Source organism: Malus sylvestris, chromosome 11, assembly GCF_916048215.2.
Source record: "Malus sylvestris chromosome 11, drMalSylv7.2, whole genome shotgun sequence".
Taxonomy (NCBI): domain Eukaryota; kingdom Viridiplantae; phylum Streptophyta; class Magnoliopsida; order Rosales; family Rosaceae; genus Malus; species Malus sylvestris.
In genome coordinates, this window is record NC_062270.1 from 27,430,110 (window position 1) to 27,492,693 (window position 62,584).

Genomic DNA, 62,584 nt, shown 5'->3' on the forward strand with positions numbered 1-62,584 from the left:
ATGGAATACGCTCTTCGTTTCAAATTCAAGGCATCGAACAACGAGGCCGAATACGAAGCCCTTCTAGCAGGCTTACGTTTGGCCAAACACCTTGGGGTTAAACGAATTGATATCTTCAGTGACTCCCAATTAGTGGTCAACCAAGTCACAAACAACTTTGATGCTAAGGATAGCTTCATGGCAGCATATCTTGCGCAAACGCGACTTTTGCTCAAGCACTTCCACTACCAGATCACCCAAGTTCCTCGAGCGGCAAACAGTCATGCATACGCTTTGGCTCGCCTCGCCTCGGCAGTGGAAGACAAGATTGGGAGAAAAATTCATGTTGAATTGTTGGCAGAACCAAGCACCATGGTCGCGGAGGTGTGTAATTTACAACAAGAAGATAGTTGGATCACCCCAATTTATAAATTCCTTGCTCATGGCACCCTCCCAATTGACAAAGTCCAAGCTAAGCAGATTCGATACAAGTCTGCCCGCTACCTGATCATTAATGACCAACTCTACAAGCGCGGTTTCACCCTGCCATACCTAAGATGCCTTACACCTGCGGAGGCGGAAATTGTCTTTCGGGAAATACATGAAGGAGTCTGCGGAGATCATGCTGGGTCTCGATCCCTAGCACACAAGACTTTTCGCCAAGGATACTATTGGCCAACACTCCACCAAGATGCCATCAGAATATCTCGCTCATGTGATAAGTGTCAACGCTACGCAACTATCCCTCACTCCCCTCCCGAGCCGCTCACTCCTATGATCAGCCCTTGGCCCTTCGCCCAATGGGGACTTGATTTGATCGGCCCAATGCCTGCAGGGAAAGGCAAGGTCCGCTATGCAATCGTTGCAGTTGACTACTTCACAAAGTGGGCTGAAGTAGAACCCTTGGCAACCATTACTGAGGGAAAAATAGAAGACTTCGTATGGAAGAACATCCTCTGCAGATTCGGCATTCCCAATGCGATAGTCACGGACAATGGGCGGCAGTTCGACAACAAGAAGTTCAAGATGTTCTGCTCTAAGTTCAACATCAACTTATGTTTTGCCTCTCCAGCCCATCCCCAGTCTAACGGACAAGTCGAGGCCGTTAACAAAATAATCAAGCGCACTCTGAAAACTAGCTTGGACAAAGCTAAAGGTTGTTGGCCAGAATTCGTACCCCAAGTCCTTTGGTCATACCGCACTTCATATCGGACTTCCACAGGAGAAACTCCATTCTCACTTGCTTTTGGTACAGAAGCAGTTGTCCCAGTTGAGCTTGAGCAAGCAACATACCGCATCCAGAACTACATACAGAGTGAGAACGACAAGCAACTCACCCTCAACCTGGATCTAGTCGAGGAACACAGAAATCAGGCTCACCTGCGGAATGTCGCCTACAAGCAGTGCATCTCCAACTACTACGACTCAAGGGTCAAACCTCGCTCTTTCAAAGTGGGAGACTGGGTACTGAAGAAAAGATTACTTTGTGATAGAGTCCCGAGTGAAGGAACACTCAGTCCTAACTGGGACGGACCGCTCGAGGTCGTCGGCATCAGCCGCCCTGGCTCCTACAAGCTCAAAAACTCCGACGGCAAGACCCTTGGCCATCCATGGAATGCTGACCACTTGAAGTACTATTACAAATAGACTCACATTGTACAAGTGTTAAGCTACAGCCGTTCGGCATCCTATGTAACAAAGACCATTTGGTATGAATTCAATAAAGAGGTGATTTAGCCAACTCGGCCATAAACTCTTTTCCATTCTGAGCAATGAAACACTCAAGTGTTGAAGCTTCAACGCAAATGTTTCTAATACAAAACAAAATCTAAGTATGTGTCAACAAGACTATACAAAGGATCTACATCATACATTCCAACACATTCATACATAAACATCATACATTCCAACACATTCATACATAAACATCATACATTCCAACACATTCATACATAAACATCATACATTCCAACACATTCATACATAAACATCATACATTCCAATACATTCATACATAAACATCATACATTCCAACACATTCATGCATAAACATCATACATTCCAACACATCCATACATAAGCCAACTGTGCTTCGAAAGGGTTCAACACACTTTGTGTCATTCGACATTTGCCACAATGTGCCTCGACACCTTGCCCTTATTCTCACCAACTAGGTGATGAAGGAACTCACCTTCGTACCACCAACTAGGTGATGAAATGTACAACCCGTACTCTAATATTATTTGGAAACTTGCCACCCTTATCACCAATCAGGTGAAGAAGGAACTCATCTTCATGCCACCAACCAGGTGATGAAATGTACAACGCGTACTTTCCTTCATGCCACCAACCAGGTGATGAAATGTACAACGCGTACTCTCCTTCATGTCACCAACCAGGTGATGAAATGTGATGAAAGGTGATTAAGGAATTCACATTCGTACCACCAACCAAGTGATGAAAGCAACCTACCATTCATTCCATTAACCAGAAGACGAGTGGTACAACTTGTACATGTGAACTCCTAGCATTCACAAATAATCAAAAACCATCAAGCTTTACAACTCAACTAGGGGAGCACTTATGCCTAACAAGAGCTATAGTCACCAACAAAGTCTTATTGCAAGCCAACAATGGCTTCAATGCATGGTATACGAAGATCAAGCTCTTCAGCCCTCTTGCATCTGCTTCAGACATTTCTCCTCTGTAACAATGCAAACACTACAACTCATAGAAAGCTTCAAACGCTTTTGATCAAGACTGTTCGAAGCAAATTCAATTTATATGGTTCATCCAAACCTTCGACTACTACAAGATGTGGCTTGCATCACCATCTCTCGCTTAACAGTATGGAAGCAAAATTTGTATACGTTGTCTCTCCCACATTTTCAAATTTCTAGTTTTCCCAAAAAAAAAAAAAAAAAAAAAGAGGAAATTGGAAATTGGGAAATTCAACAAAGCTTCATCAATGGAGGACAAATATCAATCTCAAAAGCTTCGCACTATGTTCATTAAGATAGTGCGAAGCACAATCAATTTATGGTGCCAACAAAAGCTTCATCAATGGAGGACAAATATCAATCTCAAAAGCTTCGCACTATGTTCATCAAGATCAATTTATGGTGCCAACAAAAGCTTCATCAATGGAGGACAAGTATCAATCTCCAAAGCTTCGCACTATGTTCATCAAGATAGTGCGAAGCACAATCAATTTATGGTGCCAACAAAAGCTTCATCAATGGAGGACAAGTATCAATCTCCATCAAGATAGTGCGAAGCACAATCAATTTATGGTGTCAACAAAAGCTTCATCAATGGAGGACAAGTATCAATCTCCAAAGCTTCGCACTATGTTCATCAAGATAGTGCGAAGCACAATCAATTTATGGTGCCAACAAAAGCTTCACCTATAAAGCTTCAACACAAAGCTTCACCTATAAAGTTTCAACCCCAAAGCTTCATATAAAGCTTCAACACAAAGCTTCACCTATAAAGCTTCAACACCAAAGCTTCACCTATAAAGCTTCACCTATCAAGCTTCAACACCAAAACTTCACCTACAATACCAAATTTCAACACCAAAACACATAAAAGCTTCACACACTCTTCATCAAGATAGTGCGAAGCTAATTCCAGTGGAGCTGAATTTTGGACATCTTATAGTTCTTGAGCAGATGAACAACTTTCACGAAGGAAATTTTTCTATTTGAGCGACGGAAGTTAGAGTGTTGAAGCTCCAAACATGACGGTCAGATTTCTGCAAGCTTCAAAGCTGCTGCGGTGTTTCGAAGATCTGGAAATATTCAACCGTTAGTTTGTTCTGAATTTTTGTTATGTTATGGAAGAGATGATGAGGAACAACTTCGATGAAGAAAGTATGTTGATCTGAACAAGAGAAAATGGAGTTTCGAAGCTCACAACAAGTCTGACGGGTTAACAGAAAATTGATGAACAGTTACTCATCATACTTGAATTTCTGAAGTTGTACTACTCCGATGGATCTCAAATTTGGATATGTTGTAGTTCACAAGATAAGGAACAACTTTCATGAAGACGACTTTGCAATCTGAGCTATAGAGAATGGTGTTATCTTGCATCCACTCAGGCTGATTAGTGGAAACGAAAAGCAATTCCACCAAAGAAAAGATGAAAAAGAGAGAAAAGCTACTAATTGCACTTGATCTTGTCTAGTCAATAGCATGCAGCATCAAACACACAAAAGTTGGAAATATTTTTAGATAAAGCATATACGAATGTGTGACATCGAAACAAGGATTCGTTACTTTGACAAATTAGTAACAAGCGAGACACCTCATTCGGCAACTCTCTTCGCCTGAAGACTTGGGGGACTCCCACCATATGCTACTGCACCTTGATAATCGACAGTCTCACAACCACTCAGTGACTTGGATTTTTCAAGTCTCCAACCGAGAAGTTTTCCTCACTCGGGAAATTAAGGGAACACTACCTCAAACTACACGCTTCACTCACAAAGCTTCAACAATACAGGTTTCAACAAAAGAAAAAATTCAAAGAACTTTCTGAAGAAGGCATTGGTGTATTTAACACAATATGTTGAAATGAAGCAAAGCTTATTTATTAATATTTTTGATAAGCCACAAATATGTACATATACATGAGTCAAAATAAACAAACAAAATGGAGCCTTCACAAAGGTTGCTTAGGAGAAGTCTCAGCAGTCGGTAGAGCCCCAGAAAGAGAAAGCACCGGAGGGTGGTTATCCGGAGCCTCGGTACTTGACAAAACCCCAGAAGGAGGAGGCATTGGAGGTTCATCATTTGAAGCTTCATTACCAGGTACAGCCCCAGAGGACGAAGGCAATAAATGTCTTTGGAACAAACCCACAAACCGCTGATGATCAAGTAAAACCTTACCATCAGATTCCTTCATCTGGTCAAGCTTCCTCTTCATGTTTGTAGCATAGTCATGAGCGAGCCGGTGCAACTGTTTATTCTCATGCTTGAGCCCTCTAATCTCCTGTTTGAGACTCATCACTTCAGCAGCCAATGATTCAACTTGGCGGGTTCTAGCAAATAGGCGTTGGGCCATATTAGACACAGAACCTGCACACTGAACACTAAGAGCCAGAGAGTCCTTAACAGCCAACTCATCAGACCGTTTGGAAAGTAGTCTGTTATCTTTGGGAGTGAGAAGGTTCCTGGCCACCACTGCAGCGGTCATATCATTCTTCATCACAGAATCCCCAACGGTAAGAGGACCAGTAGGGGATATGAAGGATGGGCGCCATATGTTGTCTGGAGAAGGCGTGGCTATCTCTTCTCCAAGGTTCAAGTCAAAACGACGGTCGGAGGGTCCAGACATTTTCAAATGTGTTGAAGAGGGAAGAGGTCAGACAAATCAAGATCTTAGAAGTGCAAGAAGGGAGCTTCTACTGGTAGAGATTCAAGTGTGCTGTGGAACTTAATGCCAGCCTCTATAAAAATCTGCACTCGACGGAGCTTCAGAAATCGAAGAGGCGTTTGCTTTCTCAAAAGATGGGCTGCTCAGAGACCACAAGGGCCGATCTCAGAAATCGAAGAAGCACCTGCTTTTTCAGCCTCGTCAGCACCCGTCACATGCACACTCAGCTTTGCGGAAATTACGGGCAATCTGTAGAAGATTTCTGGTGAAGTAGAAAGCACGTGAATCTTACTGTTCAATCACCGCTCTCCACATGCACCATCAACTCCTCGGGTACCACATATAACTTTGTCAAAGATCTCTGACAAAGTTTAGGCACGAGAATTTCGAAGTTCCAGCTACCCTACTATTACCCACAAGGGTAAATGAACAGCACCACTGCTTGACAACTGGAAAGTCCCTATGTGTGTCGACCTCCGTGTTTTGCGGCAAGACAGGTTGGCAAGAACGTCCAACCTTTACTCACATTCGAGAAAAGACTCCCAACATAATTACTTTCTCAAAAATCGAAGTAGCACCGCTTTCCGAATCTCAAGAGTCAGATCCTCGACGGGATTGCTTGTTCGAAAACCGAAGAGGCACAACTCTCAGAACTTCGAGAGCCAGATTTCCTTAGATAAAGCTTGTCTGTAATCTTCACACGTAACATCAGCTTTCCAGATACCACATACCACTTTTTCAAAGTGCTCTGACAAAGTTAAAACACGTGAAGCTGGCAGCTCCCACTACATTGCTGTGACCAAGAAGGGTAAAGGAATAACATTACTACTTGTTATTGGGAAATCCCTATATACATCGACCTCCCTCCTCAACGGACAGGCAAACCTGCAAAAATGCTCAACCCTTTCTCGCATTCGAGAAGACACCCTCAACATAACCTCTCGAAATACTCAGCTTTATTTCCCCCCGATAATACCTCAGCAAATAAGCCACACCAAGAACAAGAGTATCTCATATCATCAGGGTCGAAAGCAAGAGTATCCCATATCATGCCTTCTCCCTGTCTTTGTCTTTGTCCTTGTCCACACCTGCAGGACAAGGAGAAAGAGAGCAGTCAGTCGGAACCTGAAATCAAACCTCCAATCTGGAACTGACTGCCTGGAACCTTTGCCTGGTTGCTTACTTAGCATTGCTCTCGAGTACTCATCCTCAACTGCTGTCAAGGTCACGAATTCCACCGGCAAATACCTCATGACAGTTGATCAGATATTGGCTCTTTACACTGAAGCTGCCAAGCGTGGATGAGTCACTATGAAGGAATGTTCTGAAGGACCATTTAAATGCAAAGGTTGCACACCACTTCTGCCATGCAAAAGATTGAAGCAGAAGGTTCAACGGTGAGCTGAAACAGATCACTACAGCACGACACCTTTCCATACCACATTCATTATTCCGTCAACAGCAAAAGTATCCCATATCATCAAGGTCGAACGTACTCTAGATTTGATGGACTTGTTTTGACCCTCAAATTCTTGAGTCGGCCTTATACTCTGAAGGGAACCAGAAAACCCTCCAGCACAGTTCAAGAATAAGCCTGTGGAAAGTTACTTCTTCAAAAGCAAAAGTATCTCATATCATCTCTTCTCCATTTGCTTCTCCTTATCCTGGCAGCTGAATGAGAGACAATGAGAAGGAGAACAATCAACCGGAAGCCGAAGTCGAACCTCCGATCCTAGGTTGCTTGCTTGGAAGTTTGACTGCTTACCTTGTCTGTCACCTCTTTCGGCAGATCTCCTAGCTCAGCGACTTGGGGGACTCCTACTATAGGGTTTGTATCGCACTTGACCAAGCCCGAAACTACAAGTAAGCTTCAAGTGAAATTGATACATTACCTTGTGCATCTTCATCGGTTAAAGATACCACCCATGGATGGAGGAAAAGTACTTCCAGAGAAGATGCCACATCTACATATGAGACAGATAAGGCACGTGAAAATGATACCACACTTCAGAACTTAGAAGTTTCGTGATTACTCAATGGCTTGGATCTTGCAAGTTCCCAACCGAGGAGCTTCCCTCACTCGGGAACTTAGGGGAGCACTGTTTGTACCATACTTGACCAATCCCGAAACTACTGAGCACCGGTCAACGTTATACCGTCAAGGACCTAGAAGAGCTTCCCTTCAACCAGGAGGCCAATCACAATGCGACACGTGTCGATATCAGAAGCCAATCACAGCTCGACACGTGTCAACATCAGAAGCCAATCACAACACGACACGTGTCGATGTTAGAACAAAACTAGAAACTCTCTTCTATAAATAGGGATCATTCTCCCACAATAATCTCTAATGTCATTTTGTACTAAACTATTCACTAGAACTCACAATATGAGAGCTTGAACCTATGTATTTGTGTAAACCCTTCACAATTAATGAGAACTCCTCTACTCCGTGGACGTAGCCGATCTGGGTGAACCACGTACATCTTGTGTTTGCTTCCCTGTCCCTATTCATTTACGTACTTATCTTCACTAGTGATCGAAGCAACCAAGCGAAGGTCACAAACCTGACACTTTCTGTTGTATCAAAGTCCTCGCTGATTTTGTGCATCAACAATCTCCAATCTCTTTTAAACCTGAAAACTCAATGCTAGATCGCATATCCACAATGTAAGTCTCAAGTTGAATCTTAAGTATCACCAACCCATTCAAAGAGAAGTCTTTAGGATAAAACTAGGCAAGACGTAATAGCTTTTGGCTATCAAAAGCAGAGAAGGAGTTAGCTGAACATAAACATGCCAAACAAAGAAGTAACTTAGTGTTGGTCTCATTGAAACAATTATTTAGTTATTGGAGCTGGCAATCCAAAACAACATAAAATATCCCAACACAATAATGATGCATATTTGTGACTGCTTGTGCTTTTCATTGCCCTCACCTTCGAGAAAGAAACATATCATCCATATTAGGCACATCAATATTATGTTTAAGACAAAATTATGAGACTTCACTAAGTAAAGAATCCCAACCACTTTTCCTCATTATATCCAACCTTTGCTTACAAACTCCAACCAACTTCATGGCATTTACAATATCCTAATCCTTCCTTTGCAATGCTTGTGACAATTCATTGGTTATTCCTAGTACATCTTTCATCAAGTGTAGATTAAACACAAAATCAAATGATTGCATGGAATCCAATAAATTATTCGCTTCACATCTTCGTTGAGAGCTTACTCCATCATCTACTATTACTTCAAGTACATCAAGTATGGATGAAAACATAGTCATTATACTTACTAAAGTACCCAAGTGTGAACCCCAACGTGTTTCTCCAGCATGTTTCAAAGTAGTTTCTTGATTTTTGCCTTTCCCACTTGTAAACTCATCACTATTTAGTGCTTCAATAACTGCAATAGATTGCTTCTCTCGAAGAAGATCACAACGCTTTGATGAAGCTCCAACAACATTTACCAAAATAGTAACTATACTAAAAAGAGACTCAATTTGGATGTTCTTCTTTGCCATAGCTATAAGAGCTAATTGAAGTTGATGTGCAAAGCAATGAATATAATAGGCACAACCATTTTCTTTCATAATAAGAGTTTTAAGACAATTGAACTCACCTTGCATATTGCTGGCCCCATCGTAACCTTGCCCACGCAACCTAGACATGCTCAATTTATGCCTAGAAAATACCTCATCAATGGTTTCCTTGAGTGAGAGAGCAGCGGTACTAGTAACATGCTTAATGCCAATAAAACGCTCAACGACATGCCCATTCTTGTCCACATAACGCAATACAATAGCCATTTGTTCCTTTGTTGATACGTCGCAAGATTCATCAATCAAAATAGAGAACAATGAAGTGCCAATGTCTTTAATAATAGCCTTGATGGTCTCAGTTGCACAAGCATTTACAATGTCTTTTTGAATATCTGGTGATGTCAATTTGTGATTCTCCGGAGCATTTTTCAAAGTAACGGCTTTCACATCCTCATTGTGGTCGACAAGAAACTGTAAAAGCTCAAGAAAGTTCCCATGGTTGCTTGAATGTTCAGATTCATCATTACCATGAAATGCAAGCCCTTGTCTCAAAAGAAATCGACAACAATCGATTGATGCATTCAACTGAGCTCTATATTGAATTCGAGCTTCATCATGAGTTTTAGAGAAAAAAAGATTGGATATGTTGCTTTTGACTCCTCAAAGCTTCAAAATTACTCCATGCTTGATTGTGTGCACTATTGACGCCTCCAATATGAGTTAGAAGTCTTTCTTTCTTCTTCTAGTTAGAAAATCCTTCGCCAAAAAAGAATCACCACCTGCTTGTTCTCCAATGTTTGGTTTAAAAAGGTAGCAACACAAACAAAAGGCAGCATCTTTTTCTATACTATATTCCAACCAAGTAGGAAAATCATCAAACCAAGCAGGGTTGAATAGTCTTTACGTGTCTCCATATTTCTTGTAAGGAAAATTATGGGTTTTAGGCTGTTGAGGACCAGCTAGCACATACGTTGTTCGTACTTGATCTCGAATATTAGGATTGTAATCCAAAATTCGAATTCGTTTACCAGGATCTGATGGAAGATTTGATAAAATAAATTAAGTACTATCTTGTCCTTGAGTATCATTATTTTCTCAATAACTAGGGATGGCGACACTAATATTTTTTTGAAAAACCTCTCCATGATGTTTCAGTCTGCAAAGTCAATCATATTGATACCAATAACAAATAAGGTTCATACGTAATTTGTAGAATTTATAGAATAAAAATCTCAATAAAATTCTTAGACTCTTAATCCTAGAGTATACTATACTAATATACCTAATAACTAATCCATATCCAACCAAGGCAACAATTCAATTAACCAATAACCAATATGGCAATACCAATAAACATACAAATCATTCAACAAATAAACATTTAATTCAACTAATCATATGAATAAATGTATACCCATATTCATAGAATATGTAATTTCATAATTTCATTCATCAATAATCATAGAATTCATATCAATAACCAAGAACCATATTAGTGCATTACCATATGATTCTATATTTCTATACCAATTAAACAAAAATTAATCTTAAATAATTAATTAGGGTTAGGGATTATAGATTTAGGAATTAAAATAAATTACCTAAATATATATATGTCGGCTAAAGTGGCTGGCTAGGAGCCTGGGAACAGCACCTTTGTTGCTCCTGTTCTGTTCCGTTTCTGCTGCTGCCTGCTGGGAATTTGGGGAACTGGGGAAGAGCTGCTCTCTGATTAGCAAAGGAAACGGAAAGATTGAAATAATGGAATGGGGGTGGACCAGGTGGGGACAAGCAGTCCCCCACTATAACATACCTTTTTATTTTTTTCAAACATATACGAAACGACGCCGTTTCGTTTATTTTTATTTTTTATACCAGGACCAAAACGACGTCGTTTTGGCCTGGATTTTAAAAAATAAAATAAAACCTAGCTCTACTTCTGCAGAACCAGATTGGAGAGCAAAACCAGAAAAATCTCAATAGGGGCTCTGCCTCTACTGCTGCAAAACTCGATCAATTTAAGCAGCATGCCAACATGATGAAAATTATCTTTGGCTCGGACATTTGTCAAACTATAAGCTTAATGTGAAAGCCAAAAGGTGGAGAGAAGATAAATGTTGATGCACGCCGCTTTGTAGGACCAACAAATTGCTGATGATATTCATCTCAGGGTGAAGAAGATAGGGATTAATCTGGAAAAGGAAAAATTAATCAATGAATATACGCTCGAATGTCAATCTAATATATGCCATATAATGCAATGAGGATGGCAATCATAAGGCAGCACACAGTATTCATCCCCTAAGAATCAATCCCGCAAAAGAGTCAGCATCAGAAAAATCTCAGTATGGGCATTTGCCCCCTAGGCCCATGGTAGCTCCGTCCTTGATGACGAGATAAAAAAAAAAAGTTTTCATGCAATTTTGTAACATTATCCTAAACAAGTTGTAACTTCATATTGCATAACCAGTTTATTTGTTTTGAGATTCCAAATACACATTTCTTTTGTGGTATTCATGAGTTCTTTTGTTATATTCATGAGTTCTTTTCTAAATTTGGTATATATTTTTTATTGAATCTCACTCATCCAATAATATTAATTTTAATAATATCTTAATAAAAAATAAATTAAAATAGAGTTATTTTCATTATCCTGCCTCTTAGTCCGATACTGCACCAAACGCTTCACTAAGTCAGTCCAACTTAGTCTAGTCTAAGCCAGTCCAGCTTAGTCCTAGAAGCTAGTCCAGTCCGAGATAGTCCGGTGCAACAAACGCACCCTTAATGTCTATTTTGGTAGTGGTGATACTTTCAATTTGGCTAGCCTGCCAATCCGGTACTTCAATTTTTGCCCTTTTTAATTTTTTAACAATGTGGGAATTGTTGTGAACATAATTTAGGGGGTTTTAGATCCAGGTCCAAAAACATAGAGTGTTTTTAGGAATTAGTCCAATTATCTAATTATATGTTTTTATTTCTTTTATACTCATTTTATATTTTCTAAAAATATTAAAGATCAATTAAAATCTTCTAATATTATGCATTTTCGAACTCCAAAAAATATAATTAATATCTTATAACAAAAAAACTAATATACTATCTGCAAAACATTCTACCCTAACTCAAGTAACAAATATATGAATGTATATTATACCTATACGTGAGATATGAAACTTAATTAAAAGGTAGAAAAAACATAACATACCTACAAGTAAGACACATTAATCTGTGATAGGTGGATTATAAAAAAAGAAAGAATCTGTCATATAGGTAGATAAATATGATTAACCTGTGATATAGGTTGATTATAAAAATTAAAAATAAAATCTATAAATTGGGCTTAAAGCAGAAGGAAGAACGAGAAATAACAAAAAGAAAAATAAAAAGAAATAAGCAAAGAGATAATTGGGAATAAATTTGATTTTTATAATAAATCTTATCATTCATGACACACCCCGACCCGGAATGTCCACTAGGACTCCGAATCGAGCTATGCTGGCCGACACTTGGAAGGTGACGAAACCATTAAGTGTGATGATGTGGAAAAATGAATAAATTTAAACCTAAAGGTGCCTAAATACAAGAGTGCACTGGTGAGCGGGAATGAACCCACTTCACACGTGATGTTAGAGCACAAGCACGTACAGAAGAGTGAATTAAGAATCCTACCCTCGAAATAATCTCCAATACTAAGAATCGCCACGAATCTTCGACGATAAGAAAGATCAGGTAATAAAACCTGGAGGGTGAAGACAAGACAAGGGTGAGTGGCCCTGTAAATGAATTTTAATAGAAACCATATAAAACATTATAACCCCTCGCTACAACACCTGTATAATTCCCAGAAAAATCATAAATATACCATAACACAACATCTCGTCAGCAATATCAAATAATCATATGTTTAATAACTCATACTAGTATGCAAGTCGAAGTAATCTATGGTGACCTGTACGACCTACCCATATCTCATCACATATACTACTTCATCACATATTTCATCATATATGCTAGCTTATCACATATCTCATCACATATGCTAGCTCATCACATATGCTAGCTTATCACATATCTCATCACATATTCATCACATATGCTAGCTTGTAACATATTAATCACATATGCTAACTTATCACATATCTCATCACATATGCTAGTTTATCACATATTTCATCATATATGCTAGCTCATCACATATCTCATCACATATGCTAGTTTATCACATATTTCATCATATATGCTAGCTTATCACATATTCATCACATATGCTAGCTTATCACATATTCATCACATATCTCATCACATATGCTAGCTCATCACATATTCATCACCTATGCTAGCTCATCACATATTCATCACCTATGCTAGCTCATCACATATTCATCACATATGCTAGCTTATCACATATTCATCATATATGTCAGCTCATCACATATTCATCACATATGCTAGCTTATCACATATTCATTACATATGTTAGCTCATAAATTAGAGTCACCTCTAATGACCTGTACAACTTATCTATAGCTCAATAAGTATACCTGCACACGAGTCGGAACCACCTAAAGTGGTCTGTATGACAGGACTGGGTGTAAATAAATACGCTCAAGTGCTACGATCACGTAAAGACTGTGCGAATAATCGCTGGTCACCTACGAGTCGGAACCACCTATAATGGTATGTACGACAGGAATGTGCACCTACCTTGGATCCAAGGTAAGCGTAAGGTGCAGGAGGTGAACATCACGTGAATGACTGTGCCCTGGCCACGCGTAGAAGCACTAACACCGTGGTGCAGGTTTATAAGCTCTCAATGCATCTCAACATAACATTTATGATTCATGAGCAACCCGTACGATAGTGTCAGGGTTGCTTAAGACATAATATAGTCATGCCATAACCCCATCATGTCAACTAATACCATAAACTCACCTGAACTTACCTGGGTGTCCTGAGTTCACCTTCGCGCTTCCAAGCATTTACAATGATTATGTGCAGGTAATATACATATGAATATGCCATGATGCAATCAGAATTCAACCAAAACATAGTATTCCTATATATAATATGGCATAAAATGCATAATCCATAACGCCCTACTCCCGAATTACTTACTTTTGGAAATAATTATCGATGATAAGCCCAACTAGATACTAGTTTAATTAACTATCATTACTTACGTTTCCTTACTTCAATTTCCTGATTATTCACACATTGATTTATGACCAATATTTAACCACCAAATCATAAGGTTAAATCTTATATTTTCCACCACTGTCCCTCACATTACTCAATTCTCTAAACAAGGCTATTGCCTCAATTATTTAGTCTCATTTATTGTATGGCTGCATTCAACGTCTCGTTAGACTGCCTATGTACCTTAAATAGGGATCAAGCCATTCGTAGTTCATAATAATTACTTCAAAGAATTAACAGTAATTGTAAGCCATAATCAATTTATAAACATTTATGAAATTATCAATCACACACACACACACACACACACACACACACACATATATATATATATATATATATATATATATATATATATATATAATATATGATGAAAAGGAAAAGACCCACTCACCTGAGGTCCATGCTACAACTACCTAGCATGCATATCGAGACATCATGAACCATTGTCGCCTATGGCCAATTATCAAATCGCATCTCAGAGTTCTAACCGATAAAAATACATAATTCACATAAAACACAACCCTAAGATTTGATCCGGAAGATCTGCAATACAGATTTTCGATCCGTTACTTCCAAAGATACACATTATGATTCGAGAACAACATCCTAAAATTTCATTAAGATCCAACAATTGGATCTCCACCAATTGCCAAAAACCAAGTGGCGGTCAACATTTTATTTTATAAACTTACAAATCCAATTCGGGAAGATCCGTGCATCGGATTCCCAATCCGTAAGTTTCTATGTTCCTTAAATATTATGTACTATAATGTATTAAAGTTTAGTGATGATCCAACGGTCGGATCATCGATTCACATCTTTACCAAGTAACGTATCTTAATGAATTTAGGTCCAAACGATCGAGCTACGATATACAATCACCAAAACTGAACTCAAAACATCTAATTTAGCCTAAAAATAACATTGACGGTCCCCTGGCCACGCGCTGCCGTAGGTGGCGGTCGGCCGCCCCGACTCGCCGGAAAATCCAATTATTTCAAAAAATTATCAAAATTTATAGGAATGAAGATCTCAATAAGTAAAGTAAAATTTATACATGTGGCCAAGTCCAATTTGGCCTAGAAGAGCCCCAATTTTTCTTAAACCCGTCGGAAACCTTATAAATGGGTGTTTTTGATTCGTCCCCAATTCGACTCCAACGCTCCAACCAATGATTGGGCATTGTTCTAGGCCTCAAGGGAAGCCTAATGGTGGTGGAGATCGACTGTAATTCATTCAAAAAATAGCGGATTTCCACCATAGAAGCTTTTAGGCATCCTGTCGCAAAACGCTATAGTTTGGTCCAATTTCTGTCAAATCTTGAATGAATGATGAAGGAGAAGGAGTATGAGGGTGATTACAGGTGGTATTTGGGTGAAATTCGCCTAAAACTTGGCTAGAAACCACCGGAATCCAACCGGGTCGAACGAACTGGGTGTGCGAGTTAACGGGATCCAGTGTGATCACACCTTTCTCTTCCTTCTCTTGTTTCTGATTGGATCTCCTCCTTCCTCTCTCTTCTCCCCTTTCAGCCATTCTCTCCTTTTCTCTCCTGTTCCCTCTTCTTCTTCCCCCGTTTTCATTCTTTTCTGTTTTTCCCTCCTTTCCCCCCCCCCAAACACACACCAATAGCCTAATTCAATTAATAATAATAATAATAATAATAATAATAAAAGAAAAATAGTGTAAAATAACTAAAATAGTATTTCATTCCAAATACTTTCGGGTTCGTAACTCAATAAAACTTTAACAATAACTCCAAAATCACTTCTACCTTTGCCTACGCATTGGTACGATCAAGTTCCATCCAAATATGTCAAGAAACATGAAAAAATATACGAGAATCACATACGTCCTCGAAAAAATCACGCTTTGCCCGTAGGGTGTTTTCGTAATTTCACACATTAAAATTTTAAAACCATAATTTTTAAGGACGGGTTGTCATAGATTGAAAATTCTCCTCCATCACCTCATGTGGAGTCTCAGTTTTAATTTCTGTTTTATTTCCACATTTGATCATGTCACGAACGAGGACTTTTAGATCACGTCCCACGAGTAAGTTAACAACATCCCACTTCTATCTTAGTTGTTTTCGCAAGTGTCTCATTGTTGAAACTTCAATGCCCATTTTAAGAAAATAAATCATCGCCAATACCTTAAGTTTGGAGGCTGGAAGAATACTACTTTCTACTTAAGTAAAACTATTACCAATTGGAACACCACGTAAGCGTAACATTGGTTCAGTATCACGACTATTGATTTTCACATTTTCTACACATACAAAATACCTCGAACTGAGAGGGTATAATGATACTTTCCAACTCCATTCGTATAACAAAATGATTATAATCATTTGAATTATTTCTTGATGGTTAACAGTAACTCCGTTTCGACACTCGTATTTTCCAACTAAAATAGAATAGGACAACTGAAAGTATTCAAGAGCACTGTTAGAACTTAGTCCTTTCCAAAGCGTAAGTGTATTTAAGAAGTTCTAGGGTTGATAAAGATTTTAGACACATTTTCCATAAGGAATTGTCATTCGATTTCCAAGCAAAGACAATAATTGTTAACTTTAAATCACGGATAAAATAGTTCATTCCAAATGGTTTCGTACATTGATAAGACTACTATGGATTTAACATGCTTTACGAGGAAACTCTGAGTTTCAAAAGTTGTTACATAGGCCACCAATTTGAAATAGAATTCGTGTGAAAAGATTAAAGAAAACTAATGTAGTACGAAAAATGAAATGGTGGTATTCTCCCGGATACCGTTGAGGAATTAAAACTATTCTTTGATACCAATAATGATACATTAACCTTACGTTAGGGTCATCAACTAGCCTCAATTCTACATCTTTCTTTGGTAGGAAAGTTCATTGCTTATAATATAGAGACACTCTAAAGATCAACAAGTCGTCGAATCTGCTCAAAACTTAGGAACAACCAACATATTTTCCGTATTCGACGAGGTGGCAAGATTCAAACATTAGACTCGAGAACCAAGAATGCTCACATCTCGCATGTGATGAACGCAATACTACCCAACTTATGCTCTAATACCAAACTGACACACCCCGACCCGGAATGTCCACTAGGACTCCGAATCGAGCTGTGCTGGTCGACACCTGGAAGGTGACGAAGCCATAAAGTGTGATGATGTGGAAAAATGAATAAATTTAAACCTAAAGGTGCCTAAATACAAGAGTGCACCGGTGAGCGGGAATTAACCCGTTTCACACGTGACATTAGACCATAAGCAAGTACAGAACAGTGAATTAAGAATCATACCCTCAAAATAATCTCCAATACTAAGAATCACCATGAATCTTTGACGATAAGAAAGTTTAGGTAATAAAACTTGGAGGGTGAAGACAAGACAAGGGTGAGTGGCCCTGTAAATAAAATATTAATAGAAACCATATAAAACATTATAACCCCTCGCTACAACACCTGCATAATTTCCAAAAAAATCATAAATATACCACAACACAGCATCTCGTCGGCAATATCAAATAATCATGTGATTAAAAACTCATACTAGTACGCAAGTCAGAGTCACCTATGGTGACCTGTACGACTTACCCATATCTCATCACATATACTGGTTCATCACATATTTCATCACATATGCTAGCTCATCACATATCTTATCACATATGCTAGCTCATCACATATCTCATCACAAATGCTAGCTCATCACATATTCATCACATATGCTACCTTATCACATCACATATGCTAGCTTATTACATATCTCATCACATATGCTAGCTCATAACATATTCATCACATATGCTACCTTATCACATATTTATCACATATGCTAGCTTATCACATATCTCATCACATATGCTAGCTTATTATATATTTCATCACATATGCTAGCTTATCACATATCTCATCACATATGCTAGCTCATCACATATTCATCACATAAGTTAGCTCATCACATATACTTATCACATATTTCATCATATATGCTAGCTCATCACATATTCATCACATATGCTAGCTTATCACATATTCATCACATATGCTAGCTCATCACATATTCATCACATATGCTAGCTCATCACATATTTATCACATATGTTAGCTTATCACATATTCATCACATATGCTAGCTTATCACATATTCATCGCATATGCTAGCTTATCACATATTCATCACATATGCTAGCTCATCACATATTCATCACATATGCTAGCTTATCACATATTCATCACATATGCTACCTCATAAATCGGAGTCACCTCTAGTGACCCGTACAACTTATCCATAGCTCAATAAATATACCTCCTGCACACGAGTCGGAACCACCTAAAGTGGTTTGTACGACATGACTGGGTGTAAATAAATACACTCAAGTGCTACGATCACATGAAGACTGTGCGAATAATCGCGAGTCACCTACAAGGCTATTGTCTCAATTATTTAGTCTCATTTATTATATAGTTGCATCAAACGTCCCGTTAGACTGCCTATGTAACCTAAATAGGGATCAAGCCATTTGTAGTTCACAATAATTACTTCGAAGCATTCACAGTAATCGTAAGCCATAATCAATTTATAAACGTTTATGGAATTATCAATCACATATATGTATATATATATATATATATATATATAAAATATACGATGGAAAGGAAAAGACCACTCACCTGAGGTCCGCGCTACGACTCCCTAACACGTATATCGAGACATCACTAACCATTGTCGCATATGACCAATTATCAAATCGCATCTCAGAGTTCTGATCGATAAAAATACACACACCCCTAAGATTTGATCCGGAAGATCTGCATTACCGATTTTTGATCCATTACTTCCAAAGATACACATTATGCTTCTAGAACAACATCCTAAAATTTCATTACGATCCAACGGTTAGATCTCCACCAATTGCAAAAACCAAGTGGCGGTCAACATTTTATTTTATGAACTTACAAATCCAATTCGGGAAGACCCGTCCCTCGGATTCCTGATCCGTAAGTTTCTATGTTCCTTAAATATTATGTACTATAATGTATTAAAGTTTGGTGACGATCTAACGGTCGGATTGTCGATTCACATCATTACCAAGTAATGTATCTTAATGAATTTAGGTCCAAACGATCAACCTACGATATACAATCACCAAAACAGGAACTCAAAACATCTAATTTAGCCTAAGAATAACATCAATGGTCCCTTGGCCACGCGCCGCCGCACGCACCGGTTGGCCGCCCCGATTCGCCGGAAAATCCAACTATTTCCAAAAATTATCAAAATTTACAAGAATGAAGATCTCAATGAGTAGAGTAAACTTTATACCTGTGGCCAAGTCCAATTTGGCCTGGAAGAGCCCCAATTTAGCTAAAACCCATCGGAAACCCTAGAAATGGGTGTTCTTGATTCGTCCCCAATTCGACTCTGACGCTCCAACCAATGATTGAGCATTTCTAGGCCTCAAGGGAAGCCTAATGGTGGTGGAGATCAACTGTAATTCATTCAAAAAATAGCGGATTTCCACCATAGAAGCTTTTAGGTATCCCGTCGCAAAACGCTATAGTTTGGTCCAATTTCCGTCCAATGTTGAATGAATGATGAAGGAGAAGGAGTATGAGGGTGATTACAGGTGGTATTTGGGTGAAATTCGCCTGAAAATTGGCTAGAAACCACCGGAATCCAACCGGGTCGAACGAACTGGGTATGCGGGTCGACGAGATCGAGTGTGATCACACCTCTCTCTCCTTTCTCTCCCTTCTCTTCCTTCTTTTGTTTTTTATTGGATCTCCTCCTTCCTCTCTCTTCTCCCCATTCGGCCACTCCCTCATTTTCTCCTCTCTCCCTTTCTCTCATGTTCCCTCTTCTTCTTCCCCTGTTTTCATTCTTTTCTGTTTTCCCCTCATTTTTCCCCACGCACACACACACACACACACACACCAATAGCCTAATTTAATTAATAATAATAATAATAATAAAAGAAAAATAGTGTAAAATAACTAAAATAGTATTTCATTCCAAATACTTTTGGGTTCGTAACTCAATAAAACTTTAACAGTAACTCCAAAATCATTTCTACATGTGCCTACGCATCCGTACGATCAAGCTCTATCCAAATATGTCAAGAAACATGATAAAATATATGAGAATCAAATACGTCCTTGAAAACAATCACGCTTTGCCCGTAGGGCGTTTCTGTAATTTCATGCATTAAAATTTTAAAACCATAATTTTTAAGGACGGGCTGTCACAATTGAACATATAACTATTGATAATTAAATAATTAAATATAACAAATTGGACTTAATTTAATAAACTGGACTATTCCTACTATTAGCTCAAAAAGTTGGACTTATATCAAGTTTCACTTTAATTTAATATAGGGTTATTATCACAAATAGTCCTTGAAATTGACCCTCACCATCAAGATGGTCCCTGAAATTGAAAATCAATCAATGTAGTCCCTGAAAATAGATGTCGCAAATCAATGTGGTCCTTTCATCACAATTATGTTAAAAATTCAGTTAAGTGCTGATGTGGCACATAAATGGGCCCCACAAGATTTACGGGTTTTTATCATAAATGGTCCCTGAAATTGACCCACACCATAAAGATGGTTCATGAAATTGAAAATCGATCAATGTAGTCCTTGAAAATAGATGTCGCAAATCAATATTCCGCTATAATTCGGTAAAAAAATTTGTTATGTGATGATGTGAGTTTAATAATTAATTAAAATAATTGTCTAAATACCTTTTTGCACAATGGAATTTTTTTTCTTATAGTAGGGCCTACTCCGGAGAGAGATCCCTTCCATAAATTCTCAAAGGTAAGAGGGGGTGTGGAAATAGTTTTTAACCAACAATCAACGTACCTCAAGTATAACCTCATTATCTTAAGGCAGATTTCTTTGCATCACCAGTCCACCAAGGAAATGTCGAACAAGCTCTCCAAGATTAAGGTTGTGAGGATGTTGGTTGCCTAAATGTTAACGATGATGTCCCAGAAGTCGTTTCCAATCGGCCAAGCTATCACCAAAGGTGATCTCGATCCATGTTCATTTCGGTGAAAGGTGTCGAAGTGTGTAAGATAGGTATATTGAGATTTTTTTTAGAGAATAGAGAGCGAAGGAGGTAGAGAAATGTGGACTGGGATCGGAGGTGATTGCAGGACTGGGTTTTTGGATTGACAACTTTTTTATTAACTATTAAATTATTAAGCATATTTGTAATTTTTTTTAAATTTAATTAGACTTGTATGACCCATTTATGTGCACATACATAATTTTTTACAAAATTGTGACAGAATGACTACATCGATTTGAGACATTTGCAGGACTACATTGATCAATTTTTAATTTCAGGGACCGTTTTAATGTCGTGGGTCAATTTCAAGGACCATTTTGATGTTTGGGCTCAATTTAGATGACCATTTGTAAGAAAAAATAACTTATGGGGCCCATTGCCAATTCAGCACTTAACAAAAATTTTAACATAATTGTGACGGAATGACCAAATTGATTTGTGACACCTATTTTCAATGACTACATTGATTGATTTTCAATTTTGGGGACCATCTTGATGGTGAGGGTCGATTTCAAGGACCATTTGTGATAAAAATCCTTTAATATATGTGTTTTGTGTAAATCCTAGTTAGATTGGGTTTTAGATTACCTATTATTCTAGTGATTCTTTCCTATTAGACTTTGTATTTACCTGGAGGATAAGTTATTATTTCCTTATGGTTTACCATAAATAAAGGCATTGGATAGAGAAAAGCACACAATCCCTAAGCATTCAACCATTTGTCTCCACTCTCTTTCTTACCGCACCCTCTCTCTTCCCTTTAGAAAATTGGTCACAACACGTTATCAGCATGCTCTTAAGCTACAATATGGAATCTGAAGCGGAATTTCTACTACAAACCAGTTCACAATTGTCATCATGTAATCCAAGTTCTTTTAAACCAGGTCACAATTGTCATCATGAACCTTCACTATAATGCATGAACCAAAATTTTCACATTACAAATTATAGATTCTCAAATTGTGTTTACATTATATTCAAAATATATCATATTATGTGAATTGGTATTATGAAAAAAAATAAATAAATAAATAAAAAGAAGCAAACTAGTGTTTTGAAAAAAAAAAAAAAAAAACCGATATGAGTCTCAGTTTCTAACCGCACTGCTAAGTCACCAGCAGCTTATGTAGTTAAGCTGCAAGCTGTGAGCCACGATGGAGCCCCCTCAACCACATAACCAAAACGACCCCATTTTTGTAATTATCCTTAAACCAGATCGAGGCTCACCTAAAGCCGAGCCAGTGGCGTAGCCTGAAAAACTTCGCAGGAGGGTCAACTTTAAATAACTATTAGATTATAAGAAAAACTCATAGTAAAATAACAATCCTTAGTCTTAATAGGTATTCATAAAACATTCTACTAAAATTACAATTGCCCCCACGAATTTTCAGATCACTGAAATCTTCTCATAATCACATCATTGTCAATATTATCAAAAATATCTTTCTCAATATATATTACCTTGTTGTCTTTCTTGATATATATACAATAAAATCACGAAGAAAATTTTAAACTAAGAGTTAAGAATTACCTAATTGATTTGCTGATTCAGAAAAATTCTGAAGATGAACTGGTGAAGGTTTGCTGTCTTGGAGTTGGAGATGGTCGATTCTCTGAATTGGAGAAGTTTAAAAGTTTTTTGTTGATGGAGGAGAAGTTTAAAGTTTAATGCTAATTGATTGGTTATCGTAATATAGCAAATCATTAATAAATTATAATATAATACATACTATTTTAATGAGAATCATTAAAATGTCACAAGTGTCAAATGACCACTGTAATGACAATGTGGATTCACCCCTGAGCCGAGCCCACGATCTCGTCATTTTTTGAAAAAGCGTGACCTATAGTCATGGTTTTAGTCCGACATTATTATCCCTGACTTCGAAATTCCTCGAGAATTTCGTCGAATTATGTGGGATTCCCACTGAATCCATATAGTTCTCAAACCCCCACCTTCCCCGACGTAGAGTAATTTTTCCTTTGACGACCAAAACTGGTTCCCCGTTGAACCGAGGCTCTATGACGCACCCCGGGCCCAGAACACGGCCACCTAAAGCGGCGTTGCTGGTTTTTTCGGTGATCTCCGACCTAGTGCTGCTGGGGTGTTCTTGGACCACAAACCGAGATCAATTTTGGCCTGGTCTTGCTCACCCTGCAACAATAGCCCTTTGGGCTTCTTCCTGGGTCTGACTAAGCAACCCAAGGCCGCAGATGGGCCTGCTGGCCTTTCCCTTCGCTCGGTTTTCTGGGCTTGGGCACTCTACTCCTGTTTTCTGGGCTTGGACCACCAACGAATTTAGGCATTATTAATTGTAAGGGTGGGTTTTGGTCAATTCGGTTTGATTTTTTTGCTAAAACCAAAAACCGAACTGAAATCACAGTTCGATTTGATTCGGTTTGGTTCTTTTTTTTTTTCTCTTCTTTTGCAGTACACAAATAGGTTGAGATCCAGAGTCACCCTGCCTTGCTTAGCTATATCAAATGAATTATACAGATTACTGCAACAAAAAATGGCAAACAACATCGTTAGTCTTTAGAATGGTAGATAAAGAGATGATCTTAAAAGAAATCAAATTTCATGCATATCATTGTTACATATATATCTATCAACAATCACAAATTTTACAAATAATTTCTCTCATAGAGATGCTTGAAGGACTGAATCAGTAGAAGGAGGAAAAGAGAGAAAAACAGACACAAAGATCTCCTGCTCAGGTTATGATCCAAATTTTGTGAGGTTATTCAAGGAGTAATTCGTCTAATACCAACTTAAAATTCCAAATCAGAACTGTTTAGTCAATTGAATAATCATTAATTGGAATGCTTGTCATTTTGCATTACTAATTGTTTAATGATTCAGAGTCGGGTTTATCTCTATGGCATGAAGGTTGCTAAATGACGAGCCAATTCACAGTGACAATCTATCTCTCTCTCTACAATCTATAAAAACCAAAACCTAGTACGGCCAAAAGGTCTACCCTCCCAGAAACCAAAACCCTCCCAGAAAAATCTAAAATTACAATCTATTGAAAATTGAAATATCTCAAATTCTCATGACCACACTACACATATAGTATATTCATCCAATCAGAACCAGTTTCAACAGATAAATAGAATTTGAGAGACAAAGAGATAAACACATAGAAGTGAGAGTGTGAGACTAACCTTTTGGTCGCCCCTGGGAATGAGAGACAGAGTTTGAGAGACTGACTGCCGAGAGAAAGAGGAGGGTGGCAGGCCGCCACTTGGAATGAGAGACAGAATTTGAGAGAGAGGAAGCTGCTGCGCGACATGAACTGGGAAAATGGGAGAGAGCAGAGAGGAATACGCGGATAGGGTTAGGGACTTAGGGTTACACGGTAAAAGTAGAAGTGTACAACGATGCCCATTCAGAATAGGTTTATTAATTAATTAAAAAATTACAATATGACGTCATTTTGAAGAGGTGAGGTGAGGTGAGGTTTTCAAACCCCAAAAACCGAAACTGACCCAACTAGATTTGGTTAGTTTTTTTTTTTTTTTTTTCGATTCGGTTTTTTCGGCCTCGTTTTGATTTTCGATTCAATTTTTTTGGTTTTCGGTTTTTTCAACCCACCCCTAATTAATTGGGCTTATTTTTTGCACGTTTCTTACTTGTTGGCCCTTAGCCCAGCAACGACAAATTATCAATTTAAATTATTATAGTAGGCCCTAAAGACCTATTGACACACCCCGACTTAGATCGAGGCATGTTGGCCATCACATGAGGGTGATGTAGCCTGTGCACAGTGCGCAATCAATATTAATATAAGGAATGCCAATAAACAAAAAACCAAACCAACTAGAGCACAAGATAAGAATTAGTGCAAGACGAAAATAAGTGTGATTGCATAATCAGAGCGTAAGTAGCCTAAGTGCAGTCCAGCAGGATGAATACTAATTATACATCACCCAAAAGTGATCCTACATTGGTGGTAATCTGTCAGAACCTCCGTCAAATCCTCGTAAGCCACCAACAAGCACTCTTACCTAAAATCTGGAGGGGTGCAAAACAGAAAGTGTGAGTGGGCAAAAACAAAGCTTTTCAAAACCATTTCATTTATCAAAAGTTCTAACCCCTCACCGTAAAACCTATATAATTTCCCAAAAAATAGAATATATACATATCTCAAAACCATGCTTAGAATAGCGATAATCAAAAGTATGACATGCCAAATATCTCAAAATAACGGAATAAGTAACTTAGGTTAATTAACTTATGAGAAATAACATAACAGCTAGATCCACCTAAAGTGGCGTGTACAGTTGAATCTATAGCTTAACAAGTATGCCTGCACACGAGTCAGAACCACCTAAAGTGATCTGTACGACAAGACTGGGTGTAAATAAATACGCTCTAGTGCTACAACCAAGTGAAGACTGTGTGAATAATTACGGGTCATCTACGAGTCGGAACTACCTATAGTGGTCTATACGACAGGACTGTGCACATAACTTGGATGCAAGGTGAGCGTATGGTGCGGGAGGTGAACATCACGTGAAGGACTGTGCCTTAACCATGGGCGGGAGCATTAACACCGGGGTGCAGGTTTATGAGCTCTCAACACATCTCACATAATCATCAATTCATAATAACAATCTACAACTCACCTGGTACTTACCTAAGCGTCCACCGCGTCAAATCACTTATGTACATACCATACAAATTCATAGTCTAAATATAAATCAATAGGCATGGCATTTCAAACATAATTTCATTTAAACAATTTTTCTGGGAAAAATACCAAGTTTATAAGTATATACTAAAAACCAAAAGCCCACTCATTGATATGTGGAAGGGTCGTAGCCCTCGAGTCTCACTTGATTACGCTCGTCCTCATGATAGGTCTCACCTATATACGAAACAACTATATAAACGTTATTTTAAAGCACATAACCAAAACTAGATAATAACTTCTCATAAATTGCTCAATTAGGGTGTTTGAATATACCAATGTGACCTACTCAATCTCATGAACATCCCCATATTTTTAGAAAATTTTTTCGATTACTCACACTTCGACCAAGGCACGGCCACACGCGCGGCCACACGCAGGCATGTGCCTGGCACACCAAATGGAACAGTTAACGCCCTTAGGTAATATTTCGTTAAATATAAGCATATGCCGTTAAAGATACCTGACGCCGTTAGAATATTCCATCAACTTTGATGAAATATTCGCCTCCTTCTTCCTTGGTTCGTCGGAGTCCGGCGCCGACGCCATTGCGATCGCTGGTTTCTGGAAAACTAAAAATTCTTAATTTCTCCTTCGTTTTTCAACCAAAATTCACAAATCTTATACCAAATTGAAACCCTGAAGGAGAAGAACAAGTTCTTACCACTTTTAGGACTTAAAACCAACGAAATCTCTCCGGAAAATTCATGAAAATCTGGCCACCTCTGCAACTTGTCAAACCCGAGCTTCTTAACGTCCAAATCACTTCAAAATCCTTCCATAAACTTTGTCAACAAGTTCTAAGGATCCCTAGGACCTTAAAACTCAATGAAATCTTTGTGAGCACGACTGAGCTACTATGCGCCTCTTTGTGGGTTTCCTGGTTCCCGAGCTTTCGAAGCTTTCACGTCCAACCAAAGGTATAGATCGACTCCTAGGCTTGCAAGGAGTCCAAAAACACCAACCACAACCTCGATCTGTTCATGAAATGGTTGGTTAGGAGATGTCCGTACGATTGTACGGAAAATGGATGAAATCTGAAAGGGAAGAGAGAGAGTGTCAACGAGAGTTTGGGTATGTGTGTGTGTTCCAGATTTTGTCACCAAACAAAACTAACAAATGTCTTAAGTTCCAAATGCTTAGGAATAAAAAGGATTGGTCCAAAACCTTAACCCATTTACACACACACAACTCAATGCTTAAGGGCAATAAAGTCATTTCCACGCCTTCGGGAATAAAATAAGATAAACATTCCGAACGGGCTGTCACAACCTACCCCCTTAAGAAAATTTCATCCTCGAAATTTCATACAATCAATAATAATCATAAAATAAGTGTGGATACATCTCTTTCATACACTCTTCCATCTCCCAGGTAGTTTCCTCTGCTGAGTGATTTCTCCACAAAACTTTCACCAAGTGCACGGTCTTATTCCTCAAAACCTTATCTTCCCAATCCAAAATTGTCACTGGCTCTTTATCATAAGTCAAATCTGGATTAATTTCCAATGGTTGATGAGGTATCACATGTGACGGATCTGAAACATAATGACGAAGCATGGAAACATGGAACACATTGTGCACTTTAGACAACTCTGGAGGCAACTCAAGCCTATAAGCAACCTCACCGACTCACCCGGTGATCATATACTGTCCAATGTACCTAGGACTTAGCTTACCCTTCTTCCCGAACCGTACAACACCTATCCACGGTGATAACTTCAGAAACGCCCAATCACCAATTTTATACACCTGGTCAGTGGCATGCTTGTCTGCTAAACTTTTCTGTCGATCCTGGGCCGTTTTTAGGTTAGACTTAATTACCTGAACATTCTGAGTAGTCTCATCCACAATCTCAGGGCCCACCAAAAGTCTTTCACCAACCTTTGACCAACATAAAGGTGTACGACAAGATTTTCCATAAAGTGCCTCAAAATGTGACATACCAATGCTCGAATGGCAGCTATTATTATATGCAAACTCCATCAAATCTAACCGCTGATGCCAGGCATCGCCAAACTATAAGACAGAAGATCTTAGCATATCCTCCAGTGTCTGAATAGTCCTCTTAGATTGTTCGTCTGTCTGGGGATGATATGTCATACTATAAAGTAACCTCGGACTAAGAGCCTCCTGAAATGCCACCCAGAATTTAGAAGTGAATCTAGGACCCCGATCCGAGATAATACTAACTGGAAGTCCATGATACTTAACAATTTTTGATATGAACAATTCAGCTAATCAGCTTAAAGAATATTTCTCCCTCACTGGAATAAAATGCGCTGACTTAGTAAGCCAATCAACTATCACCCAAATTCCATCATAACCATTTCATGTACGAGGAAGCTTGTACACAAAGTCCATGGTAATGTTTTCCCATTTCCACTGTGGAACAGGAAGTGGCTGTATCAATCCAAATGGCTTTTTCCTTTCAGCTTTGACCTGCTAACAAATGGCACACCTACTCACATACTCAGCAATTTCTCTTTTCATACCCCGCCAATAATAAAATGGCCGAATGGTATGATACATTTTAGTACTCCCAAGATGCATTGCATAAGCCGAACAATGCGTTTCATCCAAAAATTCTTTCTTTAATTCCACACTATTGGGCACGTACATTATGTTCTTCTACATAAACATGCCATTAGTCTCCCGAATTCTGAGATCTTTCTTTTTCTCTTGATTTCTTGCCTCAATTAACTCATGGATTTCTTCATCATTCATTTGAGCCTCGAGTACTCGATCAATTAATATTAGCCTGACCTGAAAATTAGTAAGTAAATCTTCCTTTCGTTCTTCCACCCTTAACTTCACTCCAGTGGACCTCAAATCAACAAGAAGATGAACATGACAAGCGTACAAAGCATTAATTCTCCCTTGAGGCTTCCTACTAAGTGCACTCGCCATCACATTTGCACGACCAGGGTGATACTCAATCATGCAATCATAATCACTGAGCAATTTAACCCACCTTCGTTGTTGAAGATTAAGATCCCTTTGAGTGAAAAGATATTGAAGACTTTATGATACGTAAGGATCTTACATTTTTCGCCATAAAGATAATGTCTCCACATCTTCAAAGCAAAGACAATAGCTGCTAACTCAAGATCATGAGTAGGATAATTCATCTCATGAGGCTTCAATTATCGCGACGCATAAGCAATCACCCTACCATGCTGCATCAACACACATCCCAGACCATTCAAGGAAGCATCACTGTAGATCTCAAAATTACCACTATCATCTGGAAGTGCCAAAACAGGTGCATGAGTAAGACAATACTTCAACTGTTGGAAACTTCGCACACAGCTATCATCCCACTCAAATTTAATATCCTTCCTAGTTAACCTCGTCAGTGGTAAAGCAATAACTGAAAAATCTTTAACAAATCGTCGATAATAACCGGCTAAACCAAGAAAACTTCGTACCTCGGTGACGATTCGTGGTTGCTTCCAATTCTCAATAGCTGCCACTTTTTGAGGATCCACTTGAATACCTTGAGCAGATATGACATGTCCCAGAAATGCCACTTGATCCAGCCAAAATTGGCATTTGCTAAATTTAGCGTACAACTAATGTTCCCTTAATCTCTTCAGCTCCCAAGTAAGATGTCGAACATGTTCTGATTTAGACATAGAGTATAGCAGAATATCGTCAATAAAGACAATAATAAACCTATCCAAATATGGCTAGAATACTCGATTCATCAAATCCATAAAAGCTGCAGGTGCATTAGTTAACCCAAATGGCATCATAAGAAACTCATAATGACCATAAAGAGTCTTGAAAGCTGTCTTAGGAACATCTTCACTTTTAATCTTCAATTGATAATAACCAGAACTCAAATCAATCTTAGAAAACACACAGGCATCTCGAAGCTGATCAAATAAATCATCTATTCGTGGCAATGGATAACAGTTTTTAATTGTTACCCGATTCAATTGCCTATAATCAATGCATAGCCTCAAAGTTCCATCTTTCTTCCTCACAAATAACACTGGAGCTCTCGAGGGTGAAGTACTAGGCTAAATAAAACCCTTATCAACTAATTCCTGCAACTGAATCTTCAATTCCCTCAATTCAGCAGAAGCCATTCGATAAAGAGTTAAAGATATAGGATCAGTACCTGGAAGTAAATCAATAATGAACTCCACATCTCGGTCTGGCGACAATCCAGGTAAATCATCAGGGAACACATCAGGAAAATGCCTGATTACTCACACATCCTCCACACTGCTAGGAACATTATCATTCAACACTACATGAGCCAAATATCCTTGACAACCTTTCTCTGATAACTTTTTTAGCTCTCACGGCAGAAATGACACCATGCCTCACCCCACTACGCTCGCCCACAAAAGTAACCTCAGATAATCCAGGACGATGAAAGGTAACTGACTTCCCGTAGCAATCTATATTAGCACGATTGTAATGCAACCAATCTGTGCCCAAAATCACATCAAAATTCATAATATCTAACGGGGTGAGACTAGCTGGCATAACTACATCCTTCACTAACACAGGACATCCTGGATATACATAACTAACATAACATCTCTCTCCTCTAGGCATTGCAAACTCTAAATCATATCCAAGAGGTGTAGGATGAGGTTGTGTCAACTGAGCAAACATATGAGAAATAACATAATGCGTAGCACCATAATTAATTAATACTCTAGCAAAATGACCAAGAATATTCAATATACCCATGATCAAATCAGGATTATTCTGAGCATCCTGCAATGTTATGTGGTGAATATGTCCCTAGGCTTGTTGTTGTCCGCCACGACCTCTGTTAACTTGATTAGTTCGCCCCTGCACACCTCGCCCATGACTTGGCTGACCAGGCTGCCTCGAAGATCCTGCACTAGTGGAAGCAACCTCTACGTGCTGGGGCTGTCCTCTAGGATACCATTGAGATCCACCTGTTGAATAAGGAGGGTATGGCGTATAACCTCTAGGATACTAAGGATAACCACTCTGCTGATACAGGTCATGTGGGTACTGATACTGCCATGTAGAATAAGGAGCTACATCGCCCTGGTAATGATAAGCACCTTCGTGACCTGTTTGACCATAACTGCTAGATCCTTGAACTTGCTAGATCGACACTGATGGTGGTAAGGAAGGCTACTAAGGCCTCTGCTGATTCTGAGGACATTGTATAACCCTATGTCCCATTTGACCAAAAGTATAACATCCGCTACTGCCTCGCCTACACTCCCCAAAGTGTTGATTATTACACCTACGACATAAAGGTGCACCTGTGCCACCAGAATCTCTCTGCTTCTAAAAACGAGGACCTCCAGAAAATCTACCACCTCTCATCTGACCAGTGGAACCCTAACTCTCACTGGAAGAACTGGAACTAGCTTTACCTCTCTTAAAGCTTTGAGTCTTGTGATGTCTCAAAGATGATTGACCTTTACCTTTATCATCTTTCTTCTAATTTCCATCATTTTCTTCCTCCTCACTCTCACTAGGCATATTCTCTGAATCTTCAATTCGTAACAAAATCTCATAAAACTCTTGGTAAGTACCACAGAAAGTTGTGGTCACCATAGAACGCCACTTCTTTTGAGTACCCAACCTAAAACGACAGAGCATCTAAATGGGATTAGCAGCAACCTCCGGGTGATAGAGAGATAAATCAGTAAACCTCTTGTAGTACTCATTAGCTGCCATATTTCCCTGTTTAAGTGCATGAATTCTTGCTTCTTGTGATCTATATATTTTGGAGGAATGAATCTCTTCTGAAATAACTGCTTAAAAACTTCCCAATCAGCAGCTTTCTTTGGTGACAATTGATAAGACTCATGTCTCCACCAGGATAGAGGCTGCTTACCTAAAAACCATGTAGTCATCTCAACCCACCTATCATCTGGAAGATTTCCTTGTTTATGCAACAAGCAGAAAGTCTTCTCAAGATGATTAATCCATTTCTCTGCTCTCTCATGTCCTTAATTACCCACAAAATTACTCAACTTCAAATTATACACAATCTTCAGAGGAGTCCTTTGGGGAGGGCGAAATGATGACTAAATAACATTAGCTATAGCTTCCCTTCACTGAGCTATATTAGGGAAACCAGACTCAGCTGAAGGACGTGACTTTCTACGAATATAATTATAACATTCACAAGATATGCATGACTGCCAAACCTAGGCTTTGATACCAAACTGACACACCTTGACCTAGATCGAGGCATGCTGGCTGTCATGTGAGGGTGATGTAGTCATGTGCATAATGCGGAAATAATATTAATAAAAGGAAAACGAATAAACAAAAAACCAAACCAACTAGAGCACTAGATAAGAATAAGTGCAAGACGAAATTAAGTGTGATTGCACAATCAGAGCATAAGTAGCCTTAAGTGCAGTCCAGCAGGACGAATACTAATTATACAACACCCAAATGTGATCCTACATTGGTGGTAATCTATCAGAACCTCCTTCCAATCCTTGTAAGCTACCAACAAGCACTTCTACCTAAAACTTGGAGGGGTGCAAAACAAAAAATGTGAGTGGGTAAAAACAAAGCTTTTTAAAACCATTTCATTTATCAAAAGTTCTAACCCATCGCCGTAAAATCTGTATAATTTCTCAGTAAATAGAATATATACATATCTCAAAACCATGCTCAGAATAGCGATAATCATAAGTATGCCATGCCAAATATCTCAAAATAAATGAATAAGTAACTCAGGTGAATTAACACATCAGAAATAACATATCAGTCGGATCCACCTAAAGTGGCCTGCACGGCTGAATCTATAGCTCAACAAGTATGCCTGCACACGAGTTGGAACCACCTAAAGTGGTATGTATGATAAGATTGGGTGTAAATAAATACACTTTAGTGCTACGATCACGTGAAGACTGTGCGAATAATCGTGGATCACCTATGAGTCTGAACCACCTATAGTCGTCTGTACGACATAACTGTGCATCTAACTTGGATCCAAGGTGAGCGTATGGTCCGGGAGGTGAACATCACGTGAAGGGCTGTGCCCTAACCACTGGCGGAAGCACTAACACCGGGGTGTAAGTTTATGAGCTCTCAACACATCTCACATAATCATCAATTCACAATAACAATCTACAACTCACCTGGCACTTACCTGAGCATCCACCGCGTCAAATCACATATGTACATACCATACAAATTCATAGTCTAAGTATAAATCAATAGGCATGGCATTTCAAACATAATTTCATTTAAACATATTTTCTGGGAAAAATACCAAGTATATCAATATATACTGAAAACAAAAGTCCACTCACTAATATGTGGAAGGGTCGTAGCCTCTGAATCTCACTTGATTACACTCGTTCTCAGGATAGATCTCACCTATACGCGAAACAACTATATAAACATTATTTTAAAGCACATAACCAAAACTAGATAATAACTTCTCATACATTGCTCAATTGGGGCATTTGAATATACCAACGTGACCTACTCAACCTCAGGAATGTCCCCATATTTTTATAAAAAAATTTCCGATCACTCACGCACTGTCACTCTCCGGCCAAGGCACAGCCACACGCGCGGCCAGGCGTAGACACGTGCCTGGCACACTAAATGGAACAGTTAACACCGTTAGGGAATATTTCGTTAAATATAAGCATATGTCGTTAAAGATACTTGACGCCGATAGAATATTCTGTCAACTTTCACAGAATATTCACCTCCTTCTTCCTTGGTTCGTTGGAGTTCGGCGCCGACGCTGCTGCGATCGTTGGTTTCTGGAAAACTGAAAATTCTTAAATTCTCATTCGTTTTTCAACCAAAATTCACAAATCTTATACCAAATTGAAGCCTTGAAGGAGAAGAACAAGTTCTTACCACTTTTACGACCTAAAACGAACAGTATCTCGTCGGAAAAATTACAATAATCCGGCTACCTCTGCAACTTGTCAAACCCAAGCTTCCTAATGTCCAAAACACTTCAAAATCCTTCCTTAAGCTTTTTCAACAAGTTCTAAGGCTCCCTAGGACCTTAAAACTCAATGAAATATTCGCGATCACGACTGAGCTACTGTGCACCTCTTCAGGGGTTTCCTGGTTCCCGAGCTTTCGAAGCTTTCACGTCTAACCAAAGGTATAGATCAACTCTTAAGCTTGCAAGGAGTCCAAAAACACCAACCACAACCTCGATCCATGCATGAAAGGGTTGGTTAAGAGCTGTCCGTACGATTGTATGGAAAATGGATGAAATCCGAGAGGGAAGAGAGAGAGAGGGTCAACGGGAGTTTGGGTGTGTGTGTGTGGTCCAGATTTTGTCACCAAACAAAACTAACAAATGTCTTAAGTTTCAAATGCTTAGGAATAAAAAGGATTGGTCCAAAACCTTAGCCCATTTACACGCACACAACTCAACGCTCAAGGGCAATAGAGTCATTTCCACGCCTTCGGGAATAAAATAATATAAACACTCGGGACGGGCTATCACACCTATGCATTTATATGTTGAATATTTTAATGTAGAAGTGTAGAATGATGCCTGTTTAGAATAGGTTTATTAATTAATTAAAAAATTACAATACGACGTCATTTTGAAGGAGGTGAGGTTTTCGAACCCCATAAACCAAAACCGACCCAACTAGATTCAGTTAGGTTTTTTTTTTTTTTTTTTTTTCGGGTTCTGTTTTTTTGGCCTTGTTACGATTTTCGGTCCAATTTTTGTTGGTTTTCGGTTTTTTCAACTCACCACTAATTAATTGGGCTTATTTTTTGCACGTTTCTTACTTGTTGGCCCGCAACCCAACAATGACAAATTATCAATTTAAATTATTATAGTAGGCCCTAAAGACCTATGCATTTATATGTTGAATATTTTAATGTAGAAGTGTAGAACGATGCCCGTTTAGAATAGGTTTATTAATTAATTAAAAAATTACAATACGACATCATTTTGAAGAGGTGAGGTGAGGTAAGGTTTTCAAACCCCAGATATCTAAACTAACCTAACCAGATTCAGTTACGTTTTTATTTTTTATTTTCGGTTTAGTTTTTTGGCCTCATTTCGATTTTTGGTCCAATTTTTTTTGGTTTTCGGTTTTTTCAACTCATCCCTAATTAATTGGGCTTATTTTTTGCACGTTTCTTACTTATTGGCCCGCAGCCCAGCAATGACAAATTATCAATTTAAATTATTATAGTAGGCCCTAAAGACCTATGCATTTATATGTTGAATATTTTAATGTATGTATGGTGTTTGCTTGTAGGAACCTATGAACCGAATATTCATAAAATTCGAATCCGAAGTCAAGGGTTTGGTATGGATGGATAATTTAAACCAAAACATGTCTATTTGAACCCGAATGTTCTACTCCTTATGTACCGATGGATAATTTTATCTCCATTGCACTAACCACAATCTAGTTCTCTTTTGTGGCAACGACATGTCGAATTTGAATAAGTTTGATTTTACCACTTTGGAAGTCTCCAAGAGAAACTACCTTAAATGGGTTCAAGATGTGAAGCTCCACCTTATCGCTAAAAGCCTTAGAGCTACCATAAAAGTTGAGATAGATGTTTCAGTTGGCGAAGCTGAGAAAGCCACCGCTGTGATTTTCATATGAAGGCATATGCATGATGCATTGCAAATCGAATACCTCATTGAAGAGGATCCACGTGCTTTATGGATCACTTTGGAGGATTGCTTTGATCACCAAAGAGATATACTCTTGCATAAAGCAAGACATGACTTGTAGCATTTATGCTTCCAACTAAAGACTGCGTTAAAAGTCTGTGAATGAATACAATTATGAAGACTGCATTACAATTGCTTTATTATATTGAGATAATGTGTAAATAAAGAATTGTTGTCGTTTCGTTAAAAAAAAAAAAGTGTTATATTGTAGTAGAAAGATAAATGTGAATTTGAGACACTATTATATTGTGAATTTTATTTTACTTTTGGTAAGTCTGCGTACAGTGCACTACTTGACTTGAGGTCGATCGTCGTCGGCAATTTTCGATTTCCTTCCTATAATTTGGATTAACCTTCACAAATTTGTATGCTTGATTGTTTAACCTTCCCATGATCACTCTCCCTTCATCAGTCTCACAAATTTACTAGGTTTGGCTTGATTTACTTTTTCGACCATCTTTTAAGGTTCAGTCCAGAGTAATTTCCAAATAGTATAGCTTGCCCTTTCTAGTACCAGAACCAATTATCTTCCATATGAGGATCTCTTGACAGAAACAATAAGAAGGCCAAAAGCTTACAACACTGTAAAGAGCACTAGAAATTTTTCCAACAGATAAATAAGTTGTAATTTAACACAGGAACTGCAAGAACTGAATCCAGAGTTATAGTATTGGTAACAGTTAATAGAGCCCTCCCTAATTGCTTTGGCAGGATTACCATCTACTACTAAAACGGCGGATTGAGTGAATTTATGGAGGTCTTTAACCAAGCTTGGGTCACGATTCATGAGAATAGGAGCTCCAAAATCACTAATCCACAATTTTAGATCTAGTACGTAAAGCAAAATTTGGAGTACTTGAAGCAGCGACATGAGCTGCTGTAATAGCATGCTCATTGGAATTTACAGAAGTCAGCTTAGAAGATGACATATAAAAATTTACCACCAGTATTTCGCCAAGGCATTGAGTGATCTAACCATTCAAGATATCCAAATCACACCTCATAGCATCCATGAATGGTGTGGTTGTTGCAACCACACATACTTATAAGTGCATTTCATAGGAGCACAAGTACTAGAGTTGGTTGAATCCGGTGGCTTGGTTGGATTGTTACAAGGGCATGGATTCCCTTGAGAATTTTGCAATTATGAAAGAGGCTTTAAAGTAAAGACCAAGGACGAAGTTAGAGATTTGTATGAATGGGGGCATTCTCAAACAATAAAGTTACAATTAAAAAGCTAAAAAAATTTTACTAAACAAACACTTATATATTAATCTATAATGTTTTTCATACAAAACACTTATAATCATTGTTGACGAAGTCAGTCATATTGATACTAAGAGAAATGCTAAGGAGACTCTCTCAAAGTGGGAATCTCCACCACCTCATGTTTTTTGGCACAATGTTTAATGATGTTGGTACGGGGATTGTACTAAAAACATGAGGTGACGGAAAGTTCATGGAGAGGTCCACTTTTGGAAGTCTCCTTAGCACATTTCCCTTGATACCAATTAACATATAGGGTTTAATTTTTATTTTAATTAGGGTTGGTCATTGAGATGCAAAATTGTGCAATTTTTCTGCATCCTAAAAAAAAAATTGAGTGGGGGCACATCCGCCCCCTCTAGGCCTATAGTGGCTCCATCCCTGGGAAGGACCATGCGCAGACTAACATTATTTGGCATCACAGCTTATATATAGGCATAGGCTTCATCAAGATTCAGTTTTGGCTCATTATGTAGGATTCACCCCGAGCTTGCTCATACCCATGATCGTTTTTCCGAGTCACCACATCTTTGGGGTCTTTCATCTTTGAGAGACAAAGTCATGCCGGTCAAGCTCCTGAAAATACTACTCAAAATACTGTAGTTGTATTTACCGATTTTTCCATCTTGTCAAATTGTGAAGGTCTTTATATACAACTCATAGATCATTGCCTCATCACCATCATTTGAGAATGTCTTTTTCAGCGCCTCCCAGATTTCTGCAGAAGCATCTAGTTGAAACTTAACGCCCCATCAATTATGGAGTTATTGAATACATCAACCACCCCTTGACTCGTAGATCATTCGTACACCATTTCGTGTAGGAAGTCTCTGTCTCAGCATGGCTGGGAATCATGCCATTCAGATACCCTAATTTTTACTGACCGCTATACGCATCGCCAGGATTTGGGACCGAAGTGAATAGTTGTTTTCATGGAGTATGACTCTTCAACGCAAAATTATCTTGCCGAGTGATAATCTACGGAGAATTTGATGAATCAATGGTGATTTGAGGTTTCTTCATCTAAATTCATCATTGCATCAGAATAAGATGTGAAACGCTAATTTAGGTTTTTGTTCTAGGGATTGGATTTGAGTTTGTGTTTGAAATTTGTTATCTGACTTGGATTTGAGAGCTATGATTTATAATTGAGAAAAAGGAACCATGGAATTGTCCTACTGTAATACCATGATAAAATATTTAGAAAAATGCTGGAGAGATCACATTTTTGAAACCCAATAGTGTATGACACACCCCAACCCCAATAAAAGTTACGGGGTTGTGATGTGCTGGCTGACACTAAATTGACTATATGACCCCATCCGGAGATAATGTCACAAGCCAACTCAATGACAAAGCCATAGTAAGAACATTATGATGTGTAAGAATTTGAACCAAAGATGTTCATTAAACAATAAAAGCCAAAGTTGCTACATAAGTACTTATCATCCTCCCCACCTGGGGACACAAAATATCTCGTGTTCAACCCCGTTATTAATCATATCACATCAGAGCAGTTAGAAGTTTCACACAATAGTAAATACAACATAGTGCAGTGCTATGCATAAACAAAAGTACGACCATGTAAATATTATTACAACTACAATAAAACTTTAGTAAAGGAGCCATCACCCAAAGTCCAGAGGATGAAAGCCTCACTGCCAAGCCCACTCGTCCCCACCGGTGTTCTTCTTAATCTCGTTATGTCCTCAAGGGGTCGATAAAACAAAATGTGAGTGGACCAGTTTTTATCACAGTTATAAAATCATTGTTAAGCATAATAACCCTTGTTTTGAAAACATATATAGCGAAAAACTATATAATATAGTACTACCATAATAGTAAAATCTCATTCATCAACATCAACGAAAAACCATCAAGTTGAAGTTCAGAAACCATACCTTTCATCGATCAGACAAGCTAGCAGCCACTAACACAAGTATAGCAAGCAAGAAATATACTAGCATCAACTAGTTAATTACAATACCGGTAATACTACTATCAATATCATCACAAGTCTCATCCGAGACTAACATAACAATATGCATCCATATATTAAGCATTAAAGCATATACGTAAACATATAACGTAAAAACATTTGGTTTTTCAAAGGGGTCCACTCATAGGTAAGCAAAGCATCCATCACACTTAGACTCCTTGCTTGTATCCTTATGATCCTCAATCAACCCTGTGAATGTCAATATAAGCTAAGATAATCCCTTTAGGCCTCGTTTGTTTGACCTCCTTAGCTAGGACTGGATTAGCTAGGACTAATAACCCATGTTTGGTGCAAGCCGGGATTGAGTTTAGTGGGATTAAGTTGGACTCGTGCCGACTAAATCCTTCCTTAGCTGGGCTTAGCGAGACCCCCCGAGAAGGAGGGGATTGCTAGTCCCGTTTCCCTGTCTTCCTTCTCACGCCGCGTCCTCGTGCTCGTTCTACACGACTGCACCATCTCTGACGACGACTCGTCTTCCTCCACCCACCCCTTGCCGTCTGCACCTCCAATCCCTGCCCATGCCCATACCTAGCCCCACCCACCCGTGCCGTCTGCAACTTCAATCCTCACCCATGGAAGAATAAGTGAAGTTGGACGGGAAAAGAGGCAAAGGGAAGAGAGAGAGGGATTTGAACGGAAAAACAAAGGGAAGAGAGAGGAAGCTGAGCAGGAAAGCTCACCATGGTTGCCATTAAATTGGCAATGCTAAGCTTGAAAGGGAGGGGGTTGGGGTTTTTTGGGGAAAGCCGGTGGTACTGCGAAAATGAGGGAGAAAAGGCAGAAAAAGGGGCGGAGATAAAAATGAATCTGGGAAGAAGATGATTCCACAAATGATAAAATAATAATAATAAAAAATTAGTAGATTAGATTAAATTAATGATAAAATATTGTATATATAGATTTAATAATATAATATTAGAGTCCTGCTTCTTAATCCGGCACTGCATCAAACGCTTCACTAAGTCAGTCCAACTTAGTCTAGTCTAAGCCAGTCCAGCTTAGTCCCTGAAGCTAGTCCAGTCCGAGATAGTCCGGTGCAACAAACGCACCCTTAATGGAATATAGTCCAATTCAACCCTTTAGTCTTTGAATTTGTACAAAAAGAGGGCACTAAGCAAGGTTCTAAAAGATGCTATGCGTTAGTCGGGCGGCGAGAACGGGCCTAGCGCCTAGGCGGCCTAGGCGGATTTAAGTTAATTTAATATAAAATTTAAATTTATTATATAAATAATATGTTTTTTAAATAATATATATGTAATGTTAGGGGTTTTAATATAAATGGTCTTAAAAGGAAAAGGAATAATAAAACAATACAAAAATATTTAAAAAGTAAAAAAATGATGATTGATTTGGGTGAGAAAAGAAACAAAAGAATTTTGACCCAAAACAATAAAAACAGAAATAAAAGAGCATAAAATAGTGGAAACGTGGAACCAAACATGAGTCGTGGGACCATAAAGATCACATTTGTCCATTTAAATTGAAATAAAAGGATGGACCCCACCAGTCATCTTCTTCCTCTTGACTCTGCAACCTGACTTTTCCAGATTCAAAATTTTTCCTGGTTTCGGCGTCCTCAAATACAGCTAACTAGACTTCGCCCAGCCCCGTCTAGCCGTGAGCAGACCTGCATAGCTCCGCCTAGACCAGCCTAATCCCGCCCAACGTCCGTCTAATACTTTCTCCGATTTTGCAACCGATTACGAGTTAATCGAGGCGGTTGGTCTCCGCCCGGCGCCTAGGCGGCCGCCTAGGCCGATTTTTAGAACACTAGCACCAAGTGATTTAGAACATCGAAAAACCTAAGGTTAGGTCTTGGGTCCGTCACGTGCCACTATGCTCCGACCATGCGCCGCCTCGGTGATGTCACACGCCGCCTTGGGCAGTCGTACTCTCCGCTGTGGTTTGGCAAGTAGACATTGCACTCATTGTCATCAGTGCCACGTGTTAGTGTGGTGAGGTTTGTAAGTGAGTTAATGGATTATACCTTCTCCGTTATGAGATTCTGTCAAAGTTAACGGAATCTCAGCCGTTGCCATTAAATCTAACTCACCAGTGGCAAGTCTCCATCGCCGGTCGTGGTGATTCATTGGAAAGTACAAAGTAGCCCAGAACACGATCAGGGCTCTTTCGAACTTGATTTCAATGTTTTCAAAGCTAAATTTCAAGTATCTAAGTCCTAAAAATCACTAGAAACATACCTAGGATCCTTTTAGGACAAGGAGAGGTTGAATCCCTCTCAAATTCGACCGTTGGAGCTCTGTGTAACTCACCGAAATTTGGAAAAAGGTTGGCAGAGTGCATACATGTCAAAACTAACTGTGACAGAGAATATGGGTGCATAGAGAGGATTAGACCACAAAATAAAGCTACAATTAGCCCAAAAACACACTTAAAATTCACCAACGAGCTAAACCCAAAGAGAATAGTCATCACCTAGCTTCGAACTCAACGACATTCACCAGAATTTGTCGCCAGGGATGACATGCATGCACAGATTCATGACAGATCTTAAACCTTTGGATTATCGACATAAACACACATCACAGAGCAGATTATAACCCACAAAAGTCAAGAAAGGGATGAAACCATACCTAAGATGGAGTTCGAGAAGGCTCAAGCTCTCGGCGTTAATGGCAGAGCACACGGGGGTGCCTCAATGCAACTTGCAATGCCACAGATGAGTTCCACATGTCACAAAGGTTCACATTTCAGATTTTTGGGAGTTAGTTTGGTCGAAATCGAGAGGAATGGGGTGGTTTCCTTCTCAGAGCTTAGAGAGATAGAGAGAGGGTCGAGAGCTTAGAGAGAGGGGTTGCAGAAAATGAGGGAGAAGAGGGAGACTGAGCCCCAATTTGGGGTTGAGGTGATTTTAAAAAAAGCTCCTATGAAAAAAAGCTGGGAGTGTTTTTGGTGTTTGGTAAACTAAAAAAAAATGACTTATTTTGGAAGCTGCTATGAGAATAAGCTGAAATCAAAGGAAAAAGCTGAAGCTGCCATTTGTAGCTTTGGAAAACTGGCTTTTTTTCAAAGCACACAGAACTACAGTGCTCCTTTAATGAAAAGACCCACTACCAGACTGCTTTTTTTTCCAAAAGCACTTTTACAAAAAAGTTTACCAAATACTCTGCTGATTTATTTCACAGCCGCTTATTCTCACAGCAACTTTTTTTCAAAGCATAGCAATACCAAACCAGCCCTGAGAGTGGGTATAACCCCACTTAAAATTGTTTTGAGTGAAATTACGATTTTGTCTCTCCAATTAAATTTAATTACAAATAAACCCTCGGGTCTTGGTTCGTAATTCGATTTCCACATAAAACTTACGTACGAAAATAAAGTTTATGAAACTTAAGAAAGTGCGAGGATATAATTCTTGAGTTGAGGTTTGATAAATTAATTAAGACATGCATTTAAGGGTAAAATAGTCATTTCCCATGTCACGAGGTTAAATTATAATATTTTAATGTATGGATTGTAATGGTGTACCACATTAATAAATTTATCTCATTAAATGTTGATTATATGCATCATTTAGTATGTAAATGTGGTCCAAAAATATACTTTCCTAGCATTACTCTTCTTTTAAAACCAGCAAATAAATTTGGGGCTTTTAGATTTTAGGACCTAAATAAGATTACTTTTAGATTATAACCTGCATGGTTTTCTCTATCCAATTTAAGTCCCTATTTTAAAATCTTAACGCCATGTCATATTTAATTGCCTTTATCACATATACTATTTACAAACTTGCCATCCACATATTCAATTAATAATTAAGGCTAAAAATTGGAAATTGACTTTCACACTCAAATCTCCCATTTATACACTTAAATCAAAATTCTAAAATTTTAAAATTTTTGGAAAGTACTAATAGGTGCAAGAAAATAAATGAAATTTTTTATATTGATTAATTGTGAACATAATAGTGAAAGATATGACAAAAATACATTAAAAAAGAAAAGCAAAACATCATCACTAACACAATTCCCATCTCCATAAGAAAAAAGAAGAACACCCATAAAAATTTTAAGTACATTAACAAAGTGCTATACATGGGTACGGAAGTATAAGTGCAAAGGCATAGGTACGGAAGTATAAGTGCATAGGCGTAGGTACGGAAGTATAAGCGTATAAGTGCATAGGCATAGGTACGGAAGTATAAGTGCATAGGCATAGGTACGGAAGTATAAGTGCATAGGCATAGGTACAGAATATAAGGGCATAAACATAGGTACGGAAGTATAAATGCATAGACATAGGTATGGAAGTATAAGGGCATAAACATAGGTACTTAATTTCGGTATGCAAACTTTACTCCATGTATCTTCATATCAGTACACAAATCATAGATTTAAAAATACGTACTTGTCAATCTCCATAGACAAAAAATTATCATACACGAATAAACACAATTCATAAGTAAAAAATAGATTTGCTAGCCTTAGCTTTTCCATAATGCAAGAAACATACGAATCATGAGAATATACAATTGAGAGAGATAAGAGATAATATAAAGGAGAAGTGTGTATGTGAGTTGGACATGTTCCTCTTCATAAATGAGACCTGATTGTGCAACCCGTATAGACATTTAGTAAAAATATTTGTTTTTATTGATTTCAAAATAAACATGAAAGCTCAAAGGCCTAATAGTCAATATTTATTAGCTAAATCATAGGAAAAGGGCGATTTAGGAACAAACAAAAATAATTCTTTTAATTAATTGACTATTTAACTCCTATATGTAAAGTTGCTGAGTTGAATATAAAGTCAAATGATCAAAATTAAATATTAGATCTTACACTCGGTTTTTTTTAAAATTGAATTTTGTGAAAGGATGTTAATCTAGTTTTCTAAATAAATTTTACAGCCCACTTCAATTTCATTACTTCTGCCCCAATTGTTTGACCAGAACTATGACAGTTTCTTGTCTTCTTTCAGTTGGTTTGTTCTTATAGTTGGTTTGCCTTGAGACAACGTCTACTTTGCTTTGTAGTGCCGGCCTTCCGTTAATATCTAATTAGCTATTTCATCTGTATCTTACAGCCAAATCCCTTGTTATCCTTTATATGTTGATCTTATTCTCATCTTCAATTCATCTTCATATTCTTATTCTCAAAGAAAGAATTCCGAAGTTAGTAACTCACCAAAAAACCATCTTTTGTAGCTCAAACCGAAAAACCTTTCTTCACAAAAGTTTATCCACAAAACGGCAGAGCGAATGATGAAGGAAGAGAACCCTAACCTTCCATGGGAGATGATACGCGAGATTTTTTCATGGCTGCCAGTAAAATCATTAGGCCAATTCAGGTGCGTATCTAAGCCATGTCGTTCTTTCATCTCCGATCCCAACTTTGCTAAAATCCAGCTTAGCAGAACAATTGACAATAAGCACATTTTGTTCCAAAGACGGAGACTTGTATTTACTAATGAAAAACGTCATTCCATTTACTTTTGTAACCTTGATGAGCTTCTCAATCAAGACAGTCGATTTCTGGATGATGGAGAAAGTATTAATGAGAATATTGGTAAAAGTGTTGTGGTTAGTAATCTGGATTATGTTCATCCTGAACAGTCCAGTCCTGATGGGTCGCCATTGCCGAATTTCTGGGTCTTGATTTCTTACTGCAATGGGTTAGTGTTGTTCAAGTTAAATGGACAAGAGTTATATCTGGTCAACCCAGCAATAAGGGAATATAAGAAACTGCCCAAGCCACCATCTTTTAACGCACTAAGTCTTTCTGGGTTCGGTTTTGATCATGCCAGTGATGATTACAAAGTGGTAAATGGGTGGTCCGTGAAAGATGAGATCGAGTTTGCTGTCTATTCATTGAAAACCGGTTTTTGGCGAGTGATTGAAAGGCGGTTTCCCTACAAAGCTATGTTCTGTTTTATTGGCTTCATGCTGAATGGAGGCGTGCATTGGTTGGTGAAGATAGCCCAAGATGACTCGTGGGTGATTATATCTTTCCTTTTAGAAGAGGAGGAGGTTCGAGAAATTCCAGTACCATTTACTTCTTATAAGCCACTACACTACAAACTGGGTGTCTTCGGGGAATTTCTGTGCATAGCAGATTGGGTTTCTTCTCATGTAGATGAACAATATACTGACTTTTGGGTTATGAAGGAATATGGAGTCAGGGAGTCTTGGACTGAAAAAAAGTTCTCCAGTTTCATCCCATTCTCGTTAGTACATTCAGGTTGCTGGAAGAAAGATTATGTTCTCTTGATTTGCCAGCACAAGAAGCTGCTGGTTATGTACGACTTTAGTGATGGAAGCTCGCATTGCATAAACATTTATGATTTCCCTAAAGTAAGTGATGCGGGTTTCTATGTGGAGAGCCTTGTTTCGCTAAACTAACGTCTCAATATTGACTGAGAACTGGAGCATGAGAGAGTGTAGATATGCGCCAGAGAGGTAAGAAGAAACAATTTATCTGTGTTTCTTGTTTCTTTCGCATCTATTTCTCAATTTCCGTATATCTTTCTCTTGCCAAATAATTCGTGATTTTATTTTCCTCTTGCCGTTACTACTGTTATATTCTTGCAGGTTACTTAGTATAGCTTCTTGTTTGACAGACCTCTTGGAGCCATATATAGGTCTAAGTTGTTTTTTGTACAGTTCATGAAATTCAATTTGAAGTATTCATAGATTAATTAACGAATCAAGAAGATGATTCCTAGCAACATGCTATAGTTTGTGTAAAACGCAGAAATTGGATGTTTTAGCTGCTTTGAAACTTAAATATATGTTGTTCTTGCTCCAAAACTGCAACCTTGATGAAATGTTAAATGTGTTTGGCCATCATGTGATATACATACGGAAATATGATACGGGCATAATTTTAAACCTGTGAGTGTACGTGGTTACTCTCATCTATTAGATTTTTCACTGCTTTGTTTGAAGGCCTCATTTAACGTTTAATCTATATTTATGCTGCTTAAAGTGAATGTTGAGGTTAAGTGAATATTCTGATGAATAATATGATCATATGGGTTTAAGTGTAGTTTGGATTGAAAAAATTTGATGCATGATTCTAGTAACGGGTATATCCGTTTTGAGCATGTTGCCATGAAATTGAGATGAAGGTTGATAGAAATGATACATTTTGTTCTCCTGCAGTTTATTAAGGACTATTGGATGCTTGCCGTTGCTATTGAGATTCACCTTCAGCGATTCAAGACCGTTAACGTGCTTTACAATTGCTTTATATTGGGATAATGCGTAGTAAAAGCATTAATGTGGTTTGGATCCAAAAAACACTAAATGTTTTATCGTATTAAAAAAGATAAATGTGAATTTGAGAAATTAGTATATTATGGATTTTGTATCTGTAGGTACGAACATTTCACGCTTAATGAAATTTATCTTTTTTTATGCAGTCATTCACCATCGCATGCGTTGTGTATGTGTGTATATATTGTCATTCCCATAATCATAAATCATACGGAGCAGAACGATACACGGGTTCACCCTTCTTATGTGGCGAAGCCGAATGTGCATGAAAGAAATTAATACAAGACGTATAGAAAATGAAGTAATGTTATAAAAGAAGCATAAATTGAAGGGTCGATTATTTCTCTGTCTGGACAGAATATTATTTTTCCTATTCATCTCATAGGTTAAAGATGAAGGGAGGGGGAAAGTAAAGGAAATAAACAACGAAAGAGAGCCTTTTAACGTCTGGAAAGCAACCTCTTCGCGCCTCCTCTTCACTACTGTTCTTTCAATGTACTGAAACAAACACAATTTCAGTCCTTGTCAAATATCAAGGCAATGAAACAAACACAATTTCAGTCCTTGTCAAATATCAAAGCAATGAATCAAACATAAACACAATTTCAGTCCTTGTCAAATATCAAAGCAATGAATCAAACATAATTTCAGTCCTTGTCAAATATCACATGCAGACAAGCAATGAAACAAACACAATTTCAGTCCTTGTCAAATATCACATGCAGACTAATCCCTACAATAAGATTAAAAATTAATTTCAGTCCTTCAAATAGGCAGTCATTCAACGAGGCAAAATATTCATCTCATGCATGCAAGAAGGAATGGGGGAACGCAAATATCCACATATTGGTTGATTTTCTCTTCACATACGTCTAATGTTGTACGATTTATTCTTCTCTTTGTTTTCTTTTTGCTCAGTATTGGTGGTGTTGGGTCTCTCTGCTTTCTTGTTTCTTCCTCTTTGTTTTGAATGGCATATATATGACATGTATTTTCGTGGAGGTCAACAATTTACAACTAAGAGGAATGTGATTAATACCATCAACCTTTTGTGCTTGATTATATTTATTCATTTTTTTCTTGGATTTTGTTCGTATTTGTAGCTTTTTTTTTTTTTTTTTTGGTAAAAGCACCATGTCAAAACATGGTGAATGTTGCAGTCATGTTTAAAATAGGAATGTCATTGTGTAAATCTTAGTAGATATGAGAATGTATCTTATATTCCTATTAGGAGTAAATTACCTATTCAATGTTGTAATCCTAAAAGGGAAAAGTTTTTACCTATCCTACTACTATAAATAAAGGCACAATGAGGTGAATCAAACACACCTCACAATTAAATCATTCTCTCTTCTCTCTTACCATAGCCGCCCCCTCTATCTCTAAACCCTTGATCGTTCAATCAAATAGGCCTACAACATGTTATCAGCACACTCTTACCAGAAGCTGAGGAATTGATGCATTGTAGGAGGGGGCTATCATCCATCAAATTCAAAGGCTTATTCGTTTTCTACTAATCAGGTACGCTTAAAATAAAAGAAGATATTTGAAACATCCACAAGGCATGAAAACATTCTCCATGATGCATGAACCCCTCTATGTTTATAATTTCCTTATGATACACACACACACACACACATATTGTATATGTTTATATATTTGTCAATATATATATTTGTTTCATGCATCCCACAATTAAATTGTTATGTGGAATATGTGAGTCAAATTATATAAAATAAATTAGAAGCATGTTTAGGGTTTCCTAGACCTTAAGGGAAATTGGACATAGTATGGCACCACCCCTGCGACACAACATCGGCAGCAGGCCTTTGGACTTTGCTACACCTATTTAGACCCCCAGGCCTTTAGCTTGATAGACTAGTATGGGCATGAAGCCCCAGTTCTACCTCTAAGGAGGCTCGCAGCCTTCCTGGATCCAGACCAAGCCCAGGACAAGCTTTGCTTGTTGGGTCCTTGTCCTGCAAGCACCCAGGCCCCCAAACCTGCTCCATCTGGTGCTAGCCCACTTGATTGGGCTTAGTTTTTCTTGCGGCTAGCAACACAGAAAGCAACCTATGCAGCTGGGCTCTCATTTGAATCCACAAGCCAGCCCACGGGGCTGGGCTTTGTCCTCCCTTGCCTCACCTCACAGGCCAGCTGTCGCTGGGCCTTGCCTGCACCCCCTTGAAGCCCAAACTTGCAGATTGGGTTGCTCTTAATTTCCCTCACCCAGGCCCGTGGCCTGCAGTCCACTCCCGAAGCCTTTAGGGCCTTGCCTACTCACGGCACCCAGCCCAAATATTTTGGGGCTATATTTTCGATCCAATAATATTATTTTAATATTATTTAGCTTCTACAATCGACCCAGTATGGCCTGATTTATTGAATTAATTAAAAGTGACTTGCATTCCATTAATCTAATATAAATCCAAAATTATTAACCTGAAGATCACTTTTGGACATTAACGATTCAATAATTTATTTTTATACTTTGAACCGTCACATATTTTCGTAGTAACGAAGCTCTCACACTTGAGTTCCCGAAGAACCTCAAATCCACTATATTCAAATTAGTATATTGCATTATGTGTTTCTTGCAGAAACCTCTAGCTCAAATCACTAGAAAGACATATACTTGCCTGAAGGAAGACACGACTGGCATCATCTACGCTTGCAGGACTTTAAGTCCGTGAATGAATACAACTTTGAAGTTTGTAGAATCAGTTCATTGTTGAAATTCTGCAAAGTGGAATTAACTGAATCAGATCTCCTGGAGAAGACCTATTCAACCTTCCATGCCATCAATATTATTATGTAGCAACAATATAGGGCACAAAAATTCACCAAGTTTTCGGATTTGATCTCTGTTTTACTTCTCGCTGAAAAGCATAACCAACTTTTGATGAAGAATCATCAATCTCGACCCACTGGCTCGAAAGCCACGCCTGAAGCATATGCGATTAATTCTAGCAGCCATAAATGACGCAAGAACCGTTGTAACCATGGCAATGGGCGGCAAGCCCCACCATGGGCCCAAGGTCAATAAAGTACCACACCTAAGGGAAGAAATGTGACCCAGCAGTGTCTACCACTAGCCCCTAAGGCCCCAAACTTCAAGAACAAGGGCAAGGCTCTCGTTCGGCCCATTTCTACTGAATTGGACATATGCTATCGTTGTAGATCAATGGATCATTGGTCACGCGTATGCCAAGCTTCCCCTGAGGCTATTGCCAAGTATCATTCCTATCGTGAGTCTAACTTGGCACCTGTGGATCATCCGAAAGATGCAACTACATCAATGGAGATATCAGATTTCAGGAGGCATCAACTCCTATGGATGAATAAATTAGACATGTTTTTAGGGTGTTTACCCCTAGTGGCCGAACCCACTAGGAGTGGCCGGCCCTACCCCCTATTTTCTAGGTTGATAGTTTAATTTTGAACACTTTTTCTAAGTATTTGGAATAATTTGTTTGGTTTTGGTTTGTTTTGAATTATGGATTGTTATTTGAATGGATATTATTTTCTCGAATTGCTTAACTGAATGAATGGACTTATATTTATGCATGTGACCAATTCAATCAATTTATTTCTAGGTATGTCTAGTGGGGAAGTTAATTGTCTAGCAGATAGTGCAACCACGCACATTATCTTGCGTGAACGACACTATTTTACTAACTTAATACGCAAGAAAGCTCATTTGACAACTCTCTCAGGGCCATCCAACCTGATTGAAGGATACGGAAAGACACGTATCATGTTGTCCAATGGTACAATCTTGACCATTAAGGAGGCACTTTATTCTCCACGTTTCGGAGGAATGTTGCTGAGTTTTAGAGATATTCAAGATTATCAATATCATATTGAAACCACTGAAGATAATGGTTCTGAATTTCTTTGTATCACTTTATGCGAATATGGCCAGAAGCATATTCATGAGAAGTTGGAACGTCTGCCGAGTGGGTTGTACTTCACAACCATTCGGGACATAAAAGCCCACAGTGTGGCCGGCCCTATGCCTGAGTTCCAGGACACTTTGTTGCTTTGGCATGATCGTTGGGACATCCTGGACGTGACATGATGCGCCGTATCCTCAAATATTCACACGGGCATAAGTTACATCCCTATGTTGGACTCCTGCCATGCAAAGCGTGTTCTCTAGGGAAGTTGAATATTTAACCCTCCCATACAAAGATTATTCACGACCCCCTAAATTTCTTCAGAGGATTCAAGGGGACATTTGTGGACATATGCAACCAACCTGCGGACCATTTAGATACTTTATGGTGTTAGTTGATGCATCGACAAGATGGTCACATGTGTGCCTGTTGTCTACACGCAACGCCGCGTTTGCTAAACTCTTAGCTCAAATCATTAAGCTTAGGGCTCACCACCCTGATTATCTAATTAAGTTGATTCAACTGGATAACGTTGGAGAGTTTACGTCATAGACTTTTGACAATTATTGCATGTCAGTAGGGATTGATGTGGAACATCCTGTACCCCATGTTCTTAACCAAAATGGCTTGGTAGAAGCTTTCATAAAGCGCCTTCAATTGATAACTCGGACTTTGGTTATGAGAACCAAACTGCCGATATCTGCCTAGGGCTATGCAATATTGCACGCAGCTATATTGGTCCACCTGAGGCCCACCGCTACCCAACCACATTCAACGTTATAGTTGGTTACTGGACACAAGCTTGACGTCTTGCATTTAAGGGTGTTGGGGTGCGCCATTTATGTGCCAATAGCGCCGCCGCTACGAACCAAAATAGGTCCTCAGAGAAAAATGGGAATCTATGTCAGTTATGATTTGCCATCAATTGTTTGTTACTTAGAACCCTTGACAGAAGATCTCTTTACCGCACATTTTGCAGATTGTCACTTTGATGAGACAGTCTTCCCGTCGTTAGGGGGAGATAAGCATGCTATCGTTCCCATAGAACGCCTTGAATTGTTGTGGTATGCTCCCACTATGTCTCATTTAGATCCCCGCCTGCCCAGTCTAAAACTAAGGTGCGTCGAATTATAGATCTTCAAAGCATTGCTCAAAGCATGCCGAATGCTTTTAATGATATGACAAAGGTGACAAGATCACATATACTCGCTACAAACACACCTGTAAGGATAAATGTACCCCGCGTACATCAACAACCCCCCTAGGAAGGCCAGACCGTCCCTCAAGGTGGGGAGGCCGCACCCTTCACGCGGCAAGGTACATTGGCGGTTAGCCAATCACCTGCTTCGACCTTGAAGCGTGGCAAACCCCTTGGTTTAAAGGATTCACAACCCAGGAAGAGGAAAATGGCACCAACTAGTGACCCTAGTTTGAATCTGACCATCGCTCACTCATCCATTCCAACGTATGACGTTATTCTAGATTACGGTGATTGTGGACAATTTTGCACCTACAAAACAATTAACACCTTAGGTTAAGGCCAAGAGCCTCACGCGCCCACGATGAATGGGGGGGCCTTTGGCCGAAGAACCTCCGATGCCAAAGTTAGAATTTAGAGAGAAAGAGTGTTTAGAGAATTTTGGGATTTTTACCAAAGTGTTGGAATCTCCTTTTTGGTGAGAATGAGAGTATATTTATAGAGATAGGAGGTGGCTAGGGTTTTTTGGGTTTAATTTAGGTTTAAGATGATTTTGGGAGTTATGTGATTAATTGACTAATTAATTTGGCAAAATAAAATTATTACCAAATGAATTAGCTAATTAATGGGATGAAATGGGCAAATATCAAGAGATAAACAAAACATGGCCAATTCCTTTTCTAATAATAGGTGGCCGGCCCTTCACTTGTTTTTGGGGTTGAATGGATGTTTTAATTGACAATTAAGGAATTGATTAGGAATTAATCCCTTAATTAGTCAATTATTATGATTTTAAAGGAAGATTTTAGGAAATATGAAAAAATATATTATTTAGCTAATTGATTAGCTAAATGGAATAAATTAGGTTTTGGGAATTACCTTAAATGAGGATGGATGAGATAATTTGGAATTGGTTACCTTTTTGGAGCATTTTTTACTTGGTTAAGGATGATGGCCCGCTACTTGAGCGTAGGAATCCCGTTATACCTCAAGGGTATTTTTGTCCTCTTTTACCCAAAAAACCACATGTCGCCTTGTGATTATTTTTGGCTCCACATTGATGCTTCAAAGGAAACATGACGGCCTCCCAAGAATCGCGAGATTTTGGTCCATTACGTAGTATGGGATGAGGTTTGGAATATGAATGAGATGATCGTCAATGATGCATTCGTGTACTCAGTAGCTACTAACATCAAGCTTAGCGATGACATTAAACCACGTTCCGTTAATGAATGCTGACGTAGAACCAATTGATTAAATTGGAAACAAGCAATCTAGGTCGAACTTGATTCACTCGCAAAACGTAAAGTGTTTGGACCTAGCGTTCCTACACCACCATGTGTGAAGCTTGTTGGCTACACATGGATTTTCGTGAGGAAGCATAATGAGAAGAATAAAATAGTTCGATACAAAGCACGCCTCGTAACGCAAGGCTTCTCTCAGCGCCCTGGGAGTGATTACGAGGAGCCGTATTCCCTCGTAATGGACGTTATAACGTTCCACTACCTAATCAGTTTAGTAGTTTCCAAAAAGTTGAATATGCAGCTTATAGACGTGGTAACCGCGTATCTTTATGGGGATTTAGATACAGAAATTTACATGAAAGTTCCATAAGGACTTCCATTGACTGGTTTAAATAGTTCTGGACCACGGAACACTCTCTCAATTAGGTTGAGAAGGTCACTCTACGGATTGAAACAATTCGGGCGGATGTGGTATAACCGTCTAAGTGAATATTTGACAAGTCAGGGTTATGTGAACTATGAATTATGCCCATGCGTGTTCATAAAGAAGTCACATTCCAGATTTGTAATCGTTGCAATTTATGTCAATGACATGAACCGCATTGGGACTCTCGCAGAGCTTGAAGAGATTGCCGCACACTTGAAATCAGAATTTAAGATGAAGGATCTTGGGAAAACTCAATACTGTCTCGGCATAGAGATCGAGCATTGATCAGATGGAATCCTAATACATCAATCGAACTACACTCAAAAGGTTTTGTGTCATTTTAATGAGGATAAAGTGAAACCTTCGAGTACACTTATGGTCATTCGGACTCTAAATGCTAAACGAGATCCCTTCCATCCAGAGGATGAGGAAGGGATTTTGGAACTCGAAGTTCCTTACCTAAGTGTAATGGGGGCTTTATTGTACTTGGCTCAGTGCACTAAACCTAACATCTCATTTGCTGTGAATCTTTTGGCAAGATACAACAATGCGCCCACACGCAGACACTGGAATGGTGTTAAAGACATTTTCCACTATCTCAAAGGTACAACGGATTTGGGCTTCTTCTATACCCACGAATCTTCAAGTGTTGCCACCCTCTATGGTCTTTAGATTGATTCTCGCCTTGTTGGTTACACAGATGATAAATATATGTCTGACCCATATAGAGCACATTCTCAAACGGGTTATGTTTTTACCATTGGAAACATCGTTATATCTTAAAGGTTTACTAAGCAAACGCTAGTTGCGACTTCGTCTAACCATGTTGAGATCCTCGCCCTGCATGAAGCATCGCATGAATGCTTCTGGTTGAGAAAAGTTATGAAACATATTTGAAGCACTAGTGGTTTTACATTAGTCGTTGACCTTCCTACGATGATCTTTGAAGACAATACGGCATGTATCGAGCAGTTGAAGAAGAGATACATCAAGAAAGACAACACCAAGCACATAGAGCCAAGGTTCTTTTACTCACATCAGCAGCAGCAGCATCATAATATTGAAGTGAAGCAAATTCGTTCCCAGGACAACCTGGCTGATCTCTTCACCAAGTCATTGCCCAAGTCTACATTTTAGAAGCTCATCCAAGGAATCGGTATGCGTAAATTATCTGAATTGAATCGCTTGTAGTTCTCTTATTTAGAAGTTATGTCTAACTCATGGGGAGTATCTAGAAGCATACTCACATGATCTTAATGTACTATTTTTCCTACGATTAAGAGCATTTTCCCACTGGGTTTTTGCTACCTAATGAGGTTTTAATGAGGCACCTATCCTGGGATGATCATACTCTGTTGAGTTCACTACTTTCGTCCTATTTGACGTTTGTTTTAGACATTATGCATACTTCTCACTTTTCTCCTTACTCTATGGGTTTTTTTCCCCATGCCTTGGATTTTACAAATGCATACTTCACTTAAATTTGAGACTCGCGATCACCCGTTGTGCCGATAACTTCATCATCTATTCTACCTTATCTGTTGAAGATCTGATGCGATGGTTTGTTGAGTATTTACTCACTCAAAGGGGAGTGTTGCAGTCATATTTAGAATAGGAATGTGATTGTGTAAATCCTAGTAGATATGGGAATGTATCTTATATTCCTATTAGGAGTAAATTACCTATTCAATGTTGTAATCCTAAAAGGAAAGATTTTTACCTATCATATTACTATAAATAAAGACACAATGGGGTGAATCAAATACACCTCACAATTAAATCACTCTCTCTCATCTCTAACCATAGTTGGCCCCCCTCTCTCTAAACCCTAGATCGTTCAATCAAATAGGCCTACAACAGTGAAACATTTATTTCAAACAAGACAAACTTACAACAAAGGCCCATTACATGTACACAAAGCAAAACGGGACCTTCCAAAGAAACTAAAAAAGAGCCCAACCAAAAGTTGGAACGCAAGAAAACAGAAAACTAAAAACAACCAAGGGTTCGCTGCAACCACCGTCGGAACCAACGTTGCTACAACAGTGCATGTCGATCCGCACAAATCCCATCCCCCAACCGAGCCTTGCCTTAGCAATCCCATCAACCAATTCCAATCTTCAGTCCAAGCACAACCACATATTACAAAGAACTTGCAGCAAAGTGAAGGAAGCGCGTGGAAATCCACGAGCAACACTGCCATCCAAGGCAGACAACAAAGAGAAAGTGATGGTGTTTGGAACATCCGACCTAGTAGAAGTACTAGATCAGAACTCACCAACTTGACAAGCCACAAATCAAGGCCAAACTTGACTAAAAATTGGAAATTAGAGGAAGGAGGAGGAGATACACCAGTGGGATGAGAAGAGGGTAAATCGAACCAGGAAGCAGGGGAAAAAGCAGCAAAGGGGAGAAGAGAGGAAGACAAAAGCAAAAACAAAGGGACACCCACCGATCCCAACTGCAACTAGGATCCGCGGCAACAAACTTGGACACGATTGAGAGCCACTCACGCCAAAGGGTGAGAATTGCCCGCAAGGAGAGGCAAGGTCTCTCACAAGGGGAGAAAATTCCAAAAGATCCTCTTTTCGTGTTTGTAGCTTTTGTTGTCGAATTTTGATCGTTTTGATGTATGCATGAACCGTTGAATTCGGCGTTGGGATTGCTCATATTCACATTAGATATATACTCGATTAGGTACTGTTCAACTAGGTACTATGATTTAAATGTATTCAACTAGATAATACGACTTAGCGTGTATTTAACTATTATCTAACCTATACATTATACTGGTTGAGTTTCTTTACATTTAGCGTAATTTATGCATGATGCTTAAGGGAATATTTTGTTTTGTCTTTACATTTAATTTTGACATATTTGTTGAGTTTTTCTCTTTTTCAGGCCGGGGCGAAGCCACATATTGCTGGGGCCACGTGTCCCTTTCCAATTTTGTTGGCCCTGTTGTTTGAATGATATTGTTGTATTTCTACCAACTACTCCTAGTAATTGCCTTCTTCCGTATAAAAATTTCTGATTCATATCCTTCTACACATAAAAATAGCAATATGTTCATTATAAAGTAGACGAATCACCCTAACTAACCAATAATAATACTCTTCTATCTCTATTGTAAAAATGTAGAACATGCCAATAAATTCATATAACTAATAACAGGGGCATAAATAATTTATAGGTATCTGCATCAAATAAATAAACAGCGCATCAAATGCAATAAATCAATTAGATGTTACAACTAAAAAAGAGCGATAACTAGTAAGACAATAAATAGAGAAATTAAACAACCTAAACATACCTATTGATATCTTTAGTCTTTTGCACTTTCATTCTTCTTAAGATGACCGAAATTTTTCCACAGTTGATTAATCTTCGGTTGCATTGTATTGCGAAACTCATTCACTACTGGCTCTGCATCCACTACGAAGTCAATGAAAGCCCTTATGCATTCACTTATCTTCGTTTCCATCTCATCCAGGATTGGTGGTCTTGTTAGCATCCATGTTAGCGATTCGGGCGAAAATGGAATGCTCAAAACAAACTCCATCCTTGAAATCACTGCAGAGAGTAATCGTTCCAGTCCTTCATCGAGCGTTATTATGCAGAAGCATTCAAACAGCTCAGTTCCATAATTGTAGCCTTCCATAGTAGCCAATCTTCCTCCCATTGCTTGCATCCTCTTCATGTTAATCTTTTCCAATTCACGATCCGCTATTCCCAGAAGACTAGTGACTCTTTCATTTATAGCACAACCATCCCAATCCACTTTAGTCTGTAGCGCATAAATCTTACAACTGAACTCTTGGAACTTTTCGATCATCTCATCCGATCCTTGTGACATCAACAACATAATATCAACAAGACAGAGAGAGAGCCGAGTTCCAATACTGACTATTAGATTCCTTATTTTTTTCAGACCTTCCTGTTTTTTGTTTGTTTGAGAACACTCTTTCAGGCATTGCACACAACTCTTTCCACTGGAACGAGAAGATCCTTCCAAATCTCTTCAATCAACTTCCTTCTCCTTCCCAGAAAAACTTACAAGAGAAAATGAAAAGGGCTAAAGAAACGTACAAGAGGAAATAGTGTCATAATTGAGATGATTTATTGGTTTAAGGAATTAAACATGTTTCCTTAAATTAATGAACCTGAGATAGAATGTTTCATTTATTCCTTTGCTATTCCTTCTTCCCAATCTAGTACGTTTTTCCTTTCTCACCTCCATTGCCTCCCTATTCAAAATTTGTCACCGTTGAGCATGGTTGTCTACGACGTCAAACTGTGGTTACGATCTTTCGTTGATTCTTGGGTTTTCATTGTCCTTCGTTACGTGAACACAATGGCACATTAATGGTTCAAGTTTGCCAGATTTTTTTTTAGGAATTGAACCTCCTGATGATAATGTTCCGGGTGCTATTTTAAAAGAACTGTTTCTTAATTATTCACGAAATATGTGAAAAAATATTAATCTTGTCTGACACAAAAACTTTAAATAAAAAATAGGGAAATTTTATTTGAACCCAGTTGTCTTATCTCTACACCCAACTAAAACATTTTCTCTATTAAACATCCAAGTTTGTCCTTAAATAAATAACAATAAGAAAATAAACATTGGTATTTTTATCTCTGCACCCAATAACTCAAAACCTAGCACACCACTGCACTCTTCCATTATTTCCTGTGAAACCCACCCAAGTGACAACAAAAAATTCTATCAAGATCACGAATGACCATGGGCTCCAAAATTTTCAATTGGGATTATTTATTGGAAATTTTAGGGGTAAATTATCAAGACCATATGCAGTAATCTAATCGAAATCCAAGTCGTGTAAAAGTAGTTTCATCCACGGCATAATTTGGAGAACCCAAAAAAGAAAATAAGCAGAAGCTACAAATCAAAACCACTTTTGTGAAGGAGAAGTTGTGGGAAGCCATACCTGCCCCAGTGGAGGAGCTTGAGTGGAGAAAAGCAGATGCAGCACTCGAGCAGCTGCTTCTGCTTGGAAAAAAAAAAAGCATTCATATGGTCATATGTTACTTTGGACACCCTCAGCTTCTTATCAAACATCATATTTTCCATCTCTAGAAACTATATATGTCACGCCTCGATCCCAACATACTTCCAGGATCAACACGTAACGTCACCGAATACTTGTATCTCAACATACCCCGCCGCCGGGATATGGCAAATCACAACTCGATAATCGAATAGCATAGTAATTTTTCTTATACTTTATGGCTGCATCTAACCTTCTTGTTAGACTGCTTACGTACCCTCATTAGGGATCAAGTCATTCGTAGTTCATCGTTCACTAATTTAGACATTTATTCCAGTGCGTTCTAACAGGAGTACATAGCATTCTGTAATCAATTATTAGAACTTGACATGCATGACATTACCAAGTTCAGGGCTACAAAACAAAACAACATGCCGTTCAAGATTCTCATTCCATCCATCAATATAAATTCCATGTTTTCAGCATGATACTTCCATCCACAGCATGTAACATATCAAATAACCAACGAAACACATATTATTCTCTAGCCACATTGATCAACTAAACTAATCATAATAATAACAACCATAACCAAGGTCATTTCACAATCCCGTCAATTAATCAATTCATGAATCAAAGATACATGATCTTAGCATTTAATTATGTTAATCATTGAATGCAGTAACATATCATTTCACAAATTTAACCAAGGAACTCTATATAATTTCCTACTTGGATTATGAGAAATAACATGGTAAATCTATTTTATATTCACAAGGTCTATTGTGGGTAATTCTCATTCACTCGAATCTAGGGTTCTAGACTAACCTTATGAGAATGAGCGAGAGCAAGAATTCCAGACCACTCAACGAAAACCAACAACACCGGGTTTTAGACCACTTAACGAAACCAAAGTATCAAGCGTTTTCTCATAATGTACCCAGACCTGTCATATGTAAAATCAGTGCCTACATCATGGAAATTGTGCACTGGCCAAACGGAACTCGGATAAGCTGCGGAGCTCAGGTGAGTGAAAATAATACAAGTAAGTGATAATCAATAAAAAGAAAGATCATCGATCACAGTTTATAAACCTCAATTATAATTTCGTAATTATGAAAATATAGTCAAGTTTCTAAAAACTTCGAAGGAGTCACCCAGGCATCCCACGGTTTTTCCAATTCATACCACCAAGATTCTCAAAAACCATCGTTCATATGTACATTAAAAAACTAGGGCTAGAGGGACACAGTTCGGCTAAAGCCTACATAAGTAACCAAACAAGAAATGGCCTCACAAAGCGGATTAACCAAGCAGAGCCACCACTGAGAAAGTAACCAAGTAGGCAGTGACCCCCCAATGCGGATTAACCAAGCAGAGTTACTCCTACAGCTGTTAGGAAATGATCACCCAATGCGGATTAACCAAGCATGATCACTCATAAGCATACATGACCATAAGGATCGCCCAACGCGGATTAACCAATCGTTATCTATATAAAGTATGGTCCCCCAATGGGATTAACCAAGCAGGACCACTAGTGACCCCCCCAATGCGGATTAACCAAGCAGGGTCAAGATAATTAGGTAGGTAGTGACCCCCCAACGCAGATTAACCAAGCAGAGTCACACCTACAGAACTATTAGGTAGTGATCACCCATCGCAAATTAACCAAGCATGATCACCCTAAAGTATAAATGGCCATAAGGATCGCCCAACGCGGATTAACCAAGTGCGATCCATATATAGTATGGTCTCCCAGTGTGGATTAACCAAACAAGACCACTAGTGACCCTCCAATGCGGATTAACCAAGCAGGGTCATAGTCCTCTACTAGCCCTCAATTTACAAAACATTTCAATATGCAATTTGAATCTCTTTTTTCACAAATATTACCAATCCATGAATCAAATCACATTTAATAAAAATAGATCAATGGCCAATTATAAAAGAATCACATTTTAACAGAAAACACATTTATAAAATCATGTCATATCTACAAAGGATATTAGTATAAAGAATCGGGTAATTACCATATCACATATATTAAAGTCACTCACCGAGACAAGTCCGCAAAGCTTCACTAAGTCTCTAGTAATACTAATTTTAGTAATTCAAATGGTTCAAGACTTGTTGACCAAACGTCAATGGTGGGGTCCACACCCTAGCAATTTAATCTGGAAGATGTGCACCTTGTATTTGAGATTTGTAACTTCCTAAGGTCCATATTATGCTCATAGAACAACATACTAAATTCTCATCGAGATCCGACGGTCGGATCTCCGCTAATCATAAATTCAAGTGGCGGTCAACAATTAATTTTTCTAACTTAGAAGTAATGTTCGAGACGATCTGTATGTCGGATTCCCGATCCATCAATTCCAGCTATCCTCAAATATTAGGTTCTATAATGCATTAAGGTTTGGTGACAATCCAACAGTCGGATCGTCGATTCATACTTTGATTAAGTAAGGTATCGCAGTGAAACTAAGTTCAAACAATCAAATTATGTCATACGGATATCAAACATGAACTCAAGGCATCTAATAGCACTTAAAAAAAATCATCAGCCCATTGGCCACGCGCCACTGCACTTGCCGCCGCGGGTAACGGTTGGCCGTCCTGAATCGTCGAAAAATTCAACTATTTCCAAAATTTACCAAATGTCATAGAAATTTAGATCTCAATGAGTGGAGTAAGTTTCATACATTTTATCAAGTCTAATTTGGCCGAGAAAAGCTCTAATTTCACCCAAACCCGCCGGAACCCTAAAAATGGGTGTGCCTCGATCTGTCACCACCGATGCTCCGCCGCCCCTAAAACTATTTGGGCTTTGTTACTAGCCTCTAGAGAAGTTCTTTGGTGGTGGTAATTGGTGGAGATTGTTCCATAAGCGGTGGATCGTCGACAAACTTCCCTCGCACCCATCGGTGCGGCTTTCACGAAATCGGCCTAATTTCCATCAAATTTGGAGTGTAAAGGAAAGAGGGAACAATAAGGAAAGTTTTCTAGGTGATTAGATCATGTGGTTCGTCGAAAAAACCGACGCAAACAGTCGGAGAAGACAAACGGAACCAGCTGGGTCGGGAAAAAAGGAACGGGTCCATCATCCCGTGCCTTTCCCCTCTCCCTCATTTTCCTCCTTTCCCCCTCTCCCATTGGTCCGCCCCCTCCCTCCTTTTTTCCTCCCGCAACTTTCATCTTCCTCTCCTTTCATCTCAACCGTCCATCTCTCTCCTTTCTCTTCTTCCTTCCATCCCAACCACACACATGGCTTCACAAATCTTTGCTCCAGAAACTCTGGAGCCTTCCAAATTAAAGAAAATTACGAAAATATCCGTAACTTTAAACTTTAATAACTCTTTCATTATAACTTCGTTTCACAAACAGTTTGCGCCTACGCGTTTGTGAGATCGAGCTTTATTCAAAAATATAAATTGTGACCTTGAAAGGTCTACGGATTTTAAAGATTGATTACGAAAATTCAACCTTGATAATTATTTGATTTAATTCCAAATATCAACGGAATGAAAATTAACTAATGAAAATAACGTAAACGTGAAATACGAATTTAAATAACGAGATACATAATTAATAGTGAAATTCCGGGGATGGGATTTCATAATAAATTGGTGATACCATTTGGTCTGTTTGTTGGGTACTTCTTGATTGATGTTTTGAAGGAGACATTGCAGGAAGTGCTTTCCAGATCGGAGGAGAATGCCAATGGGATAGCAGTTTCTTACACCTTGATATTTTGAACTCATGTCAATATATGTCTATCTAGTTGTTTGACATAATTATCCTTCATTAGAATTGACAACGTGCCAACCATGAGACTCGCTTTTGAACTTTGTAACCAATTTTCAACATCAACTTAAAAGAATATAAATCTAGTTATTAGTTCTACATTATTCTATATGTTGGGGTGTTTGGAACTAGCTTACTTCGATTTTTTTTTTATTATTTTCATATTTTTACAAAGATATTGTACTCTAAGTGGTGGGTGCATACCCTTAAAATAGTATAAAGATATTCTACTCTAATTAAGTGGTAGAAATTTTGGTCTAAGCTACAATATCAACTATAATATATCAAATCTGAATTCCTACATACAATTGAAGAGAAGCAAATTAAACACTCTTGATTAATACAAGCTAGAAATAAAATTAATGACATGGCAATCAAAATTAGTACACGATGGTGAATCAAATGATGGTGATTAGAAAAAGCTGAAATGCTCTGTGAGGGTTCCCGTCCTCAAAGGGTGACCGAGTCCAACCTCGAAGGTGTCCTCTATAACTTCACTCACTTGGCGTCATCGTCCTTCTGGGGACTCATTTCGTAGACGAGGGATTTCAAGAATGATAGGAACTTAGGTTCAGGTCCTTAGGGGGGCGAGAGGAAGAGAGAATTTCATTCATGCTAAACTCATGACCCGTTCAAGGGTAATAATACAAGTCATACTTAGAAATACAGAATATAGACTAATATGAGATATACGATGTGTATACTCCTTCATGGTGTAATTGGGCTAATTGTATGGGTCAATACATATGGTTCTCAACAATCCACCCCTCCCTTAAATGAGGCTTGTCCTCAAGCCTGAAATTCTAGAAACCGAGTCTGGATGTCATTGGCATCCTCCCATGTAGCACCTTCTTGTGGAAACCTTGACCATTGAACTAACCAACGAACTACCAACTCATTTTTCCGTTTTACCACTACTAAAAAAGGGGATATCATTGACGTTTTAAAACCGA

The 62,584-nt window shown here is 38.6% G+C and overlaps 2 protein-coding genes across 2 annotated transcripts; one reads left to right on the forward strand and one right to left on the reverse strand.

Moving 5' to 3' along the window:
* Positions 1 to 8,457: 8,457 nt before the first annotated feature.
* Positions 8,458 to 26,428, reverse strand: LOC126590342 (uncharacterized). The gene is made up of 4 exons (XM_050255819.1): positions 26,343 to 26,428; positions 10,562 to 10,635; positions 8,988 to 9,449; positions 8,458 to 8,891 (listed from the first exon to the last, which is right to left on the reverse strand). The coding sequence occupies exons 1-4, from the start codon at positions 26,426 to 26,428 to the stop codon at positions 8,458 to 8,460; spliced, it is 1,056 nt and encodes a 351-aa protein (XP_050111776.1).
* A 17,379-nt stretch (positions 26,429 to 43,807) lies between these two features.
* Positions 43,808 to 46,190, forward strand: LOC126591020 (F-box/kelch-repeat protein At3g06240-like). The gene is made up of 2 exons (XM_050256546.1): positions 43,808 to 45,222; positions 45,928 to 46,190. The coding sequence occupies exon 1, from the start codon at positions 44,026 to 44,028 to the stop codon at positions 45,163 to 45,165; it is 1,140 nt and encodes a 379-aa protein (XP_050112503.1). The 5' UTR covers positions 43,808 to 44,025; the 3' UTR covers positions 45,166 to 45,222; positions 45,928 to 46,190.
* The last annotated feature ends 16,394 nt before the right edge of the window (positions 46,191 to 62,584 follow it).

What these genes read in the sequence shown, in the direction of transcription:
- LOC126590342 (XM_050255819.1), bottom strand. Translation starts at nt 26,428, where the DNA reads ATGGCGTCGGCGCCGGACTCCGACGAACCAAGGAAGAAGGAGGCGAAT. An exon ending in GAATATTCTAACGGCGTCAG is followed by an intron (nt 10,636 to 26,342) that starts GTATCTTTAACG and finishes TTTGCTAATCAG; the next exon opens with AGAGCAGCTCTTCCCCAGTT. An exon ending in TGGGGCCAGCAATATGCAAG is followed by an intron (nt 8,892 to 8,987) that starts GTGAGTTCAATT and finishes TAGCTCTTATAG; the next exon opens with CTATGGCAAAGAAGAACATC.
- LOC126591020 (XM_050256546.1), top strand. Translation starts at nt 44,026, where the DNA reads ATGATGAAGGAAGAGAACCCTAACCTTCCATGGGAGATGATACGCGAG.